Source organism: Adiantum capillus-veneris, chromosome 13 (assembly GCF_014529385.1).
Source record: "Adiantum capillus-veneris isolate H3 chromosome 13, ASM1452938v2, whole genome shotgun sequence".
Lineage (NCBI taxonomy): Eukaryota > Viridiplantae > Streptophyta > Polypodiopsida > Polypodiales > Pteridaceae > Adiantum > Adiantum capillus-veneris.
In genome coordinates, this window is record NC_140943.1 from 121,885,439 (window position 1) to 121,957,527 (window position 72,089).

General features: G+C 45.2%; 1 protein-coding gene across 2 annotated transcripts; it reads left to right on the forward strand.

Moving 5' to 3' along the window:
- The first annotated feature begins 11,883 nt into the window (after positions 1 to 11,883).
- On the forward strand, positions 11,884 to 50,873 carry LOC147444781 (dynein regulatory complex protein 9-like). Of its 2 annotated transcripts, XM_086527320.1 has the most exons (7): positions 11,884 to 12,402; positions 12,774 to 12,877; positions 32,747 to 32,950; positions 33,118 to 33,164; positions 33,263 to 33,365; positions 50,130 to 50,314; positions 50,397 to 50,873. In XM_086527320.1, the coding sequence occupies exons 1-7, from the start codon at positions 12,183 to 12,185 to the stop codon at positions 50,686 to 50,688; spliced, it is 1,155 nt and encodes a 384-aa protein (XP_086383446.1). In that variant the 5' UTR covers positions 11,884 to 12,182; the 3' UTR covers positions 50,689 to 50,873. The 2 variants fall into 2 exon arrangements, with proteins under 2 accessions (XP_086383446.1, XP_086383447.1); XM_086527321.1 differs by lacking the exons at positions 33,118 to 33,164; positions 33,263 to 33,365 and having other exon boundaries at positions 11,885 to 12,402.
- Positions 50,874 to 72,089: the final 21,216 nt, after the last annotated feature.

The following is a 72,089-nucleotide window of genomic DNA, read 5'->3' on the forward strand; positions in this document are numbered from 1 at the left end:
TGCATTATATCCAAACCTACATATATATGTTTAAAGGATGTTTGCCCACATGGTATCACAATCCTTCCATCTTTAGTAGCCTAAATTGTGATCCTACGTATGATCAAAGCTAGCTTAAATTATGTACTCGTAGCGTCTTGATGTAGGAGTTAGGATATGGAGCGAGCTTGTCAAAGCAAGCTTTGGCATGAGTTTTTTTTTGGGAGGGGGGACTGGTGCACCACCATTGCCACCCTCGTTGGCCACCAAAGACACTAGCATTTCTCCTGCACCCTCTCCTCCTCCACCACCTCCTTGGTGACCACTATTGTCGCCCTCCTTGTCTACCAAAGCCACCCACTCTCCTCCTCAACCACCTCCACCTATCCCCTCTCATCTGCCCTATCCTATGTTCTCCACTCTCATGCTCTCTCTTCCTCTCCGTGCCTCCACACCTCCACTAACTCCCCCCCCCCCCCCCTCTCTCTCTCTCTCTCTCTCTCTCTCTCTCTCTCTCTCTCTCTCTCTCTCATCACATCCACCCTTGATTTCACTCACTCTATCAATCTCATTGCCATGCCCTCTGCCCAGAACTTTGCTACTCTTTCCCTCCCTTGGCCTCCCACATGTCATTTTAACCTACTTCTTTCCTCTCTCTCTCACCCATTCCCTCTCTCCCTCCCTTGGCCTTGCCATGTTATTTTAACCTACTTCTTTCCTCTCTCTCACTCATTCCCTCTCTTCCCCTCCCTCCCTTGCGTAATCCTCTCTCTCTCTCTCTCTCTCTCTCTCTCTCTCTCTCTCTCTCTCTCTCTCTCTCTCTCTCTCTCTCTCTCTCTCTCTCTCTCTCTCTCTCTCTCAATAATCCCCCCCCCCTCTCTTTTGCATAATTTTTCCTTTTATCTCTTTGTTTCTATACCTCTTCTACACTCTAAACGTCTCTCTCTCTCTCTCTCTCTCTCTCTCTCTCTCTCTCTCTCTCTCTCTCTCTCTCTCTCTCTCGTCTCATCACCTTAATTTATTGCATCCCTCTCCTACACCCTTCCTCATTCTTTCTCCCTCCATCAATTTTTAAGAAAGATCCCACTCCCATGATGTCTCCCTCCCTCCTTCCCTCCCTTCTCTCTCTCTCTCTCTCTCTCTCTCTCTCTCTCTCTCTCTCTCTCTCTCTCTCTCTCTCTATCCATGGACATATATATATAGAGAGAGAGAGGGAGAAGCAACACACATAGAGAGAAACTAGTAGAGGCGATATATATGTGTGTGTGTGTGTATAAATATAAATAAATAAATTATATATATATATATATACATATATATACACACACACCCACATCATGTGTATACACACATATTTATATATTAGATATGTATTTATATGTATACATATATACATATACATGTGTGTGTTGTTGGGTCATCAGGCCTCGTGGCCGGCCCCCAACCCACTTATTCCGTTATTGGTTACAATAAGGAGAGTGAGAGTCCATACTCTTCTCACTAAGCTCCACCAAAACCTTTGTCTACTGTCATCCTCTCCTTCCCCTTCTCTCCTTCCATTCCCTTGCACTCTCCGCATCACAGGGCCATCAATTGGTATCAGACCAATGCCAAAGTTTTGTGGGATTCTCTAGGTCAGGCTTCGGATGGCAACAACGCCTTGAACAAGGTTTTCTTGATGAAGAAATTGATGCGCATGAATAAAGAAGGCAGTAATGTTAGTACTCAGTTGAACGAGTTCAACATGTTTTCACAACTCACTTCAAAAGGTCTCAATTTCGATGATGAAATGAAGGTCATTTTCTTGCTATGTTTGCTACCATCGTCATGAGATACCTTCAACACGGCCATAAGCAATTCTACACCCAATGGCAAGCTAGATTTTAGCGATGTTACTAGTGAGTTGCTCATTGAGGAGATTTGACGTCAATCTCTTTATGCGAGTGGGTATGGTGATGCACTTGTGGCTAGTGACAAGCAAAGGCAGCGTGGTCGTAGCCGTGGTCATTCACAGGATCGCAGGCAAGGTCAAAGCAAGAGTCGCGACAAAGACATAAAAAGGGACACTTGAAGAAAGATTTTCGCAAATTACAGCATGATAAGGGAAAAGAGAAAGCAAAGTCTAGAGAGAGAGAGAGAGAGAGAGAGAGAGAGAGAGAGAGAGAGAGAGAGAGAGAGAGGATTATGCAAGGAAGGGAGGGAGGGAGGGGAAGAGAGGGAATGAGTGAGAGAGAGGAAATAAGTGGGTCAAAATAATATGGCAAGGCCAAGGGAGGGAGAGAGAGAGAGAGAGAGAGAGAGAGAGAGAGAGAGAGAGAGAGAGAGAGAGAGGAAAGAAGTAGGTTAAAATGACATTGCACGAGCAGAGGGGCAGAGCCTAAGGCTTGTGTATTTTATTTTTATTTATTTATGTATTTTATTTTATTTTGGGGGGGGGGGGGGGCATCTCTTTATTGATGGGAATAGCTTACTCTCACTCCTTTCTTATTTTTATTAGGCAGACTCTTTCTAAATTCCTCTCTCGAAGTTGGATCAATCAAGACTAGAACAGAGCACTACGATTCGAATTGTGTTGCTCGCCTGTGAGCTTGTAATAATCATGTTAACAATCTCGCCCCAATGCACTTCTTGCCCGTTGATTAATGCCTCCAGTATTTAAAAAATGATGCAGGCCTCCATTTTGCCTGGATTTTCCATAACCTGCTGACCACTCCCACTGCATATGCAATGTCTAGACGTGTGCTAACCATGGTGAGCATGAGATTGCAAACTGCCGAAGAATACATCACCTTTGCCATCTCTGCCTTTTCAACATCCGATTTGGGGACAATCATGCTTACTATGTTTTTTGTATGCTACCATTCGGGTACTCAATGCTTTCCCCCCTTGCATATTAAAACGTTGCAAGACCTTGTAAATATACTCTTCCTACGAAAGTTCAAGTATACCACATTTGCAATCTCTCTTGATACGCATACCAAGAAAGTGATGTGCATCACCCAAATCTTTCATAGCAAACTACTTGCTTAAGGCATCCTTGAGAAGTGCAATCTCATCTTTTGATTCCCAGCTATGAGCATGTCATCCACGTACAAAATCAAAATGATGAGGGAACCATCATTCAACCTCTTTGTGTACAAGCAGTGATCCTCTTGACTCCGTACATAACTTTGGGACTGAGTGTACTTATCAAACTTGATGTACCATTGCCGTGAGTCTTGCTTTAATCCATACAAAGCTTTCTTGAGTCTACACACTAATTATGCCATTGTTGGCTTAGGCTTTATCGCAAAACCCTCTGGTTGTTTCATGTAAACATCCTCTTCAAGATCTCCATGAAGAAACACTGTCTTTACATCCATTTGGACCAATTCCAAGTCCTCGATGGCCACTAGACCAAGCACAAGACGCAATTTAGTCATCTTGACCACTGGAGCAAAGATTTCATTGAAATCCACGCCTTTCGTTTGCTTGAACCCTTTAGCAGCCAATCTTGCTTATACTTAGGCTCAAGATCATCTGTGATATACTTCTTCTTATACACCCATTTGCATGGAAATGCCTATTTACGTACAGGTAACTCTTGTCACTTCCCAAGTTTCATTGGCTAAAATTGAGTTATACTCAAATTGCATAGCTTTTTCCCACTTCACGCTATCATCCATTTGAATAGCCTCTTCCCACTTCACGCTATCATCTATTTGAATAGCCTCTCTGTAGCAAGTGGGTTCAACGCAATCAGTGACTAGCAAGTAGTCTAATCCTGGCTCAAAATGCTCAGGTGCATGAGATGTACGAGTAGATCTCCGAAGTGCCTAACTGCTGGATTTCGCTCTCTCTAAAGCAACATGTATGTGTGTACTAGTGGAAGGTGCATCACTCGCACGTCCAACATTCTGTGTAACTGGTGGTGAAGCAACATCCTCAAACTGTACTCTGCGATACTCAATGTCTTTCACTGGCATTTTATGCCTCTAAACTCGTTGAATATCACTTGTGAGCTGCGAATAACCTTCTTAGATTCTGGGTGAGAGACAACAACCCATATCTCCATCTACACCATATCCAATGAAGATACACTTGTGTGATCTGGGGTCCAGCTTTTGTCTAAGAACTTTTGGCACATGTGACAATGCCTTACACCCAAATACACATAATTTGTCATAATTGCGCTCTTTGCCCATCCACATCTCCTACGGAACCTTGTACTTTAGTGGTGTACTAGGTGACCGATTGATCAAGTAAGCAGCCGTCGTAACACCTTCTACCCAAAATTCTTGAGGTAAGTTGGCCGTTAGATTACATAGACGTGACTCATTCCTGAATGGTTCTATTCATCCTCTCAGCCACACCATTTTCGGTGGGTGTGTGAGGTGTGGTAAATTTTCTCTTAATGCCTCTTTTACTACAAAAGTCCTTGAACTCAGAGGAGATGTACTCACCTCCATTGTCATTGAGCAAAGCTTTAAGCTTTCTACCCGATTAGTTCTCTACCAATGCTAAGAACTTTTGAAAGAGCTTAATGTGGTTGAGTCTCCAGCCATTGAAAAAGTGTCAAATGATGTGTTGATCTTTACATCGGATTTGAGTCTTGATGCATTGTTAGCTCATGATGAATATTATGTGCATAATTGGATTGTGGACTAGGTGCTAGCTTTCATGTGACTCCTCACAAGGAGTGGTTTTCTACAAACACTGCCACACATGGCACATTGAAGCTAGGAAACTCTTACAAGCTTAATATATGCGGTGTGGACAGCGTCAATTTTTCTATGCGTAATGGCACTAAGTTTATGTAGCATAACGCAGACATGTACCCAAATTGACAAAGAGTTTCATGTCAATTGGACAACTAGATTATTTGGGTTACACTACCATATTTGATCATGGTTCTGGATTATCAAGAAGGGAAATTTAGTCATGCTTAAAGGCTAGAAGTCTGGCTCATTGTACTCACTTTATGTCTCTTCTATGAAAGAGAATTCTATTTGTATAGTCGAGCTGGTGTCTACTGAGCTGTGGCATAGCCAGCTAGGACATATGAGTCAAAAGGGAATGAAAGTCTTGCAATGTTCTGGTTATATCTTTGTGTTAGATTACTCTGACTTCTCTTTATTTGAGCATTCTATCTATGGCAAACTGACTAGGTTGACATCAGCGCCTTTGGACAAGGAGTTAGGGAGTCCTCTAGATCTCGTTCATAGCGACTTGTGAGAACCTATGCCAATCAAGTCTCTAGGAGGGGGAGCACCTCTTCTACACTCTCAATATCTCTCTCTCTCTCTCTCTCTCTCTCTCTCTCTCTCTCTCTTCATCACCTTGATTTATTGCATCCCTCTCCTACACCCTTCCTCATTCTTTCTCCCTCCATCACTTTTTTAAGAAAGATCCCACTCCCATGATGTCTCCCTCCCTCCCCCCCCCCCCCCCCCCCCCCCCCCCCCCCTCTCTCTCTCTCTCTCTCTCTCTCTCTCTAGCCATGGACATATAGAGAGAGAGAGAGAGAGAGAGAGAGAGAGGGAGAAGACACACACAGAGAATCTAGTAGAGGTGATATATATATGTGTGTGTGTGTGTATAAATATAAAATAAATAAATAAATAAATAAATATATATATATATATATATATATATACATCATGTGTATGCACACACACACATATATATATATATATTATATATGTATTTATACGTTTACATATATACATATACATGTGTGTATTGTTGGGTTTTAGGCCTCGTGGCCGTGTCCCCACCCACTTATTCCGTTATTGGTTACAATAAGGAGAGTGAGAGTCCATACTCTTCTCACTAAGCTCCACCAAAACCTTTGTCTACTGTCATTCTCCCCTTCCCTTCCCTTCCACTCTTCGCATCACAGGGCCATCAATTGGTATCAGACCAATGCCAAAGATTTGTGGGATTCTCTAGGTCAGGCTTGGTATGGCAACAACGCCTTGAACAAGGTTTTCTTGATGAAGAAATTGATGCGCATGAACAAAGAAGGCAATAATGTTAGTACTCACTTGAACGAGTTCAACATGTTTTCACAACTTACTTCAAAAGGTCTCAATTTCGATGATAAAATGAAGGTCATTTTCTTGCTATGTTCGATACTATCATCATGAGATACCTTCAACACGGTCATAAGCAATTCTGCACCCAATGGCAAGCTAGATTCCAGCGTTGTTGCTAGTGAGTTGCTCATTGAGGAGATTTGATGTCAATCTCTTTATGTGAGTGGGTATGGTGATGCACTTGTGGCTAGTGACAAGCAAAGGCAGTGTGGTCGTAGCCGTGGTCATTCACAGGATCGCAGGCAAGGTCACAACAAGAGTCGCGACAAAGGCATAAAAAGGGACACTTGAAGAAAGATTTCCACACAATGCAGTGTGATAAGGGCAAAGAGAAAGCAAAGTCTGACCAACCTAAATGCAGCGTGAAAATTGAAGAGCTTAATGTGGTTGAGTCTTCAGCCATTGAAAAAGTGTCAAATGATGTGTTGATCTTCACATCAAATTTGAGTCTTGATGCATTGTTAGCTCATGATGAATGTTATGTGCATAATTGGATTGTGGACTAGGTGCTAGCTTTCATGTGACTCCTCACAAGGAGTGGTTTTCTACATACACTGCCACAGATGGCACATTGAAGCTAGGCAACTCATACAAGCTTAATATATGTGGTGTGGGCAGCATCAAGTTTTCTATGCGTAATGGCACTAAGTTTATGCTGCATAACGTCAGACATGTACCCAAATCGACAAAGAGTTTCATGTCAATTGGACAACTAGATGATTTGGGTTACACTACTATATTTGATCATGGTTCTGGATTATCAAGAAGGGAAATTTAGTCATGCTTAAAGGCTAGAAGTCTGGCTCATTGTACTCACTTTATGTCTCTTTTATGAAAGAGAATTCTATTTGTGTAGTCGAGCTGGTGTCTACTGAGCTGTGGCATAGCCGGCTAGGACATATGATTCAAAAGGGAATGAAAGTCTTGCAGCGTTCTGGTTATATCTTTGTGTTAAATTACTTCGACTTCTCTTTATTTGAGCATTCTATCTATGGCAAACTGACTAGGTTGACATCAGCGCCTTTGGACAAGGACTTAGGGAGTCCTCTAGATCTCGTTCATAGCAACTTGTGAGAACCTATGCCAGTCAAGTCTCTATGGGGAGCATTAATATACTTCCTAACATTCATAGATGACTCTACTAGAAAGGTGTAGAATTATCTCTTGAAGCAGAAGACTGGCGTCTCTAGTGTCTTTCAAAAGTTCTTAGCATTGGTAGAGAACTGGCGTCTCTAGTGTCTCTAGTGTCTTTCAAAAGTTCTTAGCATTGGTAGAGAACTAATCGGGTAAAAAGCTTAAAGCTTTGCTCAGTGACAATGGAGATGAGTACATCTCCTCTGAGTTCAAGGACTTTTGTAGTAAAAGAGACATTAGAAGACAATTTACCACGCCTTACACACCGACCCAAAACGGTGTGGCTGAGAGGATGAATAGAACCATTTAGGAATGAGTCATGTCTATGTTATCTATGGCCAGCTTACCTCAAGAATTTTGGGAAGAAGGTGTTACGACAGCTACTTACTTGATCAATCGGTCACCTAGTATACCACTAAAGTACAAGGTTCCGTACGAGATGTGGACGGGCAAAGAGCCTAATTATGAGAAATTATGTGTATTTGGGTGTAAGGCATTGTCACATGTGCCAAAAGTTCTTAGACAAAAGCTGGACCCCACATCACACAAGTGTATCTTCATTGGATATGGTGTAGATAGAGAGATGGGATATTGTCTCTCACCCAGAATCTAAGAAGGTTATTCGCAGCTCACAAGTGATATTCAACGAGTTTAAGAGGCATAAAAGCCAGTGAAAGACAATGAGTATCGTAGAGTACAGTTTGAGGATGTTGCTTCACCACTAGTTACACAGAATGTTGGACGTGCGAGTGATGCACCTTCCACTAGTACATACATACATGTTGCTTTAGAGAGAGCAAAACCCAGCAGTTAGGCACTTCGGAGATCTACTCAAACATCTCGTGCACCTGAGCATTTTGAGCCAAGATTAGACTACTTGCTAGTCACTGATTGCGTTGAACCCACTTGCTACAAAGAGGCTATTCAAATGGATGATAGCGTGAAGTGGGAAGAGGCTATGCAATTTGAGTATAACTCAATTTTAGCCAATGAAACTTGGGAAGTGACAAGAGTTACTTGTGCGTAAATAGGCATTTCCATGCAAATGGGTGTACAAGAAGAAGTATATCACAAATGATCTTGAGCCTAAGTATAAGCCAGATTGGCTGCTAAAGGGTTCAAGCAAACGAAAGGCGTGGATTTTTCAATGAAATCTTTGCTCCAGTGGTCAAGATGACTACATTGCGTCTTGTGCTTGGTCTAGTAGCCATCGAGGACTTGGAATTCGTCCAAATGGATGTCAAGATAGTGTTTCTTCATGGGGATCTTGAAGAGGATGTTTACATGAAACAACCAGAGGGTTTTGCCATAAAGCCTAAGAAACCAACAAGGGCATAACTAGTGTGTAGACTCAAGAAAGCTTTGTATGGATTAAAGCAAGGCTCGCGGCAATGGTACATCAAGTTTGATAAGTACATCCAGTCCCAAAGTTATGTACGGAGCCAAGAGGATCACTGCTTGTACACAAAGAGGTTGAACGATGGTTCCCTCATCATTTTGATTTTGTACGTGGATGATATGCTCATAGCTGGGAATCAAAAGATGAGATTGCACTTCTCAAGGATGCCTTAATCAAGTAGTTTGCTATGAAAGATTTGGGTGATGCACATCACTTTCTTGGTATGTGTATCAAGAGAGATCGCAAACGTGGTATACTTGAACTTGCGAAGGAAGAGTATATTTACAAGGTCTTGCAACGTTTTAATATGCAAGGGGAGAAAGCATTGAGTACCCAAATGGTAGCATACGAAAAACTTAGAAAGCATGATTGTCCCCAAATCGGATGTTGAAAATGCAGAGATGGCAAAGGTGCTGTATTCTTCGGTAGTTTGCAGTCTCGTGTTCATCATGGTTAGAACACATCCAGACATTGCATATGCAGTGGGAGTGGTCAGCAGGTTTATGGAAAATCGAAGCAGAAAGCATTGGGAAGTAGTGAAGCACATCTTGAGATACATCAAGGAATCAACTAACAAGTGCTTACGTTTTGGGAACAGTGAAGCATCCATAGTTAAATACACCGATTCAATTTATGTGGGTTGTGTGGACACTAGGCGATCCACATCTGGCTACATTTTCTAGTTTGTTGGAGTGACAGTTTCTTGGAGATCATGTATCCAGAATTACACATCGTCTTCCACCACTGAGGCAGAGTATGTTGCAGTTTTTAGTTCTAATAAGGAAGCTGTGTGGTTATCTCGTCTAGTGGGAGATTTTCGTATACACCAGACTCTAGTGCTACATTGTGACCGTCAGAGTGCGATTGCGTTAGTAAAGAACCCCATGCTTCACTCCAAGGCGAAACACTTACAGGTCAGGTATCATGTGGTACATGGTATTTTGGCTAGCAAACGCATTGAGGTAGTTGAAGTTCACACAGATGAAAACCCAGCGGATGCTCTAACAAAGAGTCATTAGAACAATATGATAGGCGTAGGTTGAAGCTAGGGTCATGCTTCACGTTTGTACATTTGTACATAGTATCCCCTACATTCTTTAGCCACTTGGGCCACGTTGGCCTTCAAATGGGAGATTGTTGGGTTTCAGCCCCCGTGGCCGGATTGTGGTCAGGCGCCTGGCCGCTTATTCCATTATTGGTTATAATGACAATAAGGAGAGTGAGAGTCCATACTCTTCTCACTAAGCTCCACCAAAACCTGTGTCTATCATCCTCCCCTTCCCCTTCTCTCCTTCCCTTCCCTTGCGCTCTTCGCATCACAGGTCCATTATGTGTGTTCGCCACCTCCCCAGTAATGATATCACTAATGGGGAAATCGGGTGAAGAGAGAGTATGTGGGGAGGAGGGGGGAGGGAGGAATCTGATCTGGGGTGGGAGGGGGTGCAAATTTAGGCAATTGTTACATACCCACACATATTAATCTCATTAATTGATTTTGATTGTATTGTATAATTCCAATTATTCTAACAATGAAAAATGGCTAGAGAAAAGAGTGTAGCTTGTGTAGGAAACTGATGAAGTCAATGGAAAATAGAGAGGAAGAGACATTTGTAGCTTGCACCTTTATTAAAGTCACTCCATGTTGGTCACTATAATGAAAATGGATATTGTTTTATTGACATGCATGGCATAAAGTCACATGTTAAGCTCATGATTGGATTATCCAATAACATGCCTTCATCTTCAAGATAGATGTTCGTGTGAGAAGTTTGATATTTGTGGACTTTTACAACCTTCCAAACTCAAGAGACCGGGCTTAGATAAAGGGCAAAAAGTGCTCCACCTAGAATACTTGCCTGCCTTCACGATGGTCTATTTTGAATGTCTCCATACACAAACGCAAACTCAAATCAAATTAAAAATTGCTAAGGAAGTACAAACCAAACAAGACTAGCTTTTGTCTTTCTTTTTAACCTTTCCTTTAAATTTAGCCACCTCCTAAGGATTTTTCCATTTCTAAGTATTGTCATCATTTTTAGCTTTTGATTGAGCCATGAGAAGATGTAGGTAAAATGTAGCCAATTTGAACAAGATATTGAGTTATTTGACTAGACGGAGAATTTAAATTGCAATAATTATCAATAGAGAAAATTTAATAGATGAAAAATATATAGGGAAAATTCAAATTGTAAGAACTTATCAATCTTGTTTTATACGCGATTGTGTTATATCTATAGGGAAAATTCAAATTGTAAGAACTCATTAATCTTGTTTTATACTTGACTGTGTTGTATCTATAGGAAAAATTAAAATTGTAATAACTCAATCTCTTGTTATAATTGAGCTATAACAATGTACAAAAAACTTCAAATGGTGATAACTAAATCGAATCTTGTGTTATAATTTAGGTGTTGAAAAATTCCCTTTTTATAACTCAATCTCATCTTGTAATTGAGTTGTATAAATACACCGAAATAACATACCAGTGAGGTATGTGCCTATGATCATTATAATTCTAAAATTTGAAAAAATCTTTAAGGATGCTAAATCATGGGAGAGGAAGGAAAGCAAAATAGAGATGGTGAGGACGCGGGAGCGCCATGTGGGCGACACCTGGGTTAGCTGGTAGGCAAGGGGGTGTGACAAGTTATGCTCGAGTGCGGCAAGTGAGTCAGCACTACGGTGAGAGCACATGTTGTGCTAGGGCTCCAAGTGCATTAGCAGTACGTCGTTGAGCACACGATTGGACAAGGGGGTTGGGGCTAGGGGAGCGTAGGCAAATTCTACTTTTTTATATAAAATGTGCCACACTCTCTTCAGCGAGCCATTTGTGGTCAAGTGGCTTAGAGGAATTCATCTTCAATGGCAAGGCATGAGCGTGAGTTTGATTGTGAGATCTCTCGTATTGTAGTTTTGCTCCAGATAGTTAGTGAGCATGAAGTCTGCAAGAATCTAAAAATATTCTAGATGATAAAACTGAAATGAAGCCACGAGGTGTGCATGATTTTGGATGGATTTTTTTGAACGGAATTTGATGAGATTCCATTTCACTTTTAAGGAAAAGTGATCTTTGAGAGGTAAATGCAAGGGGTGAAGTAAAAATAAAAATAAAAAAAATCCACAAGCTTTAGGCTCTGCCCCTCTGCTCGTGCAATGCATTGCTTGCTGCCCCCATCGCTACTTGCGCTCGTCCCCGCTTGCTCCCACAATGCCCATAGCCTGCGTAAGAGAGAAAGGGCTCCCTCAGCTGCCCTGGACGGCGGAGAGAGAGGGAGAGAGGGCTGCATGCTTCTGCTTGCATCATTGTAGAGAGAGAGAGAGAGAGAGAGAGAGTCTTCCAGAGGCGTTGGCCTCAGAATAGAAAGAGAGAGAGAGACTGAGAGAGAGAAGTGGCTCCCCCTGGGGCCGTGTGTGCCCGCCTCCCGCCTCCAATTGAGAGAGAGAGAATCTCCAAAGGGCATCTTTCATTTTCTTTTTACACTGTGGTGCACACGTAAAAAATCTGGTGTTGTACATTCAAATAACACGAGATTGAGTTATGACATTTCGCGACGTTGATCCAAAATGGAAAACCAACCACCAACGTCGCCGTGATGGAGGAGGAGCCCGAGAGAGGAGTGGTAGCAACGAGCACGGAGGGCTCTGTCTTGTCTCCCTTGTCGTCAAGGAAAGAGAAGGACCAACAGCAGCAGCAAGAGGAGGAGAAGCAGGAACCTCCCTGCGTGTTGCCGGACTTTCAGCTCACCTCTCCATCGCTCATATGCCCTTTCCTCCGAAGCTTTCTTCATCGATTCTCAGAGCTTTTTCCTCTTGGTGAAGTACATAGATTACTCTGTGTCCCTTCCTATCACAGACGCACACGTCCAATGTTCCCTCCCCCCCCCCCCCCCCCCCCAAAAAAAAAAAAAAGAACACACACACATACACACAAAAAAAAAAGATCAGCGTGCAGAGAGAGAGAGAGAGAGAGAGAGAGAGAGAGAGAGAGAGAGAGAGATCTGTTTTTCTTTGCGACTGTATTGAATTTCATAGTTGTCAGCGTGCATGTGCACGTTCATGAATTTGCATGTATGAATGTACACACAAAAAGAGGTGAATATATGCATTTTGCATGGCATAGTGCAAGTATCTTCCCTTAGCCTTGTGGTGATCATTTCTCTGATCAATTCCTCTCTTTGTTTTAGTAAATGACGTTACGTTCATAGAGACAAGGCCACATGGGAAAAGGCCAAAGCATTTGGTGGAGGCATTATGGCTGAAAGATGTCTTAGAGAAGTGTTTAAAAGAGGTAAGTTTTTTGCTCGTGGTTTTTAGTCTCACAACGCTTTTTGCTATGTTTAAATTGACGGTGGATCATGACAAATCTATGCTTGAGGTTTTTTAATAGATCCTAGGAAGTTAGCTTCTCTTGGTATGAATATTTATCTTGTCAGTTTCTTTTCATGTGCAACATTTAGTTTATGGTCATGCTTAGATACGATTGCTCTTAAATATGAGCAAGTCATAAGGCATCTATGAGGGCGTTTGGAGGGTCACCTCTCGGATATTTTTTGTAGGGCTAGTCATGAGCGGTTGTAATGGCCTTATCCCGATAGTTTCCCACTTAAAGGGTGAAGCCCGACAACTTCACCCTTGTAAAATCGTGTTTACCCTACACTCATCATCTTGATGCAATGTGCAAATCGCTTCGTAACCAAGCATCTATGAGGGCGTTTGGAGGGTCATAAGGCATCTATGAGGGCGTTTGGAGGGTCACCTCTCGGATATTTTTTGTAGGGCTAGTCATGAGCGGTTGTAATGGCCTTATCCCGATAGTTTCCCACTTAAAGGGTGAAGCCCGACAACTTCACCCTTGTAAAATCGTGTTTACCCTACACTCATCATCTTGATGCAATGTGCAAATTGCTTCGTAACCAAGCTCTTTGTAAGAGCATCCGTTGGGTTGTCATCAGTGTGGACCTTGATAAGCTCCAATCGCTTCTCTGTCAAAGCATTCTGAATGAGGTGATATCTCACCTCAATGTGTTTCATAGCGAAACACGGGATTCTTTGCCAAAGCAATGACACTCTGACTATCACAATGCAAAACTGGAACCTGCTAAATTTCTAAATCTCCCACTAAACGTGCCAACCATATAGCTTTCTTGTTGGCATGTGACGTTGCAACGTATTTAGTCTCTATAGTGGAAGAAGACATACAATCTTGGAGAGATGATCTCCAAGAAATGGCTCCTCTTGCAAATATGAGTATGTAGCCAGATGTAGATATTAGACCTTCTAGCGTCTTTGCAATTCACATAATCCGCATCGGTGTAACCAACAATAGATGCATCGCTATTGCCGAAGTGTAACCACTTGCTCATTGTATCCTTCAAGTATGTGAGGATATGTTTCACTATTATCCAATGCTGTTTGCCAAAATTAGCTCCCAGTGCAAATGCAATGTCTGGCCTTGTAGCTACATAACATACATAAGATTGCCTACAACTGAAGAATTTGGCACACCTGTCACTTTTGCCTCTTAGCATATGATTTAGGAGAATCTTCCTTGCTTAGTTTCAAATATGAGGGTAGTGGGGTACTCATTGCCTTCCTCCCTTGATAATGAAACGTTGCAATACCTTGTGGATATAAGATTCTTGAGACAACTTCAGAATACCCTTTTTTTAGTCTTTTTTGATACACACACCAAGAAAATGATTTGCTTCGCCAAATCCTTCATAGAAAAGTTTTTGCTCAACATTTGCTTCAATTTGGCACCTTCTCTGTGGATTCTCGTGCAATGAGCATGTCATCTATAAAAGATGAGAATGTCCAATGAACCATCATTGAGTTTCCTTGTATACAACACCTGGGAAGTCTTGGGGTGGTTATACAGGAGTTTGGGCACCCGTTAGTCCTAGGCTTGTACTTTTGACCCATAGAGATTTTGGCACCGTTATGCTACCGAAATGGGATCTAAAACTTGCAATTTCTGCCCTTGACAGGTTTGGATAGATGGGTGAGAGTTTAGTGTAAGTGTAGGGATCGTTGGTCTTCAATTGAATAAAGAAATACCGAAAGAGGCACTAGTCTTTGGGGCCCAGAGAGTGTCCGTCTTCGTGTGTGTAGTGACATTCTAGTCGCTGGACGCATCTGTGCTCTCTTCTTCTCAATCTTTTGTGTGAAACCAATAGGTAAATTGAATTAGTACCGCCCTCTACTATGTACTGGCCGGTTATATGGTTCCATGGACGCGATAGTCATTTTTTCTTCAAAAAGTGCAGCGTGGATTGTTGTGGGTGAAAGCAACACAAACCATATCATTATGGCAGAGAAGAGAGACGAGGTACTTGAAGTGGGATCTTCCTCACATGGCACAAAGAAAGTTCGCCTAACTCTTTAAGAAGAGGACAGGTGGTTTAGAGCTCAACTAATTAGCTGCATGGAAATTTTTCAGTAGTTAGTCAAGAATCCAAGCATGCAGGAGTTCTTACAGGCTCCTACATAGGGTTTACAGGCTCTCACATAGGGCATGACTGAGCCGTTGCAAGAAAAGAAGATTTTCTATGCATAGGGTTCTCGTGATGCTCGAGGGAAAGCCCATGTGATTGAGCAACCAATGGTGTCCATTGATCCAAAGCAATTTGCTTTACCTGGACAAGAACTGTTTGTGAATGGTCAAGGACGTAATGAACAGGCTATGCGCTAGACCCTTCCATTACCTACTTGTGGTTCAGTATTTCAAGCTATGGTTGCCAAGAAATGTGTTTGGGAGAATGCAACCATACATGGTTAATCCTATGTATAGGAACATAGGTGTCCAACCTGGTTTTGAAGGTGTCTATGGCCGTATTCGAATGCTTGGAGCACACCTGGTATGGCATATGCTCAAAATGCAGATATGACAGGTGAAACAGGCGATGCGAGTGCAAGAATGGTCAATTTTGGAGCACCTCTTTTACGGGCACTTGATTATGACAATTTTACTCCTTTGAGTCAGCCTAAGGATTACAAGGAAGGTGGACACATAGTGAAGTTTGAAACTTTCAGGGGAACTGACGATCAATTGAAGGCTTTGACCTTCATACAACAATTTGATGCAGCTTACGTCTGAGGAAACTTCACAGAGTCTTCAAAGATACGCAAGGCTGCCGCTTTAGTGGTGGACTGCATTGTTTGAACCAGGGTCAAGTACCTACAACATGGGTCCAGTTCAAACAGCTTTTGCATGGCTTATAAATACTTTTGAAGTGGATGTGGTGACAACATGGCACGAGTTAAATGTAGCTAATTGTGCGAATCTTGAAGAGTACAATAAGCAGTCTTGGGCCACACCGTGTTTGCCAGTAAGCTCCTACAAGTTTGTGCCATTGTCAGAACAGATTGAAAAGTATTGTTGTGAATTGTCCAAGGGAATCAAGGACTACTGCACAAAGACTACAATCATGAATATGACTCAGTTGATTGAGAATGCGAAAGTGGCTAGTAATTTGTCAGAAGGAAATTCGGATGGATTTAATGGCATGACAAACAGTTTTCAGCCAAGGGCAATGTTGCAACAAAACCTTTTGTACCTCCCACAAAGAAACCCTCCATTGATGTAGCTGACAAGTCCAAGAAGCAGTCTAAACCTTCTTTTGGGTGAGGACAAGGATAGAAAATGCATTTTTCCGGCAAATCTTTTGAAGAAAGGAAAGCTCTAAGAGAGGCCAAGAAATGCTTCATTTGTGAACAAGAGGGACATTTTGTGAATGAATGCCCACAAAGCAAGTCGCAGGATAAGGATGACAAGTCAGATTATAAAGGAAAGACTCCAAAGCCTGATGCCACGGAATTGTGCAGAGCTTGGGACAAAGTTAGGGATCAAATAGTACTAGTTTTCTTTGATTGAGGAGCCCGTGCAAATTTCTTATCACTAGAATTGGCATCAAAGTTGGGCATTTGTGCAGAGGAGATGTGCATGACGGGTGAAGCAGGTTTGGCATGTCTAGGTCATTCAGAGCGTGTTATTCCCATTTCGAGAAAGTCTCGTTTGCACATTAAGAGCTATGTGGATGCGAAAGTAGCAGTCCAAGAACCAGTAAAAGTTCGACACAACTTATGGAACTCAGCCGAGAGGCCCAAATTTTTTAAGAACTTATTTATAAGTTGTACCAACTTGTGGTACCCCAGCCAAGGGGCCTAAACCTATTTAATAAAAGCCAGAGAACCCAATTGTGTAAAAATTGCTGACGTGGCAGTGCTGTATGGCACCTCCGCAAATCGCATTGGCTGCAGACGTGGCACCGTACGAAGTCTCCGCGTTTACAGAAGCAACCCATAGGGCGCTAGCTTTTGGGGCGGTGAGCTTTTGGGACCAGATGCTTTTAGATCCATGCTTTTCATGTATTGCTTTTGGCCAAGGGCCTTTATAAGTGTGCTAGGGCCTCCTTTTCTTGCAGTTTTGTGTGGGAGCACTACAGAGAGAGAGGGCCCTCGGACATTGTACTTGTTGAAGCTTAATAATAAAGAAATACCGAGAAGGGGTTCCATTCTTTTGGGTGAGTTTTTTTGGGCTCGGAACTTTGCTGTTTCATGTCGTCTCTCTCTCTCTCTCTCTCTCTCTCTCTCTCTCTCTCTCTCTCTCTCTCTCTCAGTTTTGTTGAGTGCCTTGATCGCCAAGAAAGCTCCCGCCAAAGCAGTCGATGCCTAGCGTTTTAAAACGCTACAGCAGAGAAGGGAGTGGGAAGTACAACCGCCAGTTCTCCTCTTCTTCACGGTTACTCTTCTCAACGATCCGCCTTGCTCCACCAAGGTCATGGAGCACGAACCTTTGATACCATGTCAAAGCCGACGATGCGGAAGCGTAGAGACCAAGGAGAGAAAGCACGAGAGAGAGAGAGAGAGAGAGAGAGAGAGAGAGAGAGAGAGAGAGTCTCCTGAACCAATCAACCTTGGCAATGAATAACTTATACATTGTACAATGGGGGCAAGGGGTCACATATATACCCACCTTAGTAAATTGCCCTACCTAGACTTTGACAAAATAAGTAAAGACTTTGACAAATAAGTAGATTAAATACCTAAAAGCCAAAATAAATAATGGGATCACTTTGGGCAGTTCACTTGAGATGCCAAAACTCTAATAGGTCATAGGTGCATACCCTCTCTTGCACAGTATAGTCAGTTAAGCATTCCAGCATGTGAACCACCTCTTAAGTCATTTTAATAATAAGTGACATTTTCAGCATTAGTTTGTTATGAATCGTGGGGGCTGATTGAAGACTGCTCGACCCAGATCTCCAGCCGTATATAAGTGAGCTTAAGGGGTTGCAAAAGAAGCAAGAAGCAGAAGTACCAAGTACCCGCAAATCAGTACCAGCGTTTTAACTTTTCAGTAATTCAGCACTCCAGCGTTTTCAGGTTTCGGCATCAAGGTCAGCTCAGCATTAGTAGATTCAGCCCAGCAGATTGCGTTTTCAGAATTCCGTCCATAGCCTCATTGTACCTTCAACACCAAGTACCACATAACCCCTCAGTACATCAAGTACCTCAGCAGGACCAATGTTTTTCAGCATCATCAGTTTCCAGCCCTTGCCGCATCAAGTGGCAGATCCCAGTCACAACATCATTAGCGATTTCAGCACTCAGCACTTAGCCTCGCATTACCAAGTACCTCCAACAAGTACCCGTTAGTACCATCAGCACTTCAACATCTAAGCACCCGTCAGCATCTCAGCATTCAGGATCATTGTATCAACATTTTGTGCGAGTAATAAAGCAAGTACTTGCTCTGGCAACAGAGCAAGGGGGCCCCTTGAGGGTGGTTGGGACTTGACATGCGGTGCTGTCTCTCTTTTCTCTCTCTACCTCTCTCTCGTTCATTGTCTTCAGCAAGTGAAGTAAAGTAACCTTGTGTTTCTGCGGAGTACTAGATCCGAGCTAAATCCTTACAACACTTCCGCTGCACCTGATATTGGTATCGGAGCCATCAAGAACCATCAAGAACCCAAGTAGAACCAAAAACTCAAAGAACCTCTCTCAGTTTCTTTTTTTCTCGAAGAATCTTCCTGTCCCGATCCCGGACTTATTAGCCATTCCCACCCTTAGTCCATTGCGCATCGAGCGCGCTCCCTCCCGTCTTCATTGCTATGTCTTTGAACGAAGATTGACATTGGATACATGAAAATCCAGATCTTGAGTACCAAGATCTACTTGCCTCCTATGCGGATATGGAAGGAGTTGGAGAAAGGACCCCTAACTCTCTTCTGCATTCGCATTTGCATATAGGGTGCATCCACTTCCATCGACAAGCAACCCTTGGGACCTCCGAGCACCCTTACATCTTCACCTGCAATGTTCTCACGACAGGACTATTCGAGTGGTATTACTTGCTTGCAAGGCAGGGTCAGCATCAAGGCTGGTATTTTGCAATAGTATTAAGGCTACCTAGTAACTCGTATTGTCGGTGGTTACATTGCATCAGTACCTACATCCGTAGTATGGAGGAGTTTATCGGCTTATGCATCCACAAGCATCAGAAGTACAGGTAGAAGTTCGGTAGTTGTGTCTCATCTTTAACAAGGGGGGATGCCACGTGCGCACTGCACTTGCGCCATGTGGACAAGCTTCTGCTACAGTCTAGCGTTTAGCTATAATCTAGTTTAGGACCTAGCCTGGCACTTTGTGAGCCCCTAGCAGGACGTGCATGCCCAGGCAGGTCATAGTTGCACTGCACTTGCGCCACGTGGACAAGCTTCTGCTATAGTCTAGCACTAGTCGTAGTCTAACTTAGGACCTAGCCTAGCACTTTGTGAGCCTCTAGTAGGCCGTGCATGCCCTGGCGGGTCATAGGTGCATGCCCTCTCTTGCACAATAGTCATTTAAGCATTCCAACATGTGAACCACCTCTTTAAGTCATGCTAATAGCTCAAAAGCTTCAAGGTACTGCTCTCTCTGAAGAGAATTTGCGAGGTTCTCTTCCTCCATCCACTTTGCATCGAGGGCCAAAAAGTACCGTTGACCAAATTATCCGGTGGACCTAGCTTACCTTTTAGTTCTTTTCTCGTGCCCTAAGGCCTGTTGCTAGTCATGTTGGCCTTGGCACCTCAATTTGAATTTGGGGAATTCTCTGATCTACCAGTTGATTTCCTTTCCTTTCTTTCCTTGTGCCTTGGGACCTGTGGGTAGCTTCGCTAACCTCGCCTGTCCATTGGCATGTCAGTCTCAATCATCGGAGCCATGAGACGCACTATCATCTGATCCCCTTTCTTCTTTGGAATCCTTTGATGAACTTGCATCTGGTTTCCTTAGTTCATCGGAACCCTCAGATGCAGTACCATCAAATGAGTGTCATCCGGTTTCAATGAGCCGGCATGCATTCCAAATCCTTGCTTAGCATGTCCTATAAGTCTCTGAATAGAATCAGACTTCTGATTTAGACAATACTCTTGAATCTCTTTTGGCAAACCACAACAAAACTGCTCAATCTGGTCCCTCAAAGTAGTCTTTTGAAACGAAGACACTGGCAAATAAGTATCCCAAAACCTCTAGCAGTAGTCATCCAATGTATCTTTCTTAGTCATTCTGAAGTGATATCAAGCCGTGATGACATCTCTTTCATATTCGTCTGATATCCAAGTTGATTTGAAAATTTTCTTGAATTTTAACCACGTCATAGGTGCTTCTCTGCGTAACAACAAAGTAGACCACCATGTGTGTGCAGTTCCTTTCAAGTAAGATGCCGCCCTTTGCACCTTGGAGTGTTCTGTGAACCGACCTCTAGAGAAAGCGCCGCCAAACTGTTGTACAAACTCAAGTTGCATATGTGAGCATTTGTGTTGCATTGTGATATGCCAACCACTGAATATTCCTAATTGGATGAGATTGCGTGGGTATGTAATTTTAGTGAATCGAGACACCCGCGGAAGATCAGTGCGGTCTCGGTGTGATGGCTAATTTTACTACGCCAGCATATCAAGAGTTCCGAATTGGACGAAAGGAGAAGCCAACTCCTTGATCAAAAGAGCCGAGAGGAGAAGCCAACTCCTTAGCAAAAAAAAAAAGGAAAACTGATTGTTCCTCGGAATGACCCTTGGAAATTTTTGAGCTAACTCGAGTTGTTTTGCAGATATGCTGTAGCCGATTACTCTCTTTCAAGAAGGGGGGATGTCACAAACTGCTGACGTGTCCAAACACTGAAGAGCAGAGCCAACCTTCAGATCACGGTCGAGGGGCCTAAACCCTATGAAGAACAAGCAACAGAAGAAGTCCTACCACTTACGGGACCCCGTCCGATGGGGCCCAAGTGACATAAAGAGATTCAAAATAAAGCAGGACCCACAAACACACGCGCGCATGGATTGATGACATGGCAGCTGTACGGACATGCCTAAAATTTTGTTGACAGTGCTGACGTGGCATATTTCCGCAAAACGCACTGACAGTGCCGACGTGGCAGTTGTATGGATTTCCGCAAAACGCGTTGGCAGATTTTGGGCATTACTTTTGGACCAGATGCTTTTGAGTTTGAAGGCTTTTCATGTAAACTGCTTTTGGAGCTTGGGCCTTTAAATATGAGGCCATGGGCTCATTCTCTGGCATGCTTCTTGGAGAAGGTGCAGAGTTTGGAGTATCGGCTTGTACTGTGTTGATGCAGGTTTGGGGCCAATACTCCCTGGGGTGGAATTCCGCCACTCCGTGTTGCGTGTCGTCTCTCTATTTCAGTTCAATTGTTATTGAAGTGCTAAAAGTCTGTTCAGTCTGTTCTTTTCTATTGGCACGTGGTGCCCGTCTTGTGACAGAAAGTATAGGTGGCTATATTTGGAGAGATATAGTTGCCGCTGAAAACAACCCAGAGCTTTCTGGCCTTGCTCTTGTTGCACGTACCCCGCAATGAGTGCATTCCAAGAGACGACATTCCGCACAAGAAGCTCCTCAAGCACTTTTTGTGCTTTCTGAAGCACACCACATTTGGCATACTTATCAACCAAGGCAATGCCAAGCACAACATCTTTTTTCAACAGTCTCTAGGCTTTGACTAACAATATATTGTGAATTTTTGTGCCCATATCATCATCTTGCGTAGAGCCACATGCCTTCGAGATGCATGCATAGGTGACTGCATCTAGAGAGAGGCCCTCGCTTCGCATCTGCTGAAAATCGACCAAAGCTTTTTGCCCTGCTCCTGTGGGGCAAATTTGGCAATCAGTGCATTTCAACAGTCCACACTTCGGATAGGAAGCTCCTCGCGCTCTTTTTGTGCCTCTGAAGTGCACCACATTTAGCAAACATGTCAACCAAGGCATTGCCAAGCACGGCATCTTTTTTCAACAGCCCCTGACTAACAATATCAGCATGAATTTCTATGCCCATATCAACATCTTGCGTAGAGCCACATGCCTTCAAGATGCATGCGTATGTGATTGCATCTGGAGAGAGGCCTACACTTGTTTGGGCTTTTTACGGGCAAAAAAGGGCATTTTTGGGCTAAAAATGACAAAAAATGGTAAAAAATGACCCAAATTTGATAAAAAACGGCTCAAAATGCCACATCATTCATGGTGCTGTGACTATGAGGGCTGAAGGTGTCACAGGACAGGCACCACGTGTCAATAGAAAAGAACAGACTGAATAGACTTTTAACACTTCAATAACAACTGAACTGGAAGAGAGAGACAAACATGCGACACGGAGTGGCGGAATTCCACCCCAGAGAGTATTGGCCCCAAACCTTGGCGCCCCTTTCGATATTTCTTTATATTGCATCATCAAAGTATAAGCCGGTACTCCAGACTCCGCACCTTCTCCAGGAAGCATGCCCGAGAATGAGCCCTAGCCTCATATTTAAAGGCCCTTGACCTAAAAAGCAGTTACAGTAAAAAGCTTTTAAAACTCAAAAGCTTTTGGTCCTGCTTGCTGATAGCGAGCTATGCACGCCTAGTACAGATAAGAACCCTCATGTGTAGTGTTGTAAACATATGCAATGTACATAAGCAAATATACCAGCCAGTTGTTATGAATAGAACGGTTACAACTATGGGTAACCCCTATAATAATACAGAAGAAGAAGCATCAATAAACAGCATTGGAAACAAACAAAGTATTACCTTTTTCTTGATAGATTAGTTGGTGTTATAACAGAAGCGTAAACAACAATGGGGTGGAATGTGAAAAATGATAAGCCCTTGGCTCACAATGATGGCCTCAATAGTTTGAGCTGATACCCTAAGTGCCTTGCACAAGCTGTACTCGTATTGATACATCACAATTCGACAATGTCATACGTAAAAATGTGAGCTTATATCCCTATATTGCAATCCTGTGTGCCAATGCCCTTGATCTGAAGTCAATGGACATTATCTTGGCACGAGTTAGAAGCCTTGCTTCTCGTTAAGTCTTTCAAAGCACTTTGATTTGCACAATAGGAAATCTTATTTAAAATAAAGATCAAAACACAAAAAAAACAAGAGGAACTTGAAATTGTCTAATGTTGGTTCCCCTCTATGGCTAGTTGTCGTGAAATTCAAAAGTAAATGTTTTCTTGAGAGTGAATTTTAGTGTGATTTTGTTGTCCTTTGATTGAATCTGGCTCATAGCCATGTATACTGATAAGTTGAGAGTTGTCGTATGTACCATGTAAAGCCTTGAGGGACTGCTTGGCTGACTCCTTCTCCCAGTTTCCCTATTTATAGGCATGTGGCCTTTGTAGGAATCCATGCACCGGCCCGGTCCTTGACCCCCTATGGTTGCCCTTGGCATGACATTACTCCCCCCTTGGAGAAGTGTTTTGTTCTCAAAAACAAAAGTGGGAAACTTTTTCTTAACGACACTAATGTTTTCCCAATGTGCACCTTCTTCAGATTGATCTTTCCACTTGACTAAGCTTGTCAATGTACATGATGACAAGTAACATAAATCATGATAGTCTAAGGTTGTTCAAGTTCATGTGGTTGGGTGACGTTCAACAAAATCAACCAAAATCTACTGGTCAATGACATTGTCATCCCCATGTAAGCGTTTACGCACAACGACTTACATGAAATACCAGATGAATACAAGAGTGTGGTGGTAGTGAGAGTTTATAGGCTTGATCACCAACTCACTTGAGTATTTTAAAAGGCCCAGTCTTCAAACTTTTTGAATGCTTTGACACACGTAAAAATACATCTTCCCTTCCATGAAGGTAACTAGCCGACGTTTCTCATCATTGTACCTCTTATACCAATCATGCGCTTGGCAGACATTTTGACGAGCCAGTTTCAACATAAGCTTATGGTCTTGGATGAAATCCTTGACCTATTGGAGTCCTTCAGTTGCCAACCCCATTCTAATTGGTGACCTAGGTTGAAAATGTACATTAGCATGAAAGGATTGAATCCAGTCTCGTTACATGCTTAGCATTATTGTAAGAAAACTCAAGAATAGGTAGATACTCTTCCTAGTCTGATTGCTTCTTGCTAAAGTATGCTAGTAGCATATCCTCCAGCACTTGATTGACTCTTTCAGTCTGACCATCCATTTCATTCAGGGTGATCCGTTGTACTAAGGTTGAGTTGTGTACCCATTTGTTTAAGCACAGCCCTCCAAAAGTGATTGTTAAACTTGGGATTATGATCCTCCATAATGCTACTTGGCAATCCATACAACTTGTATAGATTGTCCACAATAAACTTTAGCTAATTTTGGAATCTTAATTGTTGACTTGGTTGGAATAAACTTGCATAGTTTAGTCAATCGATCTACGACCACCCATATCGAGTCATGACCTTTTAACAGTGGTTGGTAAACCTACAATGAAATCCATAGAGATACTTTCCCATTTACCATTAGGAATCTCTAAGTCGTCCTTCGAGTTCGATTGACTGAGACAAACTTAGAATGATTTTAAATTTTGCTTCGTATTTAGATATTTTTGAACTCTGTTTGAGAGTACTGTTTGTTATTTATTCGAGAACAAAATTTATCTTGTCTTGGTGCCGATTGAGTTTCCTTGATTTTGGTTTTGATGCTGGTTTCAATACTGTTTGGAAAACCTGTGGATGACGCAAGTTGCTGTTTGGGAAGCATCTAGTGTATGTGGCCTCTAAACGACGTAGGTTGTGGTCTAGGGAGTGTTTAGTTGTAAATGGAGAACCTCGAGCGATGCAGGCTGCAATCTGGGAGCGTTTGGTTGTATATTTGGCCTTTGAATATCTCATGGCCGGGACCGCGGTTCTAGGGGGGAGTTTATGTCTTTATGTTTTGTGACTACATCTGTAATCATCTGTGTTGCATTGTGATTTGTAAAACATATGAATCTATCGCATTAATATTTCCAATTGGGTGTGATTGCCTGGGTATGCGATCTTAGTATATCGACACACCCCTTTAAAGATCAACGCTGTCTGGGTGTGATGGCTAATTTTGCTTCATTGGAATATCAAGAGCTTCGATACAAAATGAGATGACTGGATTGACCTTCGTATTTGACCCTCTGATTGTGGAACTAAAGAATCTGATTGAGTTTTGTAGGTCTAATCGTGGACAATTACTCTTTCTTTCAAGAGGGGGGTATGTCATAAGTTGCTGACCTGGAACTTCACTAAATATAAAGAGAAAATCCTAACCTTGCCCAACCTTGTATAAGGCCCTTCACTTTCATCTTCAACTTCATTCGCAAATGCAACTAAACCAGACTCCTGGATTTCTTTATCCATCAAAAGAAATGCAACATCAGTATCCTCATCACTGCTGGTAGTACTATCACTATCCTCGTCAGACACTGTGGAATAGTCTTCATCACTAGACTCATCCTCATCTTCATAAAGCTCCTCCAATCGTTTCCTTGTATCCATATTATAAAGCTTCTTGGTACCTGTCTTTCCGTAGAGGCTAATCGTACCACGTCTCCAATCTTGAATAGCTCCCATTGCACGTAACCATGGTCTGCCCAATATAATAGGATATGCTCCCAACCCTGCTGGCATCACATGGAAATCAACCACCGCCTTTGCATCATACGCCTCCACTTCTAAGCTCTTTACAACACCCAAACATTTTACTTTTTGATGGTTTGCCAATCTAATCCGGAAGCCTGACACCCCAGTCATTGTATAGCCCATCTTCTCAACGCATGAGTGTGTTATGACACATATTTGGGCTCCACCATCCACATAGCCTTGTCCCAGATTTTTCCTTTTATGCCACACATCTACTATTGGACAAATGTCTGGTAGCTCATCCATCGTTAACACCTTCACTGAACCTCTCTCTGGCTCTTTCTCCATTGGGTTAACCATCCTCTTCCACTGTCGCTTTAGCTTAGGCACCATCTCTATAAGCTGCCCAAAAGTAACATCTGCCTTCCTGCTTGTCAGATCCTCCTTCAAGTCATAGCTTAATTGCCCATCCCTTAGTGGAAAATCTGAAACATGAAACTTGCGACGAGTCCTCCTTTTCCTCTTGGCCTTGACATCCTCGCCTTCATGGCTCTTTCCCTTCTTCTTGCTAGGACCTGGGGCACTTCTTCCTTCCTTTTCCTGTGGTCCTCTTCCCAATAGGCATCACTAATGTATCCTCTAGCTTTGATGCCTTCTCCAAGGTGACTACACTTATCACTTTTGTCTTTCCCTTTTCCTCCTGGGTTAACCCACTGGTTCCTTCTTCTCCCTTAATTTCAATGCCATAATCATTTGACCTAGTTAGCACCTGTCTTGGCAATGGATACATGTCTCCCCCCATCCTTGGTGGCTTATCACATTGTGGGCTGATGTGACCCAACTCTCCGCAATTATAACATGTGGGCGTCTGCCTCCAGAACCTACCATTACTTTGTCCAACACCATTCCTAGGTCTTTCTTCACCTCCTGGCTGATTTGCAAACCTTCCTCGACCTCGATTATTTCCCACTTGACCTAGCATGTTTAGGCTGAGATTCTTCATTAAATCTACCACTTGCCTCATGTCTTGCCTTAGCCCATCATCTTGCACTGCTGTAGTGACCACTGCTGGCTTAACCTGAGGAGTAACAGGAACCACTGGTTCATGATGAACCCCTGGCATGCGACCTTGTAAAGAGTCCATAGGTTGAAATTCAGATCTCATGGGCAAAGACTCTACCCCTAGCTGGCTCATTTTCCTCCGCTTCCACTCTTTGTTCCTTGCTACCTCTAGTGCATCTTCATATGTCCTAGGCTTCTTTAGCTCCACTCTCCAACGTATATACCAGCCAAGAACCTGTCCTTCTTCATCATGTCAGGTGGGGGTACTTGTGGTGCTAAGGCCTTGCACATCCGCTCCCATGCCAATGTAAACTTACGTATGTATGCATCTACTGGCTCACCTTCCTTTTGCACCAAACCCTGTACTTGTCACACTTTGTTAGGATCTTCTATCTTCACAAACTCCACTTCCAATCCATGCCTTAGATTGTCCCAACTCAATCTTGCAGGTGGATCAGCCACACGCAACTCCTCTTCAAATGCTTTGGACCACACTCGTGCATCACTCTTTAAACAGATTTGGAGAAGACGTAACATCTGCGTCGGGTCATGAATCTGGTTGCTAATGCAGGCAACCTCCATATTCTCCAAAAAGTCTTCCACATCTTCATCACTTCTTCCATGAAACTCCGAATAAGAGAAAGCCATGGATACCCAAATTTAATGCTTTGAGAACCCCTTCAAACACACGTGCAAGAATCCAAAACTTTTGACAGACTCAATCCCCAAAAACCTCAATGGAGCTCAACTTTAGATAAGGACAAACACATGCACATCAAATGAGTTTTCATAGTTAATCATCGGAATTACAACAGGCAAAGGACATTCCAGGATCTCTCTTAATCTTCTTGGCCCGAACATAAAGACTATGCACTGTTGGAAAAAAATCTTCCTGGACACATGAACATTTATCTGGATTCTCTGAGTTAAATGAAAAGGAGTGAATTGAGGGCCATTTTGATCATCCATTAAAGTCAACCATGCAGCTCCCAAGAAAGCACACCTGTCTTATCCTCTGATTTTTCCAAAATTTCAGCAGCATAACAGCATAAATGGCTCAAAAGACCAAAAAACCAGTCATCACAACTTGGAAAAATTTTGTCAAAGTTTCCCCAGAAGTAGAGCAGTAAGAATCCAAAATATAGACTGTAGATGTATGCATAAACTAATTTTGGCAAAGTTTCCCCAGAAGTAGAGCAGTAAGAACCCAAAATATAGACTGTAGATGTATGCATAAACTGCCAACAATAGAACCCGAGCATCAATTATGAATCACTAGTACATAGCCTATGGCGAGGTCACGAAAAGGGTGCTCCAGCTACTTGTATCACCGAAAGGATCTCCACATTTGAGAATCCCCCAGCTCAATAAAACCTCACGCTATCGACCCTCACACGAAGGCTTATGCAAATCTCGTATAGTCAAGTCTCATAAATGACTATCTTCCAGACCAAGTCTCAGAAATGGCTAAGACTGCCAAATAAAACCAAGTATGGCTCCACAAAGGCGTACAATGGCAGTTTCCACAAGTAACGTACAATACCAACAGACAATGCGCTCAAGCATGCGCCAAATGATGCATACCCACAACAGCTGCAAGTGACTTCTATTGCTAGTATATCACTGTACTCTAGCTACTTGTACCTATGTGAATCACTTGTACTTGTACCTGTCCCTGTAACCTGTAACCTGTAATCCCAAATCCGAAGCTTGAAGCTCGAAGCAGAAGGTACTCGAAGAAGATCCTCAGTGGAGGCAGCAAAAGAATATGAGTGGGATGGAAACACACAAAACGTCTCTATAATGACCCGACACACACTCTTGGGATGATATACACACACTATGGGGCACCACTCGGCTTACACAACCCACCTGGACGAGATAGGGAACACACCTATGGAGTGAGAGGAGAGAGACTACCCATTTACCCACTCCACACAGACACACACACACACACACACACCCAAAAAACTCAGCTCAAAAGAGGAGAATTTCTGATATTTAGATACAGCTTGGGCCAGCACCAATGGGGCAAATAGCTCACACAATATGGGTAAAATATGCCAGATACAATCACAAATTGGAGCAGAAGCTTCACTCATAGGAGAAACTTACACAGCCAAAACATCAGAAAAACAGTGAGGAATTTGGCAAAATGGACAGCGTCATCGCGTCCAGAACGGCCCAAAACCCCAATCTACAATGTCAGTGCTCAAATCCGATTTCGGATGAGCAATTTACGGCCAAAAACGGCCTCCAAAAACAGCAAAAACATAGTTGCGGCTGTTCCTCCTCTTCTCTCCACGTTTTTTCCTGGTCTTCTCTCAGTTTTTTCAGTTCCCACACTTAGCTTTATTACTTGGGCACCCTTGGCCTTTTAGATGACCTTAAACGGACCCCGAACAGGCCAAAAATTGACCTTGCAGTGCATAGTTGTCACCTTTTTGCATCATCCGCACACCTGGCACTCAGCTTTTTTCAATAATGCATCCCGCCACCACGTGAAGTGGCCCCAAAAGATGGTCCTCATGATGATCTTTCTGCATAATTATCACAAGGAAACACCCACGTTGTGTCCGTACTTATCCACGTGCAAGTATTAACCCCATTCGCCCTCCTGACGCCACTAGATGCCATCTGACGCACCTGCTTACCTCATGTCGTCGACCCGTGGATAGCTTCCTCAAGAAGTTTTACGCACTACCAACTCCTCATTATTATAGAAAAAATACTCTGGTACTGGTGATAGTGAAAATCGATGCACTATGTATATGCTGTCCTACCTGTACACATGTGGGCCCCACGTAACCACCTGGCTTTGGAAAATGGGCAATCCTTTATTCAATGCACCATGCATGTGTATGTACATATGCGCAATCCCTTGCTCCAAAAAACTCTTGACAGCGTTTGCTCTCTCTCTTTCAATTCAGTTGTTATTGAAGTGCTAAATGTCTGTTCAGTCTGTTCTTTTCTATTGGAACGTGGTGCCCGTCTTGTGACAGTGGTATCAGAGCATCAGGCGTGTGCTTTTCTGAAAGCATACTGGTCCTACAAAAGAGCAGATAGAGCAAATTGGCGCTTTCAAAAAAGTCAGTCTTGCTGTAGCTAGAATTTCCACTTCTCAATCTGTCAAAGCAGTTACATCAGTATTAAAGAAAGACTTGTTTTATGTACTCAGAGGAAGCAGCTACTTTCTCATGTTTCTGGCCTGCAACCTGCTTACCCACATCCCTGATGCAATGCTGCATATTAGCACAGAAATAATGCCAAGCCTGTACAGGATCTTTGCCCTCACAACAAAACATTAACCTGCTCAATCAGTTTATGCACAGCCAGCTGAAACGATGAATGCTTCAACAAAGTATTATTAGCCATCAGGGGTCTTGCTAGACCTACATTTTTCATGCTGTAAACAGAAGATGCATCAGACAGACATCATCAGGGGAATATGATCAGACATGGCACATTGAATATCAACTGTCAGCTCAGTAGTGTCTGGTAGCCAAGTATTCCCCATAAAGTAAAGCCTATCTAGCCTGGACCCCGAGGAAACATGAGACTGAGAATGATATGTGAACCCTTGATTTTGATGTAAAGTAGATAACCAGGCATCCTGGAAGTCCCCAGCATCAACAAAGGTTTCCCAAAATTTAGTTTCTAGCTTGGTAATGACAGCACTATCATGGGCCCCACAAACCATGTTAAAATCTCCTCCCACTATGCCAGAGGTATAGTGGACAACCATTGCCATAACTCCCCTCTTAATCTGGGGTTGTTATCTGCATAAATATTGATTATCAACAAAGATCCTCATTCAGTGTCTACAGCAAAGACAGAGCAGCTTCCACTTGGATGATCCAATATCCATTGCGGATTGAGTGAAGCTTAAAGACAAGTGAGCACCCTAGAGTACCCACCTTTAGCTCCTCCATAGAATCTCTCTCTCTCTCTCTCTCTCCCCCAACAGGTCATTTTGGCCTTTTGAAGACGTTAATATAACATTTCATCTCTCTCTCTCTCTCTCTCTCTCTCTCTCTCTCTCTCTCTCTCTCTCTATCAGAGACAGCTCGGACGTTTCTTACTAGAGATACAGAGCCATCGGGACACACTACTACAGCCACACACAACTACACAGACAGAGGGGAGACAGTCGCAGCTCACAGACTTCTTTCAGAGGATTGCCGCCCCTACCTCACTAGACACTCAGAGGGGAGTGACACTCTCACAGGCGGAGGTGAGCCGAGCTAGATGACGACCACGAGTCACAGGCTACAGGGGCGCGAGCTCCCACCACTGACAGATCGAGGAGATCCGAGCCCGGGAGCGCCGTGCCACTGAGGAGCGAGTAGCTCAGATGAGGGCCGACCCGACAACTTTCATCCGGGTAGCCTTGGCACCAGACCCCGCCCATGTACCACATCTTACATCCCCCCATTAGTACAGGATGGAGCTAGATAGCTTGATGCATTCTCATGATTGTACTACCTTGAGCATATAGACATGCATATACCCCTAGAGATAGAGCTCCATCCCTCCTCAGATACTCCACTACCTACATTTAGTTCAGTTTTGTATCAGTTTTGTTTCATTCATTTGTCTTTCCGATAGACGGATGACATACACACCATGTACATTTGATTTGTCTCATAGGCCGATTTCGGCCTGACATAGACGTTAAAAATCTTTCTTTCTTTCTTTCTTTTCTTTCTCTCTCTCTCTCTCTCTCTCTCTCTCTCTCTCTCTCTCTCTCTCTCTCCGTTCAGTTATTGTGAAGTGCTAAAAGTCTGTTCTTTTCAGCTGGCACGTGGTGCCCTGACGTTACAAGAACTATGCTGGATCAACCATTTTTCCATTAGGTTGTTGACTTGGCTCATGATTTCTTCTTGTTGAGCTCTACTCACTTTGTAAGGTGGTCAGGTAGAAGGGGTACTCCCTGTTATCAATTCGATGGTGTGATTCTTTGGTCGCTCCGGAGGCAACTTGCCGGGTAACCCATTTGAGAAACAATCCGCATCAGACTGAATGAAACTGAGACACTCTGACTCGTAACGTCCACAAATTTGAATCCTCAGATTCACTCATAGGCTTGACAAAAATCGAGTGAGCAAAAAAAACTTGATTTCATTAATTTTCCCTTAAGTTTCACATCCAAGACTACATCCTTGCCTTTGCTGCCATTCAATCGGAGCTTCTTAACCCTCGAATCCACTATCATCCTGTTCTTGTGGTGCCAAGACATCCCAAGAGCACATGACACCCTTCAAGGCGCATGATATGAGAGTCTTCGTGCCCAATGTAACCTTGACAAATGCAAGCGAAGCTTGCCAATGAGAGGCATTATGTAACGGGAAGGCACCACGTGCCAATGGAAAAGAACAGATTAGACAACTTTAAGCACTCTGTTACTCCCATAGGGGCCGCTATCTTTACCCTCTCGATCTTGTACTTTAAGATCAAGGCCTCTCGATCTTGTACCTTACCCCATGCTGTGCAGAGCTTGGTACTTTTGTCCTTGTGATCCTTGGCGTCCCCATGAAATCTGCTACAAGTCCTACCTTCGTCTTTCCCTCCCTTGCAGCTTGCTCCTTTGTGGCTTTCGATGTCTCGAGTTTGCCTTCCAGCTTTTTCTTTTCTTTGGACACTCTGCCAAAATGTGCCCGACCTTGCTGTAACCATAGCACTTGCCTTGCTTGAAAAACGTTGCCGAAATGTCGAAGGAATTTCTTGCTAGGTAGAACATTTTGGTTTGATTATTGGCTTACAGGTTTTACCTGCAACAACACTGTTGCAGGTAAAGAAGCCAGGCAAGGCTGTCCCTCTTCATATGTTTTCAGCAGCAACACATGACAAACACAAGCAAAGAAGCCAGGCAAGCTGTTCCTCTTCATATTTTACCTCTCTACCTACCAATCCTGCAGTCATTAGCCTTCAGCAAGGTAATTTGCATGCTGTTTATAGTTTGTCAATCGGAAAATTTTCACTCCTCCTAGGTCTTTACATATTTATCGCGAATATGTTTTAAATTTTGAGCTTGGAAAGGAGAGCTTTGTTTTAGTAGTTTCTTTAGCAGGTCAAGACTCCAAAATTCCATCTTGAAATTTGTTTTGCCTGCTTGTTTCAATGGCTTCCCCAATGTGCAGTAGAGTATGTGGCGTGTCAGAGCGCTATCCAGCAACCCCATGAATAATCCAGCAATGCTTTTCTCTCCCTTTCAGATCGAAGAACATGGGAGTTTTTCATCTTTATCCCAAGTAGTTTCAGACCATGAGGTTGCTGCAAAGAGGGTTCCTGAGAGCATTGAACATATGAAGAGTTTAAATGCAGAAATGCACTCTGTTAGGCAACAAATTCAAGCAGAAGATTTGGCACACAAGGAAGCTGTTATCAACTGGAACAAAACCCTCGTACAGATGAAGCAGGTAATGTCATGAATAGTTTCATTATTACTTTTCACTTGCCTTCATGCATCTTTTCTCGTCTCTTTTCATGCATGTAAATGTATGAGTATATCATATGCATAGCTGCGGGTGTGAAAAAGAGTAAGTCCAAGCGATATGCTGCATGATATAGTGTCCCATTTCTCCAGGAAATAAAGGATCTCAAAGCACAGAACAAGCTTACTGCGAAGTACAGGTAACAGTATGTATTTGATTGATGTCTAGTACGTTTGTAAACGCTATTTGAAACTACTTGTGCCGTGTGCCTAAACATGCTTGATGGAATACTTGTAGGGCAGATATGGCAGTAGCTCAAGCAGATTGTAAGAGAAGACTTAGAGAAGAAAAATTGAATGCATTGAGAGATGAGATCAATCGTCTCACAAATCTAGTTGAGGTATTTCAAAACTTTGGAAAGGGTCATTCAAGTAAGAAAGCAAGGAATAAGGCTGTCTTTAAATTTAACAACATACTGCAATTATTTTGGCAAAGCAAAAGGGCTATTCAACTGAGCAAGCAAGGAACTAGGCTTTCTATAAAATTTTAACACATACTGTGATTATCTTGGCAAAGCAAGAAGTGTTCTAATTACACACTAAGTATGGTAGCGAGGGGATGTCATAATGAATTGTTTGGATAAGATTACCGCTCGCTGCTGCTGCCGTAACCCTCTTGCCATCGCTAAACCCCCCCCCCCCCCCCCCCCCCCCCCCCCTTCCCCGTGCATTGCCTGCCCACAGCTCGCAGCGCGCTACCCACTGCCTGCCCTTTGCCCGCAGCTCACAGCGCGCTGTCCACTGCCCGCCCATTGCTTACTTCCCGTCCCGTGCGCCCTACCCCTAGCCCGCAGCCATTCATTGCGTCCCCCCCCCCCCCCCCCCCCCCCCCCCCCCCCCCGGGTCCTGTCGGCTGGTCTCGTCAGCTCCTTCACGTGCTCGGTCTAGCAGAGGGCCACCGTTCGTCGACGTCACTTCGCCCCCTCTCCACAACAGCAGGCACTGATGGAGGCTCATGCTCCGTCTCAGAGGGACTCTCAAGAAGCCCCCTCACCCGACCCTGCAGAGTTCACCATCCGACTTGCTCTTTCGCCGACAGAGCAAGCGAGCCTTGCAACAAAGGTGGAACACCTTCAGGTAACTTCCGTCATCTGCAAGATTCTTGGCACCAGACCCAGCAGAGGAGAGGTGGGTGATCTTCTTCAGGCCCACCTTCTCGTAGAGGTGGGTAAGATCTTGGATGTTCAGTTCCTCGAAGGCGGCTACTATCCGATAGAGTTCGAGACCTCCGAGATGGCGTCCAAGGTCATCGGATGAGCCCCTTGGCCATCCGAGCAGTTCGAGCCCACTTTCGACAGTGGAGGCATGGTTTTGATCCAGCTACAGATGTTCTGGTAGAGGAGGCAGACCTTCCCATTTCCGCCTGCTTTCCCGGTTGAGGAGGGAGTACCTGTCACTCTTGTCCAGGATAGGCTTAGAGATTGGGACTGTCTTAGAGACACCTCGCATGGCAGCCTTTGAAGGCAGCCGGCATCCCCTCAGTGCGTGTTCTGGTTCGGGACACCCACACTCTCTCGAAGGTCATCCTACTACCTCGAGTAAGTGGAGGTTGGTTCCATCAGAGCGTGGAGTATTCGGGCCTCCCGAATCAGTGTTTCATTTGCAGACACATGGGCCATTTGGCAAAGGCCTGTAGGAGGCCTCGATCCACAGCGCATGTGCAGCCTCCCAGGGCTGAGCATGCCCAACAGCCAGCCACACAGGCTCGTACCTCGATTGAGACCAGCGATCAGACAACTGACGGTTGGTAGCAGGTGCCTGGCCGCCGCCAACAGAGGCAGGCTCGCCCCACTGCTCCCCTGGTGGTCGACCTCCTGCAGCTCAGCAGCACTGGGTTTCAACTGGGAACTGTTTTGACCCCCTTCAGCAGGACCCGCCTGAGGAGGCCCCGTCCACTTAAGTTCCTCCACCTCCACCTCCACCTCCTCTTCCCTCAGACCTTGCTGCTCCCCCCTCCCCCCCCCCCCCCCCTCCACCTTCGACTTCCGTCCCTCCTCTTTCCCCGGTGGGGCCCAGAGTCTCTTCTCCCGACCCCTCCTCCACTCCTCTTGAGACGCAGGGGACTGGACAGGCATCTGCCGCGAGGCGATCTCTTGGTAGTGCTTTCGCTACGAGCCGTGTGGCTTGAGAGGGGAAGCCTCACTTGAGGCCGCCTTTTTTGGTGCAGACTTCTCCTTTTGCACAGCAGTCCCTAGAGGGTTGACTAGCTTTGACATTCGTAGACGTTGGGACTTCTTCGACTACAGCTTCACACGGTTCCTGAGTGACTCTTCTCCTGACCTGGAGGAGGCTTGCTTTCGAGTCCACGTCCTCTTTCTTGCAGCTAGAGGCATTGAGGCTTTGGACACAACGGTGGGTTTCTCCTTGCTGTTGTGTAGTAGGGATTCCACAAAGTGGACCCAACACACAGTTCTTGATTGGCTTCAGATTCAGGCTACTGAGTTCTCACACCACAAAGGGGACTGAGGGGTGATAGATTTGGTGCAGACACTTTGGCCTCTAGCCAAGTTTAGCGTGACGCCTCCGGATGCAGCGGGTTGCAGATACATTGTGGTGCATTTTTTTGTTATCAAAGCACTCCTTGTTATGTATTTGTATATGAGGATTCTGATGTAGCCCTTCGGGTTGCACGCTCGGCTTGGGCCTGGGCGGGACAGTCACTCCTTTCGCGCTTGTCTACAGGTCGTTCGGATGCGGATTAGTTTCCATCCAAACCAGCCTTTAAAAAAAGGGAGGTTGGTTGCTGTGGCAGCATCTGTTTTCTCTCACTGACTCCATGAGGATCATCTCATGGAATGTGCACGGATCAGGAGGGCCTCAATTTCAACGTCAGAGGGGTCGACTGCGTCAGGAGCTTCAAAGATGCCTTGTGGGTGGTGAGATTGACATTCTTATGCTTCAGGAGCATCATCTTTGTGGGAGCCGCAATAGACGGTGTGGTCAGATTTTGCATGGTCACTATGAGATGTTTTGGTCAGCTGCATTTGGACCTGGAGGCATCTAGGGAGGGGTATGTATGACTATTGCGGATTCTTTACAACAGGCCATTGTGGGCAGAGGGATTATTGTGCTAGGCAGGGCTCAATGGATCACTATGCAGGTTCAAGGTTGTCTCATGGGCTTCCTGAACATCTATGCGCCCAATGTGGCGAGTGCATGTGCAAAGTTTTGGTCTCATATTGTTGAGTCTCTGCCATAGACAGAGCAATGGTGCATCGGGGGTGACTTCAACATGTTGGAGCACCCGTCTGACAGGATTGGAGGTAGCCATACTACTGTGCATGGAGTTGAGCTGGCAGCTTGGGAGAGGTTTCATTTGTGTGGCAGCATTCTAGCTTTGTGAGGTCTCCAGACAGCTTGCTGGCCTTCTCTCATTCGGACCGCAAAGTGGGAGGAGTGAATCTATCTCGGATAAGATCGCTTCTACACTAATGACCACTTCTGTGACTTGGGTGGGACAGTTTGCATTCTGGCTGGGACTTCTTTTTCGGACCATGCACCAGTGATCCTCACAGTGACAGATAGACAGAGGAGGGGGAGCACGATGCTTCATATCCCTGAGAGGGTTTTGCTGGACTCTGCGCTTAGAGAGAAGTGGTGGCTCTTTGGACAGAGGGCTTAGACATGCAGGACTCTCCTGCTCATAGAGTGGCCTTTTGACTTGCTCAGCTCAGTCGGCTTTTTCTTCAGGAGTCCATAGCCCGCCTGGCTGCAGCGAGAGAGGAGGAGCAGCGTCTCCGGCAGGGCGTTGCTTCCTTGCAGAGGATGCAGGAGCAGCATCCAGACAGTCCTTGGTTGGAGGAGCATTTGCAGTAGGCTCGCCATGAGCTTGCCATCACAAAGGAGAGGCGCCATGAGTTTGCTTTCCATCGACAGGCATCTCAGTGGACCCAAGTGGGTGACAGAGTGACAGGGCTTTCTTTGAGATAGTGGGACACCGACATACGTAGGCCATGATCAGCCAGTTGAGGAGGCCTGACGGGTCAGTTGCTTCAAAGCCAGAGGACATGCGCGCGGTTGCTACTGACTTTTATCGTGGCCTGCTATCAGCAGAGCCTCAGTCAGGGCGTCGGGATGCATGCAGAGAGCAGGTTTGGGCACATATGCCTTGTCTTGTGACTGAGGAGATGCGCCAGAGGCTTGAGCTGCCTCTTCAGCTAGAGGAGCTCCATGTGGCCCTCAGTGCACTTCCCCGTGGCAGCTGTTCAAGTGAGGATGGTTTGACTCCCAACTTTTTCTTAGAGTACCAGGACTTGCTTGGCTCAGATCTCTGCAGTGCTTTTCAGTACATCCTGTACACAGAAGAGATGCCTGACAGCATGAGTGAGGGTTTGATTTACCTCATTCCCAAGGAGGGTGGCTCCTTGGATGAGATCCGACAGTGACGGCCCATCACCATCCTCAACTCGGTCTACAAAATTCTTGCCAAGAATCTGAGTTTGAGGATTCAGCCACTTCTAGAGAGCATCATACATGGGACACAGACAGTTTTTGTCAAGGAGCGTAGTATCCTTTGACAACATCTTTACGTTTTGGGAGGCTTCTATCCTCGCTCGCCTTTGTGGTGAGGATGTGGTGATACTTCTTCTCGATTCTGAAAAGGCCTATGATAGAGTTGACTGGGACTTTTTGGAGGGCACTCTACGTAGGATGGGCTTCTGAGATGCCTGGATCAGAGGTGTGTTAGCTCTCTACAGACGGACACACAATCAGGTACTTTTGGCAGGTGGTAGAGGTGATCGCTTCATGCTCACACGTTTGGTTAGACAAGGCTGCCCTCTTGCCCCTTTTCTCTTTCTGTTCTATGCTGAGGCGATGAGCAGATTTTTGGCTTCACAGCAGGTTGGTCTACGTGGCTTATCCCTATTCAGGGCGATGAGCTACTTGATGCTGAGTTTGCAGACGACTCAGCTTTGTACTTGGAGGGCTAGGAGGCCAACCTTCACAAGTGTAAGCAGGCTCTTGAGACCTTTTGTTGTGCATCAGGTGTACGGATCAACTGGAGAAAGACAATGGCTTTCTTGGTTGGCAGTGCTCCTACGCTTGATTGGCTGCGAGACGAGGGTTTCAGATGGATTCCCCAAGGGATTGCAATTCAGTACTTGGGCTGTCAGGTTGGTTTGGACTTGTCTCCTGAGCAGCAGATTGCTTCCCTCCTTCTGTCCATCAAGAGGAAGCTGTTACATTGGAGCTCCGCACGACTTTCTCTGGTAGGCAGAGTTGTAGTGGCCAACCAGGTGTTGTTGGCTACTATGTGGTACATCACATCTTGTTGGATCTTTTCGAGTTCCTGCATCAGCCAGGTAGAGAGGCTGATCAGGAATTTCCTTTGGTCAGGGCGCGACACTCGGATAGCCCGGTGTCCTATGGCACATTAGGTTTGGCTTCGTGTCCTTCGGCTGATGCCAACTTTTTCCACAGCATGACAGTACACTTGGGGGGCAGTTGCTTGGTCCACTCTCACGGACCCGGCACTACAATTTGAGCTATCCTCCACCAGCAGGATGATAGTGATCCAGGGGGGTCGACTTACACTCCAGCTTGCTACAAAGCTTACTCCACAGGAGTGGTGGAGAGAGAGAGGAGTGTTGGGAGCTCATCTGCGGCCTGACACTCTGGTTCATGTGGCGGGCCTCCTCCTTCCGCATCTTCGAGACTTGCCTGTACCACCAACAGAGACAGTTGGCTAGAGCTGATCCATACCCTCAGGGGACAGTTCGAGAGACTCCAGGGCAGCTCTGACCGCATGCGGGAGCATAGAGAGGCTTTCCTTCGACTCTGGCGCCCTGGGCCATGGTCCAGGGTGGGCTCAGATGGCACTACCGTCCACCTGTGTGGCTTTTCCCTCCTCCCATCTCCTGATTTAGCCTCATTGCACATATGCTGTTTTTTCATTGGGAGAGTCTTCCCTTACGATTGCTGTAGACCTCTCTAGTAGAGGTGGTGGTAGACCTATGGGCTTCTATTAGTTTCATTAACTAATAGAAGGATTATTTTCTCGGAAAAAAAAAGTATGGTAGCGAGGGTGCCAATAATTCTTTAAACTAATTTTTAATATGCTGGAGGACCAACAGGGCTATGCATATTTACAACTCAACGGGAGCTACTACGAAAGGTCAGATGTAGTTGAGGGATAGTATACTATGACATATTGGTTTTGAATTTTTTTTTGATGTAGCTCACTTGAGCTTTCTCTTTCAACGAGAAAACATCGTCATCCTCAGTTGTATATCTGTTGTCCCTCTGGCCTTTTTATTTCAAGATTTCACTCCTCTCTCTCTCTCTCTCTCTCTCTCTCTCTCTCTCTCTCTCTCTCGACCTTATCAATCTCCTTCCAATACAATGCCTCTCAAGTCCAAAGGAAGAAGACACACACAAGATATACTTTCACGCCAGAGACAGATTCAGTCTATGTGGAACAGATCTATAATAGGATGTGGGCAGCCGAGCCAGTATATACTGTAGAGGAGATTACTTCTCAGCTAACAGAGATACTACATGGAGCAGCACAAGAGGCATACCCACATACTCAGCCTGATCAGAAGAGAGGATCTGGGAACATGCCTCAAAACAGTTGGTACGACGAGGAATGCAGAGGGACGAGAACCCAGGTCCAGAAAGAGCTTACACTTGGGATCATCACATATAAGCAGTCTCGGATTGCTCTTCGACGTATAGTACGTCGCAAGAAAAGGGCATTTTTAGCCAAACTGGAGAAGGATTTATATCAGCTCTTCTTGAGTCAAGACTCACATGAGGCCTGGCGTTTATTTCACGAGCACTCACCTTCGACAATTACTTCTCTTGAGATTTGGGGTCAATATGTAACATCATTATATACGGTATCTGGACAGCCTCCATTACCAGATCCGCTAGAGCCACGCTCTGCTACTAGTACTTTCTTTACTGCCGAAATGGTGGAAAAAGCCATTGATAAGATGAAGACAAGAAGAGCATATGATCATGAGGGTTTAGTAGCAGAACATCTGATCCATGCAAGGGATCTACTTTCAGAAGTCCTTTCTCGTCTGTTTAATCGGGTCATGTGTGAAGGATTACCTGAATCTTGGAAATTATCTACTATCGTACCTATTTTCAAGTCAGGGGATCCTATGATACCTGGGAACTACCGTACCATTATGGTGGGTCACACATTGACCCGACTGTACGCATCCATTCTGGAACAAAAATTGAGTAGATGGGCAGAGAATGAGGGCATAAGGGCAACAGGACAAGCTGGATTCAGGAGGGGTTATTCCACTTTAGATCACATTCTTACGCTCAGAGCCATTATTAAGGAAGGAAGAGCAAGCGGGAGAAAAGGCCTCCGTACCGCACGCGATTACCCGAGCGGAACTAGCTGCCCCTCCAATAGAAATTGAAGCTCTTACCAGATCAGTGTCCTTTATACATGGTTTATGGGATACAAATAATTGCCGATATACTAGATTGGCCCTCGAATCCTCTCGACAATTAGCAATGAAAGGAGATACATCATGCTGGTATGCGCAACTGTCCTCGTGGTTTCACAGACACGGGTTCAGTATGGAAAGATTACCCCCCTTCCAATACTCTCTTGAGGCTCCATCACTGGCAATCACACGAACGGAGATTAATAAAATCATCCGCCAGGATCTTATACAGTTGGACACTAAGAGGACATGGGTAGACCCTACACAAGAATTGGGCACGAAGATGGCCGACTACAAAGAAAACTTCCTACAGTTATCTGAAGATGGCTTTGTGATTCGCCCGAGCTACATGGATACCCACCTGTCTCATGGTTTGAGATGTGCTATTGGTCATATTCGTACATCCTCACACCAGTTGGAAATTGAATTTGGCAGATTTAGGGGAATCCCACCTGAGAGCAGAATTTGCAAGTTATGTGGAATGGAACCGGAGACAGAATTACACTACATATGCCACTGCACCGTATACTATGAGATACGCGGGCGTTTCCATTGCCTGTTTAAAGAAGGCTTTGGACCTCTAGATAGAGTCATGCAATACCAAGATCAAAGGTGCTTAGGCCTGTACCTATTGGAACTACATCGGCACAGGGATAATCTAATGAGAAGACAAAGAGCACTACAGCCTCAGAGGCAGATCACAGATTTCTTCGGATCGAGAGAAGCAGGAATGGAAGGAGAAGCGAGAGGCCAGCAGCGAGCACAAAGGAGTACCCACATTCATACCAAAGGCACCCTCATTGACAGGGCGATTGAGCTTAGGAAATCGAGACGACCACGACCGAGATGCAGAAGCACACTTCACCGGAGGAGACTACAACAAAGGATTAGAAGCATTCTAGCCAGACACCCAGAATGCTCCTAAGAAGTTTATCTAATACTTTGTATTTAGTTTTTCGCATTTATTTTCACATTTTCACACTTTTCAGACATTGTAACAGACTCATCACTTTTGTATCAGTTTGGTCTCATAGGTCACTCTGGCCTTTTGAAGACGTTAATATAACATTTCATTTCATTTCATTTCACTTCTCTCTCTCTCTCTCTCTCTCTCTCTCTCTCTCTCTCTCTCTCTCTCTCTCTCCCCTGCGCGCTGCCCCCTCCTGCTCTCTGCTGCCCTCCCCTGCGCGCTGCCCCCTCCTGCTCTCTGCTGCCCTCCCCCGCGCGCTGCCCCCTCCTGCGCGCTGCCCCCCCCCCCCCCCGTGCGCTGCTCCCTCCTGCGCGCTGCCCCCCCCCCTGTGCGTTGCTTCCTGCACGCCAAGACGGATACATACCCACACACACACTACACACATACACACACGTTGAGTGCTCTCTTCCCCTTCTCCCCTCTTCTTCACAATATGAAGAGAGGGTAGCTACGAAGACAACCATGTCTTCCCCCATCATCAAGACGCCGACACCGACAACGAAGACAACCTTCATGCTCACGAACAAGAGGCTTGCACAACTGGAGAAGGACATGAAAGAATGGCGGATGGAGAGAGAGATATGGAAGGAGGAGAAAGCCACCCTCATCAAGCTATGGAACGAAGAGAAGGAGGACATGAGAGCGGAAATCCAAAATCTCAAAGAGGAGAAGGAGAGAAGGGAACGGGAGAACGAGAAGGAGAGGGAGAGATGAAGGAAAGAGCAAGAAGAGATGAAGGCACAAATCGATCTCCTTCATGCTTCCATCACATCCCTCACCCCCGAGGAAGGAGAGATTAAAGAGGAGGCTAAGGAAGCCCTCAAGGAGGAGATCACCAAAGCCCTTACCGCAAGCATAGAGGACAAATTAGAGGCCACCAAAGAAGGATGGGTCGAAGTGGTCAAAAAGAACATCAAGAAGGTAGCAAGAGAGGAAGCCCAAAAAGATGAGGTACTCATCGTACACACAACCATCGAAGAGGAGAAGATGCGACAAGCTCGCCGTCTCAATGTGCGAGTGACCGGCATCAAAGAAGAAGAAGGGTCTACACCTGAGAGCGATGGGAAAGCTTTATGCAAGAAAGTGGGATACAAGGAAGAAGAGATCCCTTTCTCCAAAGTTTGGAGAGCCGGCAAAGATCCAAAGAAGAGAGCTCTCATCCTCCAATTCGCCTCCGAGGAGTCTCGAACTTCCTTCCTCCGAAAGAGGGTCATCTTGAGAGGGATAGAAGGCCCCCCGATTTACCTTGATGATGACCTCACAAAGATGCAACAAGATCACCGTCGCGCGTGCATGCCTCGAGTCCACCAAGCCCGCAAAGAAGGGAAGAAGGCAGTATATCGAGATGGTAGGGTTATCATTGATGGCAAGACCATCGCATAGGGACTCGCGGCTTGTGGGACACACGAGGAGATTCATGTCACGGTTTGGAATTGCAATGGAGACCTATGGACACACCCAGAGAGACTTGAGGAGGTGATGAGAGGTCGAGACATCATTCTACTTACAGAGACACACGAGAGCCCGGAGAGAGGGTTACCACGGATACATGGATTCCAGTGGGAGTCTCTACATCGAGGATGTATGCGCCAGCACACCACTCGCGGTCAGGAGGAGTGGCCATACTCTTCAGACAGGGGCTTCACAGCAGACTACAGATTGTTGCCCGGGACCCACAGGCCCGCTACATGTGGATTCGCCTCGAGCTCTCACGAGACAGGATCGTCTACATTGCCCTTTGCTACTTTGCTCCCACAGGCTCCAGATTCGCCCCTATTGAGCAGGAGTCACCGTACGCATGCCTCACGGAGGAGATTATGGAGTACTCCACACTGGGTGAAGTCTTCCTTATGGGAGACTTCAATGCTCGTACGCGCAGTGATCCATTTCACACATGAGCTAGCCTCTCTTTACTCGGCCAAGGTCGAACATGGCCTATGCCTCCTCCACCCATCCACACCACTCTCAGTTCTCACATCACATATCTCTTCCGTTCTCCACACTTCAGCTATTAGCTCTTTTCCACACACCACTCACACAGGACGCACTCCCCCCCCCCCCCCCCCCCCCCCCCGGACTATGCCTCAGAACCGCTGGTATGATGATGAGTGCAGAGAGCTATACCGACGCCTCCGTGCACGGCGAGCCTTAGGAGAGATCACAGAGAGAGAGGCCAGACGGCATATGAAGACGATGACACGCCAAAAGCGGCGAGCATTCGAAGAGGCACAGGAGCTTGAGCTATACCGCCTATTCATGAGCATGGATAGCGCGACGGCATGGCGCACCCTGCGTGAGCCACGTCCGACTACAGCTATTGAGGATCCACAGATATGGCATGATTATGCAGAGCGACTTTATGAGGTGCCAGGGCAGCCTCCTATCCCACAGCCACACGAGCCACGCCCCACGTACTCCTCCTTCTTTACAGCAGAGATGGTAGAGAGGGCCATACGCTGCATGCAGCACAGACGATCAGCTGACCATACTGGATTACAGAGTGAGCACATCATTTATGCGGCCTCCACTATAGCCCCGTTGATTGCACATGTCTTCAACCGGGTTATAGGGGAGGGCTTCCCAGAGGAGTGGACACAGCACACCATAGTGCCTATCCACAAATCTGGCAACACCTTGGACCCAGGGAACTACAGGACTATCATGATTGGCCACACGATGGCCAAGCTATATGGAGCAGTACTTGAGGCACAGCTCAGCTGCTACGCAGAGACCGAGGGTTTACGAGCTCCAGGCCAGGCAGGTTTCATACGAGCTTTCTCCACCACTGACCACATCTTCGTTCTGCGCTGCCTCATTGATGGGGCAAAGGCGCGGAAGAAGAGGCTTTACTGCTGCTTTGTGGACTTCCGCAAGGCCTTTGACACAGTCCCACGCGAGAGACTCTTCCAGCGCCTTCATAGCATTGGGGTACCAACAGAGATGATTTGGGCCATATATGCTCTCTATGAGAGGGTGACGGGTCGGGTTCGTTGCCCAGGCGGTTTTTCAGAGACCATTGCTAGCACCATTGGTGCCACTCTCCCCGACACTCTTTGGGCTCTACATCGACGAGATCTCCGACTACATACTGCGAGCAGGGGGAGAGGGGAGCGACTTGGCAGGTACTCCGGTCCACATCATGTTATATGCTGATGATATTGTGTTGATTTCAGAGTCACCCGAGGGCTTGCAACGCCATCTTGAGGCCTTGGACGAATTCAGCACACACAGGGGGTTGACTGTGAACCTTGGCAAAACCAAGGTTATAATCTTTCACACATCCAGTGCAGTGAGGAGCGCCGCCACCTTCACAGCAGCAGGAGGACAGGTTGATGTAGTCACCTCCTATGTCTACCTTGGCATCACATTCACCAGCCTACCAGGACCCTTCACTATGAGGCAGGCTGCTGTTGACAGGCTCACCCGAGGATATGCAGCTCTGGCCATGCTAGAGCGGAGATGCCACCAGGCACACTTTCAGGAGCCCCGCACGAAGGGGTGGCTTTTCGACACCTTAGTCACCCCGGCCTTGATGTACTCAGCGGCAATATGGGCACCAGGATTGACAGCTGACCAGTGGACACAGCTTGAGAGACCACAGGTATGTATGATCTCACGCTTGCTCCGCAGCAAGAAGACAGTGCCACATGACATTATTAGAGCCGAGCTCGCCACACCACCTATGGTTGTAGAGGCACTATTCCAGACAGTTTGCTTCATCCAGAGGATGAGAGAGCTACCTCCTGACAGACTTACCCGTAGAGCATTTGAGGCAGCTATACAGCTATCAGAGAATGGGCATGAGAGAGCATGGTACTCACAGGTCAGAGCATGGTTTGAGGGACACGGTCTTGACATGGAGAGCCTACCACCATTCCAGTACGACCCCCACTCACCATATGTTCACCTCTCTCGCAGTGAGAGGAACTTGGTATTGAGACAGGATCTGTGGCAGCTATACACTAGGAGAGTCTGGGAGGCACCTGGCTTGGGGACGAGGATGTCAGATTACAGAGACCAGTTTCTCACCATATTGTCTGGGGGGTTCATACAGAGACCACGCTACATGGACACATATATGCCACATAGCTCACGGGTGGCGATTGGTCAGCTGAGAGTGGCTTCACACAGGTTAGAGATTGAGATCGGGAGACATACTGGTGTTCCCAGGGAGGAGCGGATCTGCAGAGCCTGCACAGAGGAGGTGGAGAGTGAGGAGCACTTTGTATGTAGATGCAGAGCATACACTGAGATCAGAGGCAGGTATGAGGCCTTATTCAGAGGACAGCCCACTCTCCGAGAGATCATGGAATCTCGAGATCAGAGACAGCTCGGACGTTTCTTACTAGAGATACAGAGCCATCGGGACACACTACTACAGCCACACATAGCTACACAGACAGAGGGGAGACAGTCGCAGCTCACAGACTTCTTTCAGAGGATTTCCGCCCCTCCCTCACCAGACACTCAGAGGGGAGTGACACTCCCACAGGCGGAGGTGAACCGAGCTAGACGACGACCACGAGTCACAGGCTACAGGGGCGCGAGCTCCCACCACCGACAGATCGAGGAGATCCGAGCCCGGGAGCGCCGTGCCACTGAGGAGCGAGTGGCTCAGATGAGGGCTGACCCGACAGCTTTCATCCGGGTAGCCTTGGCACCAGACCCGCCCATGTACCACATCTTACATCCCCCCATTAGTACAGGATGGAGCTAGATAGCTTGATGCATTCTCATGATTGTACTACCTTGAGCACATAGACATGCATATACCCCTAGAGATAGAGCTCCGTCCCTCCTGAGATACTCCACTACCTTACATTCAGTTCAGTTCAGTTTTGTATCAGCTTTGTTTCATTTGTCTTTCCGATAGACGGATGACATACACACCATGTACATTTGATTTGTCTCATAGGCCGATTTCGGCCTGATATAGACGTTAAAAATCTTTCTTTCTTTCTTTCTTTCTCTCTCTCTCTCTCAAAAGGGGCTATGCAGCATTATGAGGTCTTGAGGGGATGTGTTCCCAGGTACAATTTCAAGATCCTTGCACTAAGTTGTGATTGTTTGATACCTTGGTTACATCTACAACATTATATGGAGTGCAGATATGGGGCCTTAGCATAGGGCGCATGCATGTTGATTTGCAAAGGAATAGCCAAAGTCCATGCGCATGACCTCGTCACACGCCGATCAACACTCTCCACTCCCTGTGAAGCAGCCGAATAATCTCCTTCTGCTCATTTCTGATCTGCAGCTCCACCTCGTCCATAGCACTTGGATCTGCCACCATCTTCACACGTGACCATGCTCCAGACCGAGGGAGTGCTCGAAGGGAGAGCATTCGTAAAGGGAAGCTTCCTGTTCGTTCTTCTCAGAAACGGGCAAACGAGGCTATTCGTCTCTTTCAGGCTTCGACATATGTAGTAGAAGGATGATGCTGGTCAGAGACAAGATAACCTAGATTCGGCACAAATGCCCATGATGGCAGAGCCAGAGTACGACGAAGAGGGCAATGTTCTGATGGATTGGGACTTGCTCTCTTCAGCGGAGTCTTCACCTGCATCTGATGATGACTTTTGAGGATGGGGCCATCACCCATGTCACATGGGCTAGCTAGCTACTGAGTGCTCTGTGCTACTATTTAGACTCACTTTTTGAGTTGGATGGTTTTATTTGTGACATTTGTACGCTCTATGATGAGCCTTTTGTTATAGCCTGTAGGCTATATCACCTATGGTACTTTGAGATTTTTAGTATTGATGTGTTATTTCAGATCTCATTTGAGCTTTGATATTCTTGTCCGATCATCAATGTCGTGTTAACTTTGAAGTCTTTTGTAGTTACACAGTATGTGGTTGTCTTGTTACTTGTAAAACATGTCTTTAAATGTCTTTATAAGTTGTTGCCTTCTCTCTTGTTTTTTATAATGTCCTAGAAAATTTAGTAGATTGAGGTTTTTTTACAAGAGTACGTATTTTTATGTACATAAATTTTTTTCTATACGGAACTATGTACAGTACGTACATACACGCCACGTATAGTACGTTCTAAACCACCTTGCTGGTTATTCACAGATCCATCATCCCCCAGTCCCATTCCTTCCGAATGTCCTTCTCAAAGTAGGCGGAAGAAATTGTTCATAGAATTCAGATCTGAATTGAGTCCACATTTGGGCTTGTGTACCTTCCAGAATCTTGGCTAAACACCAGTTGCTTGCCGTCTCCTTGAGATACATCCCAACATGATGCAACATGGATTTTTCGGTGAAGTTTCCGTTGGCAAAAGCAACTTTAAACTGTCTGATGAAGACAGTGCCTTGGAATGTCTCTCCGTCCTGTATAATTGTCAAACTTGACATCCTTGTCACCCGATTTGAAAACCCCGCATCTTGTGGTGACACTTGCAGTTATCCTTCTTGAACTTGGGCTTCTCTTTAGTATTACATAGAGAAGTAGTATGTGTTCTCTTCTTTGAAAAAGGCTTAGATACTATATGAGAAGTGGAAGTAGTAGTATAATCAAGAGAGTATGCTGGAGAAGAGATAGAGACATTTTTGCTTTCGTTCAGCACAGAAAGTTCTTTTTCTTGGTCCTTACTCTTGGAAGGCCATTTGTTCCAATCCGGAGATTCCTCGTGCACTTCGGTACCTTTTTCTGCATTTTCCTCATGTAGGGTGTTACCACCGACAGGATTTTACCTGACGCCCATTGGCATATGTTCCTTGCAGCTTCTTGATTCTGCGTCCAAAGCCTTCTGGACAGCCTGCAGCATGAGAAGCTGCGGCAATTCCACTAGTTGAACTCGTACTTGTTGAAGTTTGTCTTCAACGGTTCTTCCGTGTCTCGTCATTGTTTTTCGCTTCCTTTCTGCTAGCCATTGGTGGTGTTCCTCTCTTGCTGGTGGCTGCTTTGCTGGCTTCGACACAAATCCTGTTGGTTTCCTTTTTCGGTGGTGTTTTTTAGCGGCTATTTGGTGGTTGCTCGTGGTTCCTTCATAGCTTTCAGCCTCTTCTCCCTCATCCTTCAACCTCTTGTGCACGGGTTGCATCTCAGCACGTCTGCTGATGCTGTCTTGGACTTCTCAAGTAATTCCCCAAACTTGGGTGGTTTCCTCTTCACTGCAGCTTGATGGTGCTTATATTTTCGAGGTTTAGGCAGATACCCTCTCCCTCTTTCCCCTTTCCCATAGTACTTTTTATTCTTTGTAGGAGGGGTCTTTTCCCTTGGCGTGTTTTTCAGTTTTTAAGTTTTATTTCAGTGTGGCCATTGGCCTTGGTAACTGCCTGTGGGCGTCTAACAGTTTTCACTTCCCCACCGTTTTGGGGCTCCAAGGGGGGTCAAGTAATAGAATGTCATCTGTCTTTTAGAGAGAGAGAGAGAGAGAGAGAGAGAGAGAGAGAGAGAGAGAGTCGTTGGCATGGCCTCATTCAATGGTCACTTTTCACTAACTTGGTTGTAATTGGTGTAGCATCGTTATCGTCACCCAATGTGTCACGTGGATGTTCTATTGTCACGTGCACATCTAACCCTACGTGCATGTGGACGAGTTGCAACTCCTACTTCTAGGGTTTAGGTCACAGCCTCTTGTGAGCCTGTATGTAGGACGTGCATGTCCAGGCACTTAGAGTAGTTGCATACCCTTTGATTGCACAACCCATTAGCACCGAGCATAAGCATTACCCCGCATGTGAACCCCAATTCGCATGTGAACCCCAATTCATCGCATATGAACCACCTTTTAGCCGCGTGTGAACCACGTCTTATAAGGTCACTTAATAATAAGTGACTGGCAATCTTAATAAGAATCGTGGGGCTGATTTGTGACCTGCTAGCAACCTGGAAGTATATAAGCAGCCCCTTGGGCCCTAGAAACGTTGTAAACGTTGGCAAGAAAGAGCAGGAGAAGAAGGGCTTCAGCGCAAGCAGCACAAGCGCTCTCTCTTCAGCAGTATCCCAGTGTTTTCTCCATCAGCATGGTCAGAGTTTTTCCATCAGCGATTCAGCCCTTAGCCTCGTCGTACCCTCAACATTCAGCCCTCAGGCACTCGCAGATTTCAGCCATCAAGTCTCAGAAGCCGTAGCGTTTTCAAAGCACCTCAGCCGGTCGCAAATTTCAGCCCTCAAATTAGTTAGCATCTTCAGCGTTTTCAGATTTCAGCACTAAGCCTGGCAAGTACCAAGCATCCTCAGTCTATCCATCAGTTCCTTCGCAATATCTCGCATTTACCGTCAAGCATCTCAGCATCTAGTACCATTGCACCAGCATTTGTGCAATCTAAAGCAAATACCTCTCTAGCAATAGAGAGGGGGCCCTTGGAGGGGGGTTTGGGACCCCATCTGGTCTCTCTCTCTCTCTCTCTCTCTCTCTCTCTCTCTCTCTCTCCCCCCCCCCTTCAGTCTAAAGGAACCTTGAGTACACATTGAGCACTCATCCTGAGCATACACCATAAATCACTTCTGCTGCACTTAACATCTACTGCCAGTCAAAGCCAACTCGTAGACTTGGTAAGCCTAGAGAATTATGTGCCGGCTCTTTTCTGAACCTGTTCGTAAGTCTTGCATGCCGAGAGGATCTGTTACATCAATTAGTACCCCTCCATAGCCCCCATTTTCATAAATAGACTTGTCATGATACCTTGTCAAGGCTGTAAGTTCTTAACATAAGATAATTTTTTTCCTTTCTCCTCTTTTTCTCTCACCAACGTTTACATTGAGTTTCAGGTAGAAAAGAGAGTCAATGTTGTTTGTACGGATTTTCTCAAGAAGCAAAACTTGACATTGATGGAAGAGGCAATCAGTTTGGCAACTGGGCATGAGAATGATGTGCTATACATGGATGTGATGTTGAACAAATTAAGAGACCAAAAAATTGAGGAGGAAAAGTCGTTGTCAGAGTTAGAGCCAAGGTGACTTACTTTCTATCTTGGTCAATTTGGAACTCGTATTGGTGAACGTTAAATATGTGCATTTGACTCTTTGATTGCTTAGGTATATGGCTGAAATGTCGAAAATAATAGCTGAAAAGAAAGAGATAGAGAGACAAAAGACTATGAGCATTGATGAGTTGCGCAAATTTGAGACCCAGACTATGGCTGCCATCAGAATCCAGAGAATTTGGCGAGGCCACATGGATCGTGCAAAGCACACACAAGAGCTCAAGAAAATTGCTAAAAAGCGAAAAGAGTTGAGAAACAAGAGCAAGAAAGAGAAAAAGGAGAAACAAGGGAAGGAGGATGGGAAAAAGGACGGTGGAAAGAAAAAAGCGAAAAAGAAGAAATGACAACATGTAGAATCTCCATCCCTTAAAAATTGTCAGATATTTTCAGGTGATTTAAACAAACAAAAGTTTGCCTATGTTTTTGTGAATGGTGGGTATGTCTCACACAGGATTGCTAAAATTTGATTGTCTGTTGTTGCATACTTTAGTGAACTTTTCTAATGAAAGGTGTCTCTTAGCATTTGAAATCAGCTTAATGTTACATTTGTGAAACAAATTATCATATACAACGAATTAAACTAAGTCACCTAGGTACCTAAAACATATCAACTTAAACTGATGCAGTTTAGTAGCTCATGGTGCAAGGAAGTGACCTCCTACACTCCATTAGGGCCGCTTCTAACTGTGACATACACTTCCTAGGTGGGGCTAAACATGGCCTAGGTAGGTCTTCTAGTGAACTTGTGTATTCAAGTGTCGGCCATCTTGTGGGTTGAGGATTTTCCCCTCAATTGGTCGAATGCAATATCCTTCCTTGGGCCTTTCAAGCAATTCACCCTTGGTACATGTATGAGCAGCTAAAATTCGAAGATCTTCAAACATATCTACAAAATGTAGACATAAATGCCAAAGAAATTTCATAATGCTTACCTTGTCAACAAACAACACATAGCAACATGACCTATCAATACATCCATTGGCTTTGGTCCTTGCATTTGTCTCTCCCAAAGCGGATGTTAATCATGCTCATAACCAAAGCCAAGGCTGGTTGTTGTCTTATGGGCTTAATTTCGATCATTTAAACGTCTCTAGGAATTGCACTGACTTCTTTAGTTTAAAGAGGGTCAATAAATCCAATATACATGTCCCTGAGGTCCTTTTTGTAATCTCTATAACCACTTGTTTGGTTCTCATTCTAGCATCTTGTTGTGCGTGTAGCATGGATGAGTTCCTCTACTGATCCTTATGCTAATCAAGAGCATCTTCTAGCTCCATAGTACCACAAGAAGTTTTGGACAAATTCTCACAATAATTCCTACATTGTGACTTACCTCAACATCATGAGCTTTTGCTCGAGAGGCACTGCATACCTAGCTAGGTACGATTGGGGGCAGGGGACCGCCGGCCCGGTGGGGGGGCCGGGGTCCCCCTGCCCCCAATCGTACCTAGCTAGGTATGCGGAGCTTCTCGAGCAGAAGCTCAGGATGTTTTTTTTTTCCCCCCCGAGAAAAAGATCCTTCTATGAAAAAACAGCATATTTACAATGAGGCTAAGTCAAGAGATGGGAGGAGGGAAGAGCCACACAGGTGGACAGTAGTGCCATCTGAGCACCCCCTGGACTATGGTGTAGAAAGGCCCAGGGTGCCAGAGTCGAAGGAAAGCCTTGTGGCGCTCCCGCATGCGGTCGGAGCTGCCCTGTAGTCCCTCAAGTTGTCCTCTGAGAGTATGGATCAGCTCTAGACAAAAGTCACGAACAGTCTCTGCTGGTGGCACAGGGCGAGCCTCAAAGATGCGGAAACAGCGGGCCCGCCAGATGAACCAAAGTGTCAGGCCACTGATGAGCTCCCAACACTCCTCTCTCTCACTGCACCACTCCAGTGGAGTAAGCTCTGTAGCAGGCTGGAGTGTAGGACGTCCCCCCTGCATCACTATCATCCTGCTGGTGAAAGATAGCTCAAACTGAAGTGCCGGGCCCGTGAGGGTGGACCAAGCCGCTGCCCCCCAAGTGTACTGTCGAGCCGTGGAGAGAGTAGGCATCAGCCGAAGAACTCGTAGCCACACTTGTTGGGCCGAGGGACAGTCCCAAAGACAGTGACGTTGACTCTCCACCAAATGGTCACAAGCTGCACATGTGGCCGAGAGACCACTATGCACTAGCCAGCTCCCTATTGCTGTGGCTCTATGTGCGACCAGCCACTGAAACAAGGTGACTCGCCTCGACTGTCTGGAGTCCCACAACCTCTCCCAAAAGTCTGCCAAGAACTCGACGGTGAGACCCTCCTCCTGCCAATGACGTGCTGCAGCGGGGAGGGCCTCTCTCTGTGCTGCTAGTATATGCCGTCCAAGCCGAACAGTGTACTGAAAGAAGGGGACTCCTGGGTGGTCTGCAGAAGAGAAGGGGTCCCTCCATAGCCACTCACCAGGATCCCAATGTACTTGTGCCAGTGGACAGCACTCCCAAGCCCAAAGCCTCCAGTGTCCAGTCTCAAGAGCTGCTGGGTCAGGGTCTATGACGCAAGTCCTCCCACAGATGCCCACAACTCGGATTCTCTGAAAACAACACTTTGCTACCTGCGGGGCCTCTACTGCAACTCGCTGTAATCGTCCCCCACCCTGAAGCTCGAAGAACAGGGCTGGGACAGTCTCTGAGCAGGCCCTGACTGAAATGAGAACCTCCAGTCGTGTGAAGGCTCCCATCCACCGGGGTGCTACTGGCTCGAGAGGCGTGAGCCACTCAGCTGGAACTGACTCTGAGATGTCCTGACACATGCTCTGCACCCCTCTCATGCCCTGCAGCTGGAAACCCTGTACCTCCTCTGACAAACCTGTTAACTCTAGCCAGTCACCTAGAGAGCGCGTTGGACCTGCTGCCATGGGACCCCAGGAAACATGAGGTCGACTACCAACCATGTGGCCTCTCTGAGTGCTAACCATGGGGTTCTAGACGAGGGGCTGCCGTAGGCGCTCCTCCGTGTACATCGGCTGTCGTTGCTCCAGGCCCCGCCGTAGGAGCTCCCAAGAACGAAGCAAACTCACAGCAAAATGGTCCTCCAGTCTCCTGCTCAAACCAACTCGGCGCATCTCTGTAAAGATCCATCAGGTCGAAGGTTGCCAAGGGCCTCCTGACTGAGGCATCTCTGTAAAGATCCATCTGGTCGAAGGTTGCCAAGGGCCTCCTGACTGAGGCACCCTGGCACGAAGCCTCTGCAACAAGAACTCCTTCCAGGGCTCCTCACCTGGAAGAAGTCCTCTGACTATGAACTTCCCTAGAAGGGATCTGCTTTGCTGTGCTGGATCAATGATCCCAAGCCCTCCCCGAGAACAAGGAAGTGTGATGACCGACCAAGCCACCTTGGCTCGGGCCATCCGAGTGTCTCGTCCTGACCAAAGGAAGTTCCTGATCAGCCTCTCTACTTGGCTGATACAAGAACTCGAGAAGATCCAGCAGGAGGTGATGTACCACATAGTCGCCAACAGCACCTGGTTGGCAACTACTACTATACCAGCCAGCGACAGACGTGCTGAGCTCCAATGTAACAGCTTTCTCCTGATGGACAGGAGAAGAGGAGCAATCTGCTGCTCGGGAAACAAGTCCAAACCAACCTAACAACCCAAGTATCGAACTGCAGTCCCTGGGGGAATCCACCTGAAACCCTCTCCTGGCATCCAATCTGGCATAGGAGCACTACCAACCGAGAAAGCCACTGTCTTTCTCCAGTTGATCAGTGCGCCCGATGCACAACAGAAGGTCTCCAGAGCCTGCTCACATCTGTGAAGATTGGCCTCCTGGCCATCTAAGTACAAGGCTGAGTCATCGGCAAACTCAGCGTCCAGTAGCTCCTCTCCCCGAATAGGGAGTGCTAAGCCCCGAAGACCAACCTGCCGTGACACCAAAAATCTGCTCATCGCCTCCGCATAGAACAGAAAGAGAAAGGGGGCAAGAGGACAGCCCTGTCTAACCGAGTGTGTGAGCATGAAGCGCTCACCTCCCCCCCTGCCAAAAGCACCTGACTGTGAGCCTGCCTGTACAAAGCTGACACCCCTCTGATCCAAGCATCTGAGAAGCCCATCCTACGAAGAGTGCCCTCTAGAAAGTCCCAGTCAACTCGGTCGTAGGCCTTCTCAAAATCGAGAAGAAGAATCACAAGGTCCTCACCACGGAGCTGTGCCAGGGCAGAAGCCTCCCAAAAAGTAAAGATGTTGTCAAGGATAGTGTGTTCCTTGACAAAACCTGTCTGAGTCCCATGTATAAGGCTCTCTAAAAGTGGATGAATCATCAAACTCAGAGCCTTGGCAAGAATTTTGTAGGTTGAGTTGAGGATGGTGATGGGGCGCCACTGTCGAATCTCATCCAAGGAGCCACCCTCCTTGGGAATGAGGTAGATCAGGCCCTCACTCATGCTGTCAGGCATCACTCCTGTGTGCAAACTGTACTGAAAAGCACTACAAAGATCTGGGCCAAGCAGGTCCCAATACTCCAAGAAAAAGCTGGGAGTCAACCCATCCTCACTTGGACAGCTACCACGAGGGAGGGCCCTCAGAGCTGTGTGCAGCTCCTCAAGCTGAAGTGGCATCTCCAGCCTCTGGCGCATCTCCTCTGTCACAAGACATGGCATCTGTGCCCAAACTTGCTCCTTGCATGCATCCTGCCGCTCTGACTGAGGCTCAGCCGACAGTAACTCATGGTCAAAGTCAGTAGCGACTGCACGCATATCCTCGGGCTCACAAGCAACTGACCCATCGGGCCTCCTCAACGGACTGACCTTGGCATGCGAATACCGAGGCCCCACTATCTCAAAAAAAGCACTAGTCACTCTGTCACCCATTTGAGTCCACTGAGATGCCTGTCGGTGGAAGGCAAACTCATGACGCCTCTCCTCTGTGCTAGCAAGCTCCTGTCGAGCCTGCTGTAACTGCTCCTCCAACCATGGACTGTCTGGATGCTGCTCCTGCATCCTCTGCAGTGAAGCAATGCCCCGTCTGAGACGCTGCTCCGCATCTCTCGCTGCAACCCGGTGAGCCAGAGACTCCTGAAGAAAAAAGTGGCTAAGCTGAGCTAGGCCTGAGGCCACTCTGTCTACAGGTGAATCCTGTCTGTCCATACCCTTTGTCCAGAGAGCCTCTACCCTCTCTCTGAGTGCTGAGTCCAACAAGACCCTCTCTGGGATGCGAAGCATCGTGCTCCCACTCCTCTGCCTGTCTGCCACTGTGAGGATCACTGGTGTCTGGTCCGAGAAGGAAGTCCCTGCCAGGATGCCCACTGAACCCCCCAAGTCACTGAAGTGGTCACTAGTGTAGAAGCGATATATCCGCGATAGATTTACTCCTCCCACTCTGCGGTCCGATCTAGAGAAGGCAAGACTGTCTGGGGGCCTCACAAAACCTGAGTGTTGCCATGTATCCGAGACCCTCAAAGTCATACAAAACCTCTCCCAAGCTGCCAACTCGACTCCATGCACAGTAGCATGGTTGCCACCAATCCTGTCAGAAGGGTCCTCCAACATGTTAAAGTCCCCTCCTATACACCAATGATCGGCTTGCGGCACAGACTCAACAATCTGTGACCAAAACTCTGCATGAGCACTCGCCACATTGGGCACATAGATGTTCAGGAAGCCCACAAGGCCTCCCTGAACCTGCATAGTAATCCACTGAGCCCTGCGTGGCACAATAATCCCTCTGCCTACAATGGCCTGCTGCAATGAGTCCGCAATAGTCATACATACCCCTCCCTGGATGCCTCCAGGTCCAAAAGCAGCTGACCAAAAGGTATCATACCGTCCACGCAAAATCTGACCACAACGCCGAATGCGGCTCACACAGATGGTGCTCCTGAAGCATAAGGAGATCAATCTCTCCTCCCACAAGGCAACGCTGAAGCTCCTGACGATGCTGCCGCAGCAGCAAGACGGGCTATCTTCGAGGCAGGCTTGGATGGGGAGTAATCCGCATCCGAGCGTCCTCTAGATAGGCGTGACTGCAGTGAGTGACTAGTCCAAGCCCAAGCAGAGCGAGCCGTACGTAACGCAACCTCCTCTGTCCAGGAGTCCTCATGAATGTATACATAGCAAGGCAAACACTGCGTATCAGCAAAGAAGTACACCACAATGTGCCTACATCCTGCTGAGTCTGGGGTGTCACCGCAAACTTGGCCAATGGCCACTAAGTCTGCAGCATATCTGTAACTCTAAGTTCTCCCATGTGGTGAGAGAACTCTAAGACCTGTGTATGCAACCATCCCACCACTGAGTCAAGGGACCACTCTGTCTCGGTCCTACCACAGAGGGGGAAGGAGAAACCAACTGCTGAGTCCAGAGCCTCTGTCCCCCTAGCGGCGAGGAACAAAACATGGACCCTGAAACAGGCTGCCTCATGGTCTGCTGCGGAGTCGCTGAGAAAACGAGTGAACCCGTAGTTGAAGAAGTCCCAGCGGCGTCTGATGTCAATGCTTGTCAGCCCACGAGAGATGGCTGCAAGGGAGGATGTCTGAATCTGCAGAGGGGGCTGCAAGAAGGGCTGACCCTCTCGCGCTAGGCGACTCGTGGCAAAGGCGCTGCCAAGAGATCTCCTAGCCGCCGGAGAGGGACCAGTCGCCTGAGCCGACTGAGGAACTGGAGCAGGAGGAGGAGAGGGAGCTGGGGAGAGTGGAGGAGAAGACGGGCGGGATGGGGCGACAGAGGTAGAGGGGCGGGGTGGAGAGATGACGGGAGCAGAAGGCGGAGAGGATGAGGCAAAGGGAGGGAACTCGGGGGGGGGGGGGGGGGGGGGGGGGGGGAGCGGCTGTCGAGGGAGAAGCGGAGGTGGAGGCTGGCGTAGGGATCTCCTCCTGCTCAAGAGGACCAAAACGGTTCCCCGTGGGAACCCACTGCTGCTGAGTAGACACCTGAGGGCCACTCTGAGTGCCAGGCTGACGCTGTGGCCCCTGGCGTGGGGGGCCACGGGCTTGTTGCCACCCCTCCTCCGCTGAAGCCCCAGGCTCGGAGGGTGGCTCTGCATCTATACGCTGTGCCGCTGGCTGTGGCTACGGGCCAGCCTTGGCAGGCTGGGGCTGAGGCTGTGGTGCAGGTCACGACCTCCTCCGTGGATAGGCCTTCGCAAGATGGCCCATCTGGCGGCAAATGAAGCACTGGTTCGGGAGACCCGAGTACTCCACACTTTGTCGAAACCAACCCCCACTCACCCGAGGTAGAAGGATAACCTTCGGGAGCGTGTGGGTATCTCTGACCAAAACTCGAACTGAGGGAATGCCAGCCGCCTTGGCAGCTACTGATGCTGCTGTGCGAGGTGTCTCCAGGACAGTCCCAATGGCGGAACCGATCCTGGAAAGAAGTGGTAGGTACTCCCTCCGTAAACCCGGAAAGCAGACTGAGATGGGGATGTCTGCCTCCTCTACTAGAACATCCGAAGCTGGGTCAAAACCATGTCGCCACTGTCGAAAGTGGGCACGTGAGGCTCGGATGGCCAGTGGACTCATAGCTATGACCTTGGACGCCATCTCGGAGGACTCAAACTCGATCTGATAGTAACCCCGTCTGAGAATCTGGACATCCAAAATCTTTCCCACCTCTGCGAGAAGGCGGGCCTGGAGAAGGTCTCGTAGCTCTCCTCTGCGAGGTCGGGTGCCGAGAATCTTGCAGATGACCGAGGTCGCCTGCAATCGCTCTACCTCGGCGGCAAGGCTCGCTTGCTCTGTAGGCGAGAGAGCAAGTCGAATGGTGGGCTCAGCGGGGTCGGGCGAGGGGGCTTCTGGCGAGTCCCTTTGTGGCGAAGTTGGAGCCTCCATCTGTGTCTACTACTGTGGCGTAAGAAGAGGACGACGGGAGGGTGCTGCAAAAGGGCGCGCCAACACTGCTCCAAGGAGTTGGAACAGATGCCGAAAGTGCCGAATCTGCAGGGAGCAACCGAGGCGGAGGGTCCAAACTGATGGGTGAATGGGCCGAGTCGGGGGGGGGGGGGGGGGGGGGGGGGGGGGGGATAAAGCGGGTTGGGCTGAGGGCTGAGGGCGTGTGGCGGCAGCAGGGGCTGAGGCTGAGGGCGGACTGGCTGGAACAGGGCAGCGTGCAGCGGGGGGGCAGCGGGGGCAGAGGGCAGGCGGGAGGGGACAGGCGAGCGGGGGGGGGGGGGGGGGCGCGGGGGGGGGGGGGGAGGGGGGGGGGGGGGGGGGGGGGGGGGGGGGGGGATCGCGATGGCGCAGCGGGAGTGTACAGCAGCAGCGAGCAAATGCTCATACCAGAAGCTCAGGATGTTATTCATTGTATGAAAAACATTGGAAAAGACTCCGTTTTCCTACATGAGAAAATTTCTAAATCTTCTTGTGTATTGCTTACTTTGGTGAGAACCCTTCAAAGCAGGGTGTTGCTTTTCTACCAACTTTGGTGAAAACCATTTTCTTACCAATGTACATGAGACCTCATGCAAATAAGATATTATCTATTGGTTTATTATCCCTTGTCAATTTCTTTTTTTTTTGTTGGCTCTCCATTCCACTACTGCAAACTTTTCTTAGCCTTCTCTCTCTCTCTCTCTCTCTCTCTCTCGGGCTGGTTGTCTTAGTTCTGTCTTGAATAACACGCCTTGAGTTGAAGACTTATTGAGGTCCTAACCTTCTCTTCTCTTGTTCTCTTGTACGCGAGGCAGTAATGGGACAGGTCGACCCCAAAAGATAATATATAGACAAGCACCGTTTCATGAACAATCAAGCCGTGGGTTTCTTCACCGTTGGTTGAGAGGTGGAAGTTTTAGTTTTGGATGAGATATACGGTTATGAGGTCCTACTATAAAAGGAAGGAGAGAGAGAGAGAGAGAGAGAGAGAGAGAGAGAGAGAGAGAGAGAGAGAGAGAGAGAAAATAAGAAGAAGAAGAGAATTTTAACATTGTAGGAAGCTATCCCAAGAGACGTCAAAGATCTATCCAAGAGTTGAACCCAAGACTTGTTATTCAAGAGGGCAATGGCATAATCAATCGACCACACTAGGGTAGATTGGAGTCTATCTAAACTTTCCAATCTTAATTCTTATAAGGGAATAGAGCATATCTTTGTTTGTTACTCTTCGTGTCATGTTTTGTCTACTCCTATTTGACCTTATCAATGTGGTAAGGAAATGGCTATCGTACATGAAGCTTCCTCAATGTTGCATGCTTTTCTACCTTTGTTCCGCTTTGTGTCATGTTTTATCTACTTCTATTTGAGGTTATCAATTTGGTAATGAAATGTCTATTGTACATGAAGCTTCCTCAATTTTGCATGCTTCTCTATCTTCTCTCTTCAATGGCTCATAACTCACACTCGGATAACCAATGCGTGAGAGAGAGAGAGAGAGAGAGAGAGAGAGAGAGAGAGAGAGAGGCAAAACAAAACATCCTCTCAAGGGTCTCCTTGCTTGAGAGATCCTTCCAAGCAGAAAGAATCAACTATTCAAGGTGTTACAAGAGCTATAATAACCCAAAACATGCACCACATGTAGTTGTCCTTTTCTTCATGTGAATATCAAAAGGAACTTGTGCCCACAACCTTCTTCTGGCTAGTATGGTCTAGATGTGCACCGATCAATTGATAGCAGTACGCAATGCTCCTCCTCAAGTCGAAGAAACTACTAAGAGTTAAAGGACATGTGCAATGTGAACACACAATGTGGGCATATGTAGCCGTTGGTCCACGAGAGACTTGATAATTTTCTTGATCTTCAAGTCACATGATCACATAGCATTCTTTTTTGTATTATTAAATTCAATAATACATTTATTTTTTTCATTGTTCTTAATAACCATGTATGCAAATTTGGTTGTTTGATAGAATCTTCAAAAAGATAGGACATTGTTTTTTTTGAAAGGGGGCATATCTTAAATTTGTTAGGAAAACATGATCATGAAACTAATCAAGGTCACGAACTTCCAAAGGAACTTTTTAAAAAGTGTAATATATCTACAAAGTTTATTAATAGTTCTAGGCTTTGCACTTCAATGCATTTGATTGTCTTTGATCTAACCACTGAATAGACAATCCAATTTACAAACTTGAACAATTGTCATACATTATACAATCATTGCTTTGCAATAAGCCTGGCACTATTTTTTTTCTATGAGAGAAAAGATCTTGCAAGATGTTCTCATTGCTACATGACAAATTACAAAATTGCACTAGTCCTAACTTTCCTTTACTAAAACTAATTCAAGATATCCATTCCAATTCTCTACATCATCTGAAAGAAAAACAAAGTCTCAATTTGGACCAAAGTACTCACATTTTTTGTCTTTGAATAAAATCATGTTTCAATTGAAGAACTAGATCTTCACATAAACCAAGAGAAAAATGATTTATAAACCATTTGCACTTTGATACTAAAATATGATATAAGATGATTATAACTTAACTTTCTACTCTCATTTTGTAAATTTGCAGACAAAAACCTTATATATTTTTATAGCTTAATTTTATTCTCAAAAGAATATTAAACCTTAATGACAAGGTAGGGAATCTACATGCCTATGATATATGACGCCTATGATCCCAAGGCCATAAGTTGGCATATTTTCTTCCATTTTTCAATTATAAAATTTGGCCTAGAATCAACAAACTATGATCCTAAGATCTTTAGCAAGATATTTAGGCCAAACGACAAATTTTTTGAGACTCTTAAAGAATCTTTAGGTCCCCTAGGCTTTAAGAACATAGGGTATCATGTGATATTTTACAAGGTGTGTCCATAGAGAGCCAAGTGATTTGCACCCATTGGCAATAGCACCCTATGATAGTAGGGTCATAGAGTGCCAATTTCCTTTAATACATATACTATGGGCACTCTACAATCTATAGGATTCTAAGGTCATAAGGTTCCCTGAATAGACCCCTAAAATCTTCTCTTCTATCAGCTTCTATTGTAGAAACTTGACATCACTATCTTATAAACCTTTTAGGCATTTGAATGTTTTTACGCTTGGCTATCGTCCACAAGCAGCTGATGCCTGATGCTTCTCCAAGACAATTATCCATCCCACTGGTCATAAGTCTCATCCTTGTACATGACCATGTGTGCTTCTTTTATGGAAAATGATCTATGGTTGGATGTGATGTTTGTCACTTTTACAAAGGTCTTCACTTAAAAATAAAAATAAAATTTAACTTTACTTCAAAATGTATTTGTTAAGGAAATGAGAAGAGGTAAGTGGAACTTACATCCTATGACCGACAAGAACTCATGACTTGGGTTTTAATGGACAAGAGTAGGCAAGCCAATGACCATGGCCATGCTTTAAGACCTCCACATAAGGTTGGTGCTTCATTGTTGTAATTCCCTCTATGTTCTCCATTTTGGATATCCAAATGTCAATATCTTTGGGAGCTATCCTTGTGGTTCTAAACTTGTAGAACTCTTTCCTAGAAGCATACTTAGTTCTCTTGTTATGCAAAAAAGATCTAGTTGCTATGGTGGAATGTTGACCAGAGAGAATCCAATAGTGGTATGCTCCTAGCTTATCTCCATACGCTTCAACTATTTGTAGATACATTTTTATAATTAGATTATATGACATAAGGTTGACTGCATTGGAGACTGGCCTAGAGTGCCTTGCAAACTGCTTCAAAAGGTATCTCCACATACATATTTGACAATGGTCTAAATTTTTATAATTAGATTATATGACATAAGGTTGACTGCATTGGAGATTGGCCTAGAGTGCCTTGAAAACTGCTTCAAAAGGTATCTCCACATACATATTTGACAATGGTCTATATGTTTAGTTATCTAATGCACAATTGCATTGGTCAACTGGGATCAATTGGGTAAATTGTACCCCAAATTTAAACTAGTGTGCAATTCCAAGGTATCCATCTAACCCACTCTTATAAGTTTTGGGAACTTTTTTATCAAGACCTTTTACTTTGAGTTGTAGAATAGAGTCAAGCTTAGCTAATGAGGCTGATTCCATGACCACTACCATTGAGGGGGTTGCAATTGAGGGAGTTAAAATTAAAAAAGTATCTTTTGCTTCTTGATTTTGTAATGGTATAAGTGAAAGGTTTTCTTGGGCCACATTAATACTATTTTCTCCAAGTAAGGGAGTCTCCCTCTCCTGCAGAGTCTTACTTTGGCTTGGTTTACCTATGTCATCATTCTTTTGCTTTTTATTCTTCTTTGTGCTCCTCAATTTGCCTAAATATTGAGTGACGTTTTTGAAGCCCTCAATATCTATACGTATAAAGATCTCACTTGGAGTGTCCTCTTTAAGCTCTACCCACCTTGCTTTTGACATGAAAATCAAACTTCACGAAGTCGTGAGCAAAGGCCATGGGTTCCAACAAGTAGGAATCACCATTGAGTAGCTTTACTCTGAGACATAGAGACATGTAAAGATCTAAACAATATTTCTTTAGCTCCTGAACAATCTCACAGTCTTTGAAGGGCAATTGTTCTTTATCTTGAAAGAACAAGTGGAATCTCTCATCATTGGCACCATTTGGTAAGTAAAAATATAGATCCTAGGGGCTTGATGTTGAGCCTCTTACATCGACTGACTTTTGACATTCTCTCATGAGTCCTTTTCTATAAACATACCAATGTATATTTAGACAAGATGGATATTACTACATCCTATGGCCATTGGGTTGCCAAGGTTCTCTCTAAAAGAATTATGTAGTACTTTAACAAAGAACTTCTAATGGCTGTTAGGTGGCCTAGGTGCCCTTGTAGGTGGGAGTGTGCAAATGCAGCATGTGCACACACACACACACACACAGAGAGAGAGAGAGAGAGAGAGAGAGAGAGAGAGAGAGAGAGAGAGAGAGAGAGAGAACACAAGATGTGGATGGAGCAGCTCAACACACTATGTGTGAGAGAGCCCCTTATTCTTCTATCTAGTAAAGAATGAGGTGTGTGCGAATGATGGATGACCAAACATCTCTGACATGTTTGATTGAGGTAAGAGGCACAACACATTTACCCCAAAAATCTCCCACTTAGACAAATGTGTCATTAAGTAGTACTACTATAGGACCTAGTAGTATGTAGAAGATATATAGGGACGAATCTCATCTCAACTTATGCCCATTGTCTCTCTCAAAGACAATGCATATGGTTGTGTAAGCTCTAGCGATGTGCAAAAGCATATATCCTTGCTAGAATCAACATGCATACCCTGAAGGTATCCTGTAATGGCCTGCACTTCTCTATGATGCATCATGCTAGTGTCAGTCATCGCACAACTAACAATCCCAAATGCAAACGCTCCCATGCAGTTGCTATGTGGGGTCTCAACACTAAGAGGTTGTACAGGAGAGTCCCAAGGTTGACGACAAATACGTAATCTTTGCTAGTATATCCATGCCAATCGCATCAAAGCCATGTGTAGAGACCTTTGCCAATATATCCGTAGTAGGTATCTCAATGCTCACTACATCACCACCAAAACTAGTCACATATGGACACATCAATCCTGACTCCTGGGTAGTCGTCACTACCTCATCGTCCATAGGGACTATATCCACATGTCCTGGCATCACCATATCAGCCTCTAGCATGAGCATGTCAAAGAACTCCATATCGCTCATCTCCATGATAGGAGGCATCTCTGGAGTCTAAGAGGATCAATCCGCTACGCTAGAGCGTGCCCCCTCTTAACTCTACATCTACAATCATGTCTTGCACAACATTCTAGAGCTCATGCATGGAAGGTATGTGTCTAGTCTCTCACTGAGTACATGTATGCAAAGTCATTGAGACTGCACCATCTCGCACATGTGACTCATTGCACAAGAGCATAACCGCTCAACATAATGCAAAAGAAAACCAACTGATCAAACACCTGCCACCAAAATCATGGCAAAGCGCACAACCCTCTTCCAAAAATAAGAACCAATCATGCATAAATCATAACTATATGCAATGAGAGCACAAGAAAAATGACCATCCGTATTAGGCACAAGCCAAAACTTGGCTAAAATAGCTCTCCAGCACCTATCACAAAATGCATAAAACTTGGCAAAAAAAAAACTGATAGAGTCTCCTCTTTAACTGGAGCAAAATGTCACTAGTAAACAAGAAATACACAATGCCAAAATACTATGGCACCATGCCAAACACAATGGCAAACAATTCGAGAATCCCCGGACTTGAATCAATGAGTGTAAAGCTCTCACAATGTCAATACATGAGTTGCACCTGCTGCAAAAAATGCAAACCTGTGAGCTAATTACCAAGCTCACCTAGTGCAGTATCGAGGCATACATGCACTGGTATCCCACTTGCAGAGAATACAACACAAAATCCATGAGTGCAACCTGTAATCACAACTCGATGAGGCGGTCAGGGATGGGAAACAAGAGAAGTGACCTCTAAATGCTCCTCAAGACTTCTGTGCTGCTCAATTGGGACTGGGGAAACCACAAGCACAAAACACAAAAACAAATCCACAGCCAAACCCAAACAATAAAAGGGACATTATCTAGTTATGGGATGCAAACTAGGATACAAGAGAGTCACTGTGTCACGACCAAAAGAGGCCCAACAAAACACACACAATCAATCTTATGCAAGTAGCATCAAGCTCCTGTTTCCCTTAGTCAAATGAGGAAGAAAAGTAGCACTTTAAGTTCATCTCCTTGCTCTTGTGATCAAGTGACAGGAGACGAAACTTGTTGTTTGATGTCCCCCAAAGCACAAGTATGCAGCTTGTGAGCAACTTATTTATCTCATTGTAGGCATGCTCTCTTGTCTCTAACTACACTTGCTCGTCTAATTTGTGATGGTTGAAAGCTAATTTTCTGGCCCGAGCTGGTCATGTTGATATGACAAGTACTTGGCTTGATTAATGTTTACCGTATTGATAGTTTTAGTAACTTGGATTGTGCATGTATATTCCATGTAGTGGATTATTTGAGATTTTCTATAGCTCTTTTATGTCCAGTCAGAACACATGCTCGAAGTAAGTTGGCTTGCTCTCAGTTGAACATGTGTGCATGTTTTGTGACAGCCATCTTAAAGCAGACTGAGGTAGTCATAGAGCGGTTCCTACCAATGATCAAGTGAGTTGAAGTTATCTGCAAAGTATTGCATCATTTAGCGTCTTTTTCAAAGGCTATGCCATTTTGATTTCTGAGAATTAGCTTCGTTTTCAAAGGTCATGCTTTCAATTGCTAAGAAGAGCTATCATTTCACCTTTGGGGCCAACGAGATAGATAGTAGTGCTCTGGCGCTAAAGACTAGATAAACCAAAAGGAGGACCTAGCTATGAATTGTAGAGCAGCATTCTTGGAGCAGACCAACGAAAGACTTCAGCAGGCTACAAGCAATGTTTTGGAGATGCTTGGCCTCACAGCTTCCATGCTTGTGGTGAGAGTTAAAATTATGTTAAAGTACAATGGGACCATATTCTTGTTAAAAATTCCAATGCCCATGCAATTCTTCAGTTGTTGATACAACATGCAATGGCTGGTTGTAGCAAAGTTGATTTCTCTTAAGTCAACAACATTCTTACTCTGTATATTTATGAAAGATGCCAAATGAGACAATTTTGCATATATTTGATAGTATCTGAGCGTTTATATCACCCTTTTTGGTTGATTTTGCATTTTTCAGGAGTCTGGTGAAAATGGCACACAAGCCATTCCTTGAAATTTTTTCACATGTGTACAAAATCTTCTATGGGCAAAAATAGCTACTGATTGGTAAGAAATGGTTTATCTACCAAAGGGCATGAGTCACATGCTCTTCTATGGGAAAAAATAGCTAATGATTGGTAAGAAACAGTTTAGCTACATCGTGATGGCCTAAGGAAAGGGCAAGAATTACATGCTCATGAAAATTCTATGACCATGTAAGACTGTTGGTGTATTCCATTGTCCACAAAGGACTCATATGTTTGTAGACTCTCTCGTTAAAATTGTTTCTCTTAACAACCATCTAGAAGGTGTTGTAAGAATTTCAATACATAGCCAAAGGCCTGTTTTAAAGGTGGTGGTAAAAAAAGACAAGAAAGACTTAAGGGTATCTCAAAATGTGACCCTTCATTTCGAAGGTAGTTTTATTGCGTACAAAAGCTTTAAAAGTAGCTAGCTATCTATAGTCCATGTCATCAAAGGTTTTATGGATAAAGTTTGGAAAGCCGCCATATAAGTTCGGGGTTCATGTGAATAGATTTATTAGACAATTTTGTAAAAATAATTGAGGTGAAGCATATGTATTTGGAACTGGTAGGTCACAACATGCTAGGTTGGTCATGCTAAATCTCACAAGTACTTAGTTTTGATTAATGCTTACATTGACAATTTCAGTAACTTAGATTATACGTGTGTAGTCCATGTAGTGGATTATTGAGATTATTTATAGCTCTTTCATGCCCAGTCAGAAACACATGCTCAAAGCAAGTAGGCGATTTCTCTCCATTGAACACATGTGGTGTTTTGTGAGAGGCATCTTAAAGTAGGATGAGGTAGTCATGGAGGAGTTGCTACCAATGATCAAGTAAGTTGGAGTTATCTACAAAGTCATGCCTCATTTAGCTTCTTTTGTGAAGGTCATGCTTTCAATTGCTGAGAAGATCTCTCATTTCACGTTGGGGCCCCAGTGAGATAGATAGCAATGGTGTGGACATTTAAGACTAGATAACCAAATGCTTCATTGTCTATGGATCATAGAGCAGGCTTGGAGCAGACCAGAGAAAGATTTCAATCAGCAACAAGCAGTGTGTTGGAGATGCTTGGCCTCACAACTCCCATGCTTGTGGTGAGAGTTTCAAATTATGATAAGTACACTGGGGTCATAGTTCCATTAAGGAGTCCAATGCCCATTAAATTCTTTAGTTGTTGATACAACATGCATTGGCACCCTGAGAAATATTTTCCGAGTGAACCCTAAACCCGAGCTTCCTTTGTAAACATCACATGGCCCATTGGACACATCACATCAAGATTTCAAAATATTGACTTCTAAAATCGAGAAAGGAATTATAATATATCTAAATATCTAATACATCGAAACACTCGCTAGAAACTCTCTAGAATTTATGAAAGGCTGCATTTGTCGTCAAAGACAACATTGCATGTACGATGCCTCTTGTAGATCTAAGATTTATGAGGGTACATATTGGCTTGCCCTCAGTTTTATTCATTCGTTCCAAGATTCCTCCGAATCCAACCCTTGGAACTTATACCCCTTGACAGAGGGTCACCATCTAAAATGGAATGGAGATTCGAATGCACGTGCGTGCTATAGATCGATGCTATTGTAGACGACAAGCACAACATCGTTCATGTGCCAAGAAACTTGCATATTACTTATAAAAAGGAACATTTTTTTCCGCCCTGCCCACCTAACACCTCCATCACGCCCCCACCCCTCCGCCCCACTTGTTTTGCATTGCACCGCCCCCCCTTCCCTTACGCGATCTTCCCCCATGGCTTCTCTCCATCCGCTAATGAATGGTTTTTGGAATTTCCCCTAGTTGGTACCCCCTTATACTACAAGTCCATTGCCATCCTCTGTGCAGAGATCGATAAGACACTTCCACAAACAAGCAAATGTGTACATAATAAATACATATAAATTCCAAAATTCTGTTTCTAGTTTCAGTCCTCAATGAGATGCAAGAATCACTCCCCAAAGCACACCCTCTTTGAAACACATTGTGTATGAGTAATCCTCATTTATTTCCTGAATAATTGTGAATGACGGACCGTCCCACAGAGAGCCTCATTGAACGGGCATTGAACATCATCCTTTGTAGCACCATAGAAGAACTTCTAGTACTCATTGTTTTCAAATTGGTTTGTCTGTCTGTGTCTCTCTCTCTCTCTCTCTCTCTCTCTCTCTCTCTCTCTCTCTCTCTCTCTCTCTCTCTAAAAAAGCAAAAAGAGCAACCTCGATCCAAACAATACGACTCTAGATCTTTCATCTAACAAGATTTCTAGGTAGGTTGATTGTCAGTGTTAGAAAAAAAAACTAGGGTCCAATGTATTTTAACCGCCTGAAATTGTAAAATACAAAAAAATTACATAGGTATTAGTGTAATTATCGGCAAAAGCTTCAAATTTTGACGTAAAACCGGGAGACTTTAAATTTGCCCTTATTTTCACCAGTTAGGTAAAATTGTATTTTTTTAACTCGGTGGGAATTGGGTAGCCCCTACTGGCTCGTTCATTGATTTATTCATTTCTTTGCAAGATTCCTCCCACATGAGGCATACATCCAGGCTCGGTATTCCTACCCTTCAAAATTCAGAAGCAGGTATCTGAGAGTGGGAAACTTTGCCTAAGAATGTGAGAATGCGCCAACGTCCAATTGCCATCTCAACTTCCCTCTGATTTGGGCTGGTATCCTTTCAGATTCGGTGTTTTTTGCCCTTTTTTAACAGCTGGGTACCCGCTATTCACCGGCGGTGCTGGTGGGAATATCTGCAGATGCTATTTAAAACAAAATGCGGTCCGTGCTGTCGGTGCCCTCGCAAACCTCTGGAGCCTGCAACTGTGGTCTACCCCTCTTGATGCCCTGATATGCTCGTTCCACTCCATGTGCCAAGCCATGCATTTGACGCCTTTGGACAGCCTCGAGCTACAAAACAGTGCCGCCAGCAAAGCACAAGTGCACACAAAGGGTGGAGCAGGACCGGTAGATCAGCTTAAGCCTTATGGAAGAGAGAGGTAGGGAGGTGAGAGAGCGAGAGAAAGATCGCAACAAAGCAGCCCAGGCCCCAGGGACTTCACCTGCATCACCTGATAAGGGGCGCACGGCGCCGTGTAATCTCATGGGGCAGGTGGCCATCTGCTGTATTATTTTATGGAAAATTATTGAGATATGTGGAAATCCCCGCTCCATGTGCCAATCCATGCATTCAATGCCTTCGGACAGCCTCCAGCTGCCAAACAACGCCGCCAGCAAAGCAAAACGGCACAGAAGAGGAGCAGCAGGGCGCTGGTAGATCAGCTCATGGAAGAGAGAGAGGTGGGGAGGTGAGAGAGAGAGAGAAACAGCGCAAAAAGGCAAGCCCATGCCCTGCACCTGCATCACCTGTAAGAGCTCGCCATCTGTAGGAGGGCACCAGCGTTCACCAAAAACTTTTTTAGGAACCAATGGAAAAAAGGAAAGCTTTGAAAATCTATCAGTTTTTAAAGAAATTTAACCGCTTTTTATTGTTTTTTACACTGAAATCCTCAAAATTTAGCCAGTTTCCTTCAAGGCAACCCTCAAAAGTAATAGGTATTTTCAATTTTTGTCCTTTTAAAATACACTAAACGTCGGTTTTCTGTTTAACATGGAGCGCACGCTGTCGTGTGGGTGTTGGCTACAGTATTTTATGGAAATTTAGCAAATTATGTGGAACTCCCCAAAATACTCCCAATCATCAATGTACTCCTCATATTCGGCCAAAAATTTCCAAAATGCCCTTCAATTTTACTAAAATTCCCCTCGCAAAGACCTTTACAAAAATTTTTGGCCTGCTAAAAGCCTTCGTATCCATATGGGTGAAGGTAGTTCAAATTTGTTTGCTTGACATGTGTCCCTTTAAAAATTGAAGAGAAAGAAGGTATTTACTTTCAAATGCTATTTCCCAAAGCTGCTTTCATTTCTTTTGGTATGCTGAAAACGATTAAAAAGCAAAGGATTAAAGAGTCTTCATGGAAGTTTGATCCATATATGATGTGAAGTATTGATTCAAAATTTTTAAATACTCTCCTTGTGAAGAGTCCTTTTATTTAAAGACTTCACCAAGATTCATTTTTATTCTTTTGTTTCAGTTTTCAATGTGTTTTTTAATTTTATTGCTTATATATTTTTTCAAATAATAATGTGTAATGTGCATCTTTCACCTTATTAATTAAGTGGAGTTTTTTAATATATAGAAACTATTCGAGGTTATGGTTGGGTTCATGAGAGCCGATGAAAGACATTAAAAAAGGAATGTGCCTTCATCACAGAGGCTGTCCATTGGCACAAAAGGAGATTATACTTCTTTGGACCCACAAAAAAATTAGCAAGCGTTCTCCCCGTCGAAATTCTACCGTCTACTTTGTAGCATGAAATGTGGACTGTGTGATTGAATTGAATCCAACAGCTACATACTCAACAACACTACCACTACACTATAGCTCATTGGACGTCAAAATCATACAGAATAAATTTTATAGAGCTACCTTACGTCCCTTGTGAATGAAGAGAGAGGTTGAAGAAAGAGTACAAGATTTTTGTCGCTAACTCTTGTGAATTTACCTCGTGTATGTTTAATGAATAATATAATGTATATTTTTATTTCATTTTATTTTGTTTTCAAATGATAATGTGTAATGTACATCGTTCACCTCATTATTTAAGAGGGTCCTTTTTTAATATATAAACCCTTTGTGACTATATATGTATAATGGATAATATAATTTTATATTAAAATAAAAATTTCACTTGATTGTAAACACTCATTTATACTTACTTTTCATAAATCTCATTCCTCCCTTAACTTAGCATGCCTTCGTGCCTCTTCACCTTGTTTTTACAACTCTTCAGAAGAATCTTCATAAGAGGATTGGTTCTCCTCAGAGATGACAGAACTAGGATTTTAGAGGTTATTGAGAGCTTTTCACATGAAATTGTTCATCATTTCTTAAACAAATATGCCTCTAATATTGGTGAGCTCATTGGTGAATAATTTGGTTTAAGATTGCAAAAGATAGATCTCCATTGTCGTAAATATTAGACTATGCAAGGGTATACTATGAATTTTTGAAATTTGAGGGATATTTTGAGAATTTCCACAAATTACACAGTTATTTTGGTAATTTTCCCACTATTTGATTATAAGTTAGGAATTACTATTCAAAAATATCCTCAATTCGAGTATTGAATAACAAAATTTTCCAAAATAAACAGCATTTTAAGGTTTTACCGAGCCTATTCTTTTAACTGATCATCCAACATAGCTTGTAAGACATCCCTCTAAATTTGATTGTCTTTTGAGGTGTCATCTATATTGAAACTTCATTGGGTCGCTACATCACTGTCCATAGTCTAATCCATGGTCAGGAGCTTTTGTTGCTCTTTGATAGTAGATTCTACGTGTTGCCCTTGAGGTTAGTGAGATAGAATTTTTGCTTGGAGGATTAGAGGCTATCCACGATCTCGAGAGCATGTGTAGGTATCCATTCATTCAAAGAGTTATTTTCCTAGACAACTAGGAGGCTCAGAACAGCTGGCGCCATATGATGTGTTCAAAAATGTTAGTCAAGGTTCAAGTAGTGGAGTTGACTTGGAGAGTAGGATACATCCAAGATGAAACTTACAACACATGTGGGCCCACTTCAATCATGCGCACCATGTGCAAGGGTGGCCTACTATGTCGACTCATCTATATGATCCATTTGTGCATGAATTAGTGACACTTGCCACTTATGAGTTGAAAATAATCATGCTCATATAGAATATTGGAAAATGTTGAATAAGGTAATAGCTCTTATTGACTTTCCTTGAAAGTGACTTGTCAAGCTTAGTGTGAGACGGACCAGGGCCAAGGGCCAAAGCACACATGCGGTATAGGGGTGCCTATATTTAGTAGGCTAAGCTTCTATATTAAGCATGGTTGGGTGGAGAGTTGCATGTGCTAGTCCCCAGTCTCTTATATTGATCTAAGATCTAAGGGGAGCACTGTAACCATTGAGGAGGGGGAGAAGTGGTGTGGATTCTCTGTCTCCCCCCCCCCCCCCCCCCCCCTCTCTCTCTCTCAAGGCTATGGTGAAATTCATCAAGCGAATCATGGGCAATAGGGTGGTG

Coding starts and splice junctions, on each gene's coding strand:
- LOC147444781 (XM_086527320.1), top strand. CDS start 12,183: ATGGAGGAGGAGCCCGAGAGAGGAGTGGTAGCAACGAGCACGGAGGGC. Junction 32,951..33,117: donor CCCTCGTACAGATGAAGCAG/GTAATGTCATGA, acceptor CCATTTCTCCAG/GAAATAAAGGATCTCAAAGC. Junction 33,366..50,129: donor GTCTCACAAATCTAGTTGAG/GTATTTCAAAAC, acceptor ATTGAGTTTCAG/GTAGAAAAGAGAGTCAATGT.